Genomic DNA, 70,294 nt, shown 5'->3' with positions numbered 1-70,294 from the left:
TTCTTCAAGACTTCCATTAAGGAATGTTATCTTGACATCCACTTGTCGAATAGATAAAAGAATCCGGATAGACTTAAGCATGGCTACCAGTGAAAAAGTTTCCTTTTTCATCAAGCCTTGCTTTGAAAGCTTCTACCTTCCTGTCTATCCATCTTTTCCTATTGTAGACCTTTTTACACCCAAAGGCTTTTACACCATTTGGTGGTTCTACAAGCTTCCAGATTTTATTAGAATACATATATTCTAATTCTGTTATTCATTACTCTTTGCCAAGATGTTGCATCTTTATCTTGGAGTGCTTCGTCATATGTCCGGAGATCAGGTTCATGTCCTCCAGGGATCGAGTCTAAAAACTCTCCCAAAACATGAATCTTTTTAGGTTGCCTAACAACCCTCCCACTACTACGAGGCACTTTCTGCAATTGTGTATCATTTGTGATACGTGTTGCAGTTTCCTTGTGATATCTCATCTTGTACAGTTGGTACTAGATTAGACGTGTCTTTTATTATTTCCTTAAGAACAAATTTTCTTATGGGCACGTGGTTTATTACATAGTCCTTTTCTAAAAATACTACTTTCATTTCTCTAGGATAACTCACAAACAAGTGAATTCCTGTCCAACTTATCATTGTCTCTCTTCAGCATATGTCCTGGACTACCTGAATCCGAATATGCTTCAAAATAGGCTTACGCCTATTCAACAATTCTATATGAGTAGAGAGTTCTAACTTTGAAAGGTACTATGTTCACTTCTGTTTCCAGAGTATATCCTTAAAATGAATTTTGTAATTTTCCAAATAACTCATCATCAATCTACTTATTTCCATAAGAGTCTTATACCTTCTTTTTTCTACACCATTCTATAGGAGTGTACCAGGTGCAGTTAGTTGGGATTGAATCCCTACTTCTGATAAGTAACTCCTAAATTCTCCCAAGAGGTACTTGCCACTATGATCTCACCGTAGTGTCTTGATACTTTTACTTTGACGTTTCTCCACATCAGCCTCGTACTCTTTGAACTAATTAAAGCACTTAGACTTGCGACACATCAAGTAAATGTATCCGTATCTTGAATAGTTGTCTATAAAATAAACGAAATATTCGATACTACCTCTTGTCTGGATAGTCATAGGATCACACAAATCAGAATGAACCAATTCCAACATATCTTTGGCTCCATACCCCTTAGACTTAAAAGCTTCTTGGTTATTTTTCCTTCCAAGTAAGACTCGCAGGTTGGAAAGATTTCACTACTAATGAACCCAAAAGTTCATTAGCTACCAATGAATCCTACTTAAGTTAATATAACCTAGCCTTAGATGCCAAAGATATAATTGGTTCATTTCCGAAGGTTGCTTTCTCTTAAAGTTAGAAGATGTGTTACTAATTTCCATTTGTTGCATCGTGGGAGTTATTGGATTATAAATTGTCAACCAACATACCAGAATAGATAACTTCCCTATTTTTCTTGATAACAACTTTGTTATCAAAATAGACACAATATCTATTCTATAATAGTTTAGAAACTGAAATCAGGTTCTTTCTAAACTTAGTATGTAAAGACAATTAATAATCCATATTTTATCAAAGGATAAACATCTCCCACTGCAACAGCTGCCATTTTTATATCAGTACCCATGTGGACGGTGTTTTTATTTTCATTTAGTTGTCGGGTTTCCTGGAACCCTGCAATGAATTGCGGACATGATTAATGGCATCTGTATCTACACTCCAGGTTCTGGTAGATAACACCACCAAACATGTTTCAACTAATGAATTAAATACACCTATATTGTTCTTTAGTTTTAAAAGGACAGAATACCTTAATGTCCAAGTCCTATTTCCAATCATTACAATCGGGACTACTAAGTTTTTTCTATAGTATAATAACTAGGGAATTGACAAACATTTTAAATTCTAAGAATCACAAAAATATTTGGTCAAGATCAATTCCTTAAAATCCCCATGAATTTTGTATGCCACGATAGTGTGGACGTATACAAAATCAAAGAAGAGATTTTATCCATTAATTTTATTATCTCGTCAACTTTACTTTATGACGAATAAAATTAATAGTTGATCTTTCTTTGATCAAATATTTGGTCAAAACTTTTGAATTTAAAATAACATTGATTCCTCAAATAATATTATTTAAATTCACCAACACCTCAAACACCGTGAATTTTGCATGCCACGATAGTGTTGACGTATACAAAATTAAACATTTGTAAGAGGAGGGGTTTACCCATTAATTATCTTGTCAATAAATCTTTATGACAAATAAAATTACCTCAAACACCGTGAATTTTGTATGCCACGATAGTGTGGACGTATACAAAATCAAACATTTGTAAGAGGGGTTTTTAATTTTATTATCTTGTCAACTTATTTATTTGACAAATTAATAGTTGGTTTTCTTTAGTCGCACAAATAATAGCAGTGACTCCGATGGGGAGGATACTATTAGACGTGCCTAAGTGTATACCATTACTTGACACTAAGTCCATTAATAAGATTGTGTCCCTTCCGATGGGGAAGATCACACGCTCTTAATTAACTTCCTATAGTCATCCAAAATGGAAGTTTAATCTAGTGATCCGCAAACAAGCTCATCCGATATGGAGGAAGGCACTCAGAGCCAACGCGCAAGCTTGTTGCATTACTTATAAACCAGTAATGGAGACCGTGGAATTTATTTAAAAATAAATCCCTCTCTCACTTAGTTATTTAAAGTGAGGAATTTTGACTATGCTAGCCTACTTAACATGCATACTAACAAGCACACACAGCACAACATAAAAAGTAATAAATAGAAAAACTAATTTTCAACTACTATGGCTTTTATCTATTGATGTCCTCCGTGTGTCGCCAACCCAAGCTGCTGCCATCTTTGGCCACCGCCACCGGGTCTAGTTGTCGCATCCATCTTGCTCCTTGTTCCGCTGCGCCTCTGGTCCTCAAAAGGTTCCACGCCTTGCAAGATTCGATCCGCGACACAAATAGAATTTTACATTTTTCGATCCTATATTCCTCAAAGGAATGTACATGTAAACTAGATCGAACATAAAATAAAAATTTACATCCATCGATCCTATATTCCATAAAAGGAATGTACATGTAACTAGATCAAAAATAAAATCCTAATAAAACTAAATACAGCTCCTGCTGTATTTTATAATACAATCATGCACACACATATAAATGCCCTTGACATGTCCAAGGGTCCAATCACACACATAATAACTAAAAGCCATAATAGTTGGATCCTGCATCCACAAAGTTAGCACATCCTACTATTAACCTGCCTAAATTATGTATGACATGTGCATAATTAAACTAATACCAAATACACAGAGGCAAAACCCTAGCTCTGATACCAATTGTTGGTTGCTACTCGGAAAACCTAATGGTTTCACTGTACAAAAATTTTGTACAAAGGTCTGAACCTTTTTCCTAACTACCATGTGTTCTTTTAAATTAAACTTGGATTGCCTGCGGAACTTAACACGTTTGATCCAAAGTTTAATTTATTTATTCTTTTAGGTTTAGACTTGGATCTCCTGCGGAACTTAACACTTTCGATCCAAATCACCTAGGTTATTAATTCTATTAAATATTAATTTCCAAAATTGGCTTCCAGTACTGACGTGGCGAGGCACATGGTCTTCTTGGATATGGGAGCAACCACCACCGACTAGATAAAGCCTTTTAAGGAAAGCTAATATTTAATTTCCTTAAATAACTTTAGGTCAACCGAAAAGAACAATCAAATCACAAGGAAAAAGAAAAACAAAAGAACACAACATCGAAAATAAATTTGAAATACTAGAATCGCATGTCTCTTGTATTTGGTATTTTTACAAAGAAATAAAACTAGTATGATGCGGAAAAACATTACAAGTTATACCTTTCTTTTAAAGACAAAGACCTCTTGATCTTCTACCGTATTCCTCTTCTAACCTTGGACGTTGTGTGGGCAACGATCTTCCGAGATAAGAACCACCTTTCCACCTTCCTTCTTTCTTCTAGATTTCGGCCACAATAAATTTCTTCAAGGATGAAGAATTTCGGCCACCACCAATGCTCCAAGGGATGCTAGAGACGAGGCTTGCTTTCTCTTCTTCTTCTCCTTCCTTGATCCGGCCACAAACAAGAGCTCCACCAAGAAGATAGGTTTCGGCCAACAAGAGGAGAAGAGAGAAATAGGGCCGGCCACCAAAACCAAGGAAGAGAGGGAGAAAAAGAATAGAAGTTGTTCTTTCATGAAGGCTCCTCCACCTCCTCTTTTATAATCCTTGGTCTTGGCAAATAAGGAAATTTTAATAAAAACTTCCTTAATTCTTTTGCCATGAAAAGGAAAATTTTATTTAATTAAAAATAATTTTTCTTCTCATTATTATAATGGTCGGTCACACCAAATCTCCAAGCAAATAAAAATTTTAAACACAAATTAAAACTTCCTTATTTGCTTCTAGAAATTTTATAAAAAATTTCTCCAATAATTTTATCCCTTTATGATTAGTTAATAAAAAGGAAATTTTATAAATTAAATCTTTCTTTAAACATGTGGACAATTTCCGTAAAGTTATATCTAAAAATTAAAATCTCCTTTCAATCTACAAATAAGGAAAGATATCAAATCTTTTCAATCTGCAAGAAGCGGATCGGTTGACCGAACGGCGGGATCAGTCGACCGAACCCATGATGAGACTTGACCAGATCGAAGCGGATCGGGCGGATCGGATAGGAGGAGATCGCCTGATCGGTCGACCAATCCGCCTCGAGTCAAGCCTGATCCCGAGACTTGGGGATCTGGATCAACATTACAGAGCCTATAAAAAGGAGCCTCGAGAAGCAGCCAGAATCAATCTCGAACAGAAGAACCAGTGCTTCTGAATACTCTCCGAACGCTTCCACCACATGCTGCTACTCCGACAACTGACGACCTCGTAACTCTTGTGTATTTTCGGTACCATTTCTTTATTCAACACTTGTAATCCTTGATTGTAAAAGTCTTTGAACTGATAGTGATTGCCCACCGAAAGCAATCTTCGATCGCGGGCCTTGGAGTAGGAGTCACCCTAGGCTCCGAACTAAGTAAACCCTTGGTGTCTCTCTGTATTTGTGCTTATTCCGCTTATCATTTCTGCTGCTTTAAGTCGAACATTTTTCGATTCCGAAACCAGTGAAAGTCACGAGCGCTATTCACCCCCCCCCTCTAGCGCTTTTGATCCAACAATTGGTATCAGAGCGGGGTAGCTTCGATTTGGTGCAACCATCAATCAAGCAATTTTTCATGGTATCTTTTACATTTTTTGGAGTCGATTGCAATTAGCATAATTGCTATATTCCAATCTGTTTTCTCGTTCGAATCGACTTTCGCTCGAAGTTGGTGCAACACCACTCGAGTTCATTTTTTTATTATTATTATACATCCCGCACTACTAATCCAAGACCAAGTCTTGGAACAGATTTTTCTTTTCCTCTCTTTGGGTGCAGGTGTTAAAATGGCGCTTCAAGAAGGTTATAGCACCGCTCGACAACCGCTCTTCACCGGAGACGATTTCAGGTACTGGAAGGGCCGGATGGAGGCATACTTGCAAACCCAGTTCGAAGTCTGGATGATCACCAAGACAGGCCTCGAACTCCCACTTGACGGCACGGGCAAATTAGTATCATACCAGAACTATGATGCATCCTTAATAAAGAAAGTAGAGGCGAACGCAAAGGCAACCTACATACTCCAGTGTGGTCTGACAAAGGAGGAACTCAACAGAGTAGGACCGTTCTCAAGTGCAAAGGAGCTATGGGAAAAGCTAATCGAACTACATGAGGGCACATCAGAAACCAAGGTAAGTAAGCGAGATCTGCTTTTCAATAAATTATATAACATCAAAATGCAGGAAGGAGAGACAGCAAGCCAGCTTCACGCCAGAATTCAAGATCTGTTGAATGGACTCCACGCAATAGGACAGAAAGTGGAGAACAGAGATGTAATAAGGTATGCACTCAACGCCTTCCCAAGGAATACCTTGTGGGCATCCATGGTAGATGCGTACAAGGTATCCAAGGACTTATCTTCAATTAAATTAGACAAACTCTTCTCTGAATTTGAATTACATGAGCAGACTAATGCACACCCGGTCGAGAAGGGTATAGCTTTGGTTACAGGTAGTAGAAGAATGCGTGAACCGAGATCGAGGCGCAGAACCGAACCAGAGTCAGAAGAAGAATCTGACTCAGACGATGAAGATGACAAACTTACGACTGAACTCGTCAACCTAGTAAAGAAACTCTACAAGAAAAAGAAAGGCTTCACCAAGAAGGATCTCAAGAAGGCAATTCAATCCAAGGAGGCTCAACCAAAGTCAAAGGTAAAATTTGAAGTGACATGCTACGGCTGCAATCAGAAGGGGCACATCAAAGCCAACTGCCCAAATCAAAAAGATGCAAAGAAGCAGCAACGGAAAAAGAAGGCTTTGAAGGTGACCTGGGACGAGTCATCCTCGGAAGAATCCGACGACGAAGAACTCATTCAGACGAGTTTTCTCGCAATGACAGCCCGAGACTACATCAAAGAATCCAGAAGCGAGGACGAATCGGAAGCTGAGTCCGAGAGAAGCCACGGATCCGTATCCGTTTCTGAAGGGTCTGACCCCGTTGTAAGTATCCCTCATTTACACAATTTAGTAAATTATCTAATGAGAAAATTAGCAAAATCAAATATTAGGATCAAGTCACTTCTAAAGGAGGTAACAATCCTTAAAGAAGTGACTAACTTCGAATCCTTGCCTGGCCCAGTTCAGACTGGAAATTTAACTCAAGTCCAAAAGCTTGAGGAAGAAAATTCCAACCTGAAAACTCAAGTCAAGGATTTGAAGAAAATTTTGGAACAGTTTTCTTTGGGCTCCAAGAACCTTGACCTAATTCTTGGAAAACAAAGAGTCATTTACAACAAACCTGGATTAAGGTTTAAAACTAAATATCAATCCTATCTTTCTTTAGTTAATAGACCAAATAATAAGACAGTCCAAGCATGGGTACCCAAGTCCAACTTAGTTAATCAAGTTGGACTTGGTCAATATTGGGTTCCCAAGGATCAAGTGCATTACCTTGATAGAGCATATCGAGGCTATGATACAGGGGAAGCCAAAAGAAAAACTGTATTAATAAACAGATAAAATCATTAAAAGAGCATAATTAAAATATAATTAAATTAAAAGTATCAACTTAAATCTAATCTATAAATTAAATAAAAATATAAAATTATCAATAATGTAGGTGGAGGCTCCAGAATAGCTGGCACCTCCAAAGCTAACCTACCCGGCAGGATAATTAGAACTAATTAGAAAGCGAATAAGTTTAACTTGACCTATGGTACTGGTGAAATTTTGGATAATAGTACGTTAGGGAAGCTTAGTCTATGCATGTCTAGGAAGATATGGCTTCGACCTGGTGCATTTGGCTAAGTGGAATTAACCGAAGCTACCCTTTATGGATCTTAACCAGTTAGACCAAGGTTTTGTATTAAGTTCAGCGAATAGGACTATTCGAAAAACTTCAAATGCATGGTTACTTTAATGATGTCCAAGTGACTCACCATAGTCTCGAACTTTATCCGAAGAATGTCTATTTGTTGAGCCGAAAGCTAAACCAAAATCTAACATAAAGTTTGTTGGTGCAGCGGAGGCCGACAAGAGGGGGGTGAATTGCTGAAATCAAAAAATAAAACTACCCTCCTCGTACTTTCAACTCAATTAGTGCAATAGTGATAAAATAGTAAAGCAATAAAAACTAAATACAGAAAGACAGAGAAGACCGGGATTTAACCTGGTTACAACCAAGACGGTTGTTAATCCAGGGCGATGAAAAGCTCAGTAGAAAAATTCTCCTTCTTTGAAGGCGGAGAAGCCTTTTACACTTTGGAAGCTTAGAACTATTGCTAGGAATGGCTATACAATGATTGCTTGAGTTATTGTTGAATTCCTAGCTCCAGGGGCCTTTTTATAGCTCCTGGAAAGTCTATCCCGAGGGTCTAAGGTGCCTCCAACAAGGTTTAAGGCGCCTCCAGCTCGGTCAGCGGATAAAACTTTATCCGCAGCGCAAACGGTCAAAACAGACTGTTGAAGGCGCCTCCAATCAGGCTGAAGGGGACGCCTTGAATGTTGAGGGCGCCCTCAATGCTGTTGAGGGCGCCTTCAACCTACATGGTATAAATAGCTTCTAGCTTCTCTTTTTCTTCTTCTTCCGATGCTCCGATCTTTTGGGTGATTGTGGCCAACCGAAATAGGGCTCACCCGAACCCAATTTCCGGCCTTCCTCGAGCAGCCTTCCGTCCGGCTTAACGTCCCTCGAACGTCGTGCACGCTCTTCACGCCCACCGGAGTACTCTTCCGCAGCTCTCTCGTCCTTCGGACGCACCGAGCCCGTCGGCTCCCTTCCCGTGTCGTCCTTCTCGCTAGCTGCGTCTTCCGCTCGACTTCCTGTGTTCCTAAGCTCCTGCACACTCAAACACAGGGATCAAATACAACGCAGGACATAACCAACTTGGTTGATCACATCAAAACTACCACGGGGTCCAACAATCTCCCCCTTTTTGATGTGCATCAATCCAAGTTTAAGTTAGGGACAACATAGACATAAATAGTAATTTTAAAGGTAAATTACTAGACTAACAGATTAAGTACAATTTTGCAATAAATAAAATTGCAACACCAATTTGCAATAAGTAAACATTTAAAATTTTATCTCCCCCTTGTTTAACTTCCCCTTGAACTTGTGCCTTTCTCTCCCCCTTTGATCACAGCAAAAATGGGGTTAAGAAACAAATGACTTAAGTTAAATTTAAATTTTTGAGGTTTAAAAAATTTTAAGTCAAATTTTTGAATTTTCAGAAAAAATTTCTAAGTCAATATGAATAAAAAAAATTTCTACGTCAAAATGAATTTTTATAAAAATTTTTGAATTTTCAGAAAAAAAAATTTTCTACCTCAATATGAATTATTTAAAAAAAATTCTAAGTCAAATTTTTGAATTTTTAGAAAGAATTTTCTAAGTCAATAAAAAATTTCTAAGTCAAATTTAATTTTTTGAATTTTCACAATCTGATTTTTTAGAATTTTAAAAAGATTTAAAAACTTTTAAAGCATTATTTATTTTTTTTAATGCTTTTTCGGAAAGTTAATTAAACATTTTCTTTCAATATTTTAGCTTCCAGGTCGTGGCGAGGCACTAGGCCTTCTTGGTTATTGGAGCAACAACCACTTCCTTAGACAAAGCTTCCATAAAGAATTTCAATGTTTAATTTTCTCACTGTAAGCTTTTAATTTTTTGAAAAATTAATTAAGCACAGATTTTGGAACCCAATAGAGGTTCCCACCTACAGGATTATTCAAAAATCTAGGGGGTACATAGTTTCTTGGTATTTTTCTAAGTTGACCTTGATGCTTCCTTATATACCAATTTAATTTACCATAAGTTCTAATTTTTGACTTTGGAAATTTCTTTAAGCATGCATCATTTTTCAATTTTTCAATTTCTAATTTTAAATTTTCATTTTCTGATTTTAGATGATTATACATTTCTAACGGGCATGCCCTTGCTAAGTTCAATTTTAGTTCAGCATTCTCTTTTTCTAATTGATCTAACTCTTTAGAAAGAGACTTGATAAATTTGAAAGATTGAGTTGGGGTTAGATTGCGTACCTTACTTACCTGGTCTGGTGACGCTCCCCCTTCACTGCTGCTTTCTTCTTCTGATGTTCCTCCCCCTTCATCGATGCTCATCTCTGAGCTGGACGTTTCTTCTTTCTGATGGTTGGCCATCAGTGCTAGTCCCGAGAATTCTTCGACTTCCGATTCGGAGGATGATGAATCATCCCACGTTGCCTTTAGGTTCTTGTGTTTGGAGGGTACTGGCTTCTTGTATTTTGGCTTTTCCCTTTCTTTCTCCTTTCTCTTTAGCTTTGGGCAGTCATCTTTGATGTGCCCCTCTTTGTTGCAGTTGTAGCAGCGAACCGTCCTCTTCTTTCGATGATGCCTCTGCGATTTAAATTTATTAGTACTAAAAAACTTATTGAAGTGTCTTACCAGTAGTGCCGCTTCGGATTCGTCAACTGAGGCTTCGGAGTTAGAACTGTTTATCTTTGCCTTTAGGGCAATATTCTGACTTGTCTTCTCTGCTCCGTTGGGTTCTGAAACTCGAGATTCGTGAAGTTCAAAAGTGGAAAATAATTGTTCTAAAGTACTTACCTCGAGGTCCTTAGAGATGTAATACGCATCTACTAAGGAAGCCCACTCTGGAGTTCTAGGGAAGGCGTTGAGCGCGTACCTGATAGAGTCCCGGTTGGTTACTTCTTCTCCAAGGTTCGTTAGTTGCGTTATCAGCTCCTTGATTCTCGCTTGGAGTTGCGCTACCTTCTCGCCTTGGTTCATCCGGAGGTTTGTTAACTGGTTCCGGAGGATGTCGCGCTTCGCTTCAGAAGTACCTTCGTGAAGCTCCAAGAATTTCTCCCAGAGATCTTTCGCTGAGTCGTAGCTTCCGATCCAATTTACCTCCTGCGGCGGCAGCACACTGAGCAGGTGGAACTCTGCCTTTCCGTTGGCGACGAAATCGGCTTGCTCCTTCTTGCTCCATGTGTTTTCTTCTTTGTCTTTCGGCGCTGCAAAACCATATTTCATTGTAATAAGAATATTAAAATCCGTTTTAAAAAATACCTCCATTTTGCGCTTCCAGGTAGCGAAGTCTCCGTCAAACTTCGGGGGATGGATGTTCGCTCCAGCCATCGTCTTGATCGTAGTGCTTCAGTTGGCGGTTAGTCCTTCTGAGGCGATCAGGCTCTGATACCACTTGTTGGTGCAGCGGAGGCCGGCAAGAGGGGGGTGAATTGCTGAAATCAAAAAATAAAACTACTCTCCTCATACTTTCAACTCAATTAGTGCAATAATGATAAAATAGTAAAGCAATAAAAACTTAATACAGAAAGACAGAGAAGACCGGGATTTAACCTGGTTATAACCAAGACGGTTGTTAATCCAGGGCGATGAAAAGCTCAGTAGAAAAATTCTCCTTCTCTGAAGGCGGAGAAGTCTTTTACACTTTGGAAGCTTAGAACTATTGCTAGGAATGGCTATACAATGATTGCTTGAGTTATTGTTGAATTCCTAGCTCCAGGGGCCTTTTTATAGCTCCTGGAAAGTCTATCCCGAGGGTCCAAGGTGCCTCCAACAAGGTTTAAGGCGCCTCTAGCTCGGTCAGCGGATAAAACTTTATCCGCAGCGCAAACGGTCAAAACAGACTGTTGAAGGCGCCTCCAATCAGGCTGAAGGCGCCTCCAAGCTGGCAGCTCAGCTCCTTTGACTTCGTTTCCAGCTTGTTGCGACTTCCGATGCTCCGATCTTTTGGGTGATTGTAGCCAACCGAAATAGGGCTCACCCGAACCCAATTTCCGGCCTTCCTCGAGTAGCCTTCCGTCCCGGCTTAACGTCCCTCGAACGTCGCGCACGCTCTTCACGCCCACCGGAGTACTCTTCCGCAGCTCTCTCGTCCTTCGGACGCACCGAACCCGTCGGCTCCCTTCCCGTGCCGTCCTTCTCGCTAGCTGCGTCTTTCGCTCGACTTCCTGTGTTCCTAAGCTCCTGCACACTCAGACACAGGGATCAAATATAACGCAGGACCTAACCAACTTGGTTGATCACATCAAAACTACCACGAGGTCCAACAAAGTTAAACTAGACTCTAAAATTGAATCTAATTCATCTCATAAGATTATAGGATTCCCTGATTTAAAATTTAGATCAGGTGAGATAACTAAGGATTAATTCAAAATAAATTATTATTTAAAAATCTTTTAAAAAGTTATTTAAAAATCTTTTTAAAAACTTATTTAAATTTTTTTTAAAAAACTTATTTAAAAATCTTTAAAAAACTTATTTAAAAATATAATTAAATCCAATTAGATTAAATCAATAAATCATCTCACAATCACTCATTAGGGAGCTAACTTCAATCAAACTATCATTTCATCAAAATGATTCCAATTCAAATACTTTATGTGTAGGAATTGGATCAATGGATGTTGGATAGCGGATGCTCCAGACATATGACTAGAGATAGATTGAAGTTCACAAAGCTCAAGTTAAAGAATCTAGGCTCAGTTGCATTCGGCAACGACGATAAACTTAAGGTAATCGGAAGAGGTAACATCGAACTCAATTCAGACTTTATTATTCGAAAAGTTTTATTAGTTGAAAATTTTAACTTTAATTTACTCAGCATCAGCCAATTATGTGATAGTGGTTACTTAGTTAACTTTACCAAATCTGAGTATACAATTAAAAATGCTTATAACTCTAAGATTATACTTAAGGGCATTGGGAGACATAATATATACACAATTAACCTACCAACATCCTCAACAGAATATCTCCTGACACAACACGAGGAAACTGAGCTGTGGTACAGGAGACTGGATCACACTCACACTAGACTCATCTCAAAATGAGTCAAAATGGTCTAGTTAGAGGTCTACCCAAATTAAAATTCATTAATTCAACATGTGATGCTTGTCAACAAGATAAACAGCGAATAGCTAATGGTTAGACATGTGGCTAAGAAATTGAAGTTACCCATGCTTGAACTGTAAAACTCTTTAAATGCTTGTGGCCTTAGCTAAAATTATTTAAATCAAGGAGTTTCAAAATTATTTGTTGATCTGTTAAACATCTTTTATCCTAAAAAGTTTTCTCATCTATTTTTTCAAATATTTTTGCTAAGTTATTTTTCAACTCTTCTTTAGCCAATCTTTTGCTAAAATTAAATTTTAAAATTTTTAGATTAAATTGTACAAAAAAATTTTCCTAATAAGCTAAGTATTCTTGTAAAATTTTCCAAACTTTGACTAAGTATTTTTCAAAAGCCTTTTAAAAACTTTTACAAAAATATTTCTAAAAAGCTAAGTATTCTTGCAAAAAAAATTTCAAAAACATTGACTAAGTACTTTTTCAAAAGGTTTTTCAAACTTATAATAAGACCTTTTTAGTTAGCTAAAAAGTGCTACAAGGAAAATTATTCCTAAAAGCTAAGTGTATTAAATTAACATTAGCTAAATTTTTTCAAAATCAAATTATTTTTGATAAACATTTTTTATTTGTTCACTTAGTCAAGTGTTTTTAAATTTTACATATTTGTTTCCTTTAAGTATTCGCTAAGAGGAGTTTGTAATAAACCAAAAATCACTTAAGCTTAGGGGGAGAGTATAAGAAAATTTTGATATATGGTAAAGGGGGAGAGTATAAGAAAAATTCAAAAAAAATTAAGAATATTCAAAGAAATTTAAAGAAGAGCTTTTATTAAGGGGGAGTTCTTCAACTATAAGGGGAAGTTCTTCAATTACTGTACTTAATTTATATCATGCTTGTATTGTCCTTTGAAAATTCGCTATAGCATTATTTTACTTAACTTTGAATTTTTATTGTCATAATAAAAAAAGGGGAGATTGTTGGTGCGGGAAGCATCCGACAATCGAACCCGAGTTTTGATAATGACAAAAGGATTTAAAGTTAAGATGTGTTGTTATCTGATATGTTGATTGAGCTTTGCAAGAAAGCCCTAGCTGCGGTTAGGCAGGTGGAAAACCCTAGGGGGCGGCAACCCTAGGTCCTAGGGGATGGTAACCCTAGGCAGAAAGTCTTGGCGGGTCGGAGCTTCGGGCAAAAATCCTAGGGGACGGTAACCCTAGGTGGAAATCCTGGTGTCGCGAACCAGATGGCAATCTGGACGAGTCGTGGAGCGGGCGTCCAGCATGAAAACCAGAAGGTTCGAGCGCCGAGCAGAATGCAGTCAGTCTGGAGAACCGAACTGGCAAAAGGTAACTTCTCCTGAGTAGAGTAGGTAAGGATGCATTCCCCGGAAGAGGGAACAGTAGGCGTCGGTTCGACCTAGAGTTTCCGGTCGGAAATCTGAAGTCAGAACCGGACAGTCCGAAGACTGTTAAGCTTAAGCTTCTTATATATATTTTTTTTTTTATTCTAACTCTGTCTTGCAGGAAACTAACAGTTTTATGCAGGTCTAGAACTGACCATGATCGGTCGACCGAACCTTGGGATCGGTCGACCAAACCCCCAAGCCAGAAGATCAGAATCCCAGAGATTAGACCAGGCTTGACCAGAGGATCGGTCGACCGAACCAAAGATCATCGACGACTGGATCAGACCAGGTTGATCGAGTCAGAGAAGCGGATCGGTCGACCGAACGACGGGATCAGTCGACCGAACCCAGGATGAGACTTGACCAGATCGAAGCGGAGCGAGCGGATCCAGCGGATCGGATAGGAGGAGATCGCCTAATCGGTCGACCGAACGTAGGGATCGGTCGACCAATCCGCCTCGAGTCAAGCCTGATCCCGAGACTTGGGGATCTGGATCAACATTACAGAGCCTATAAAAAGGAGCCTCGGGAAGCAGCCAGAATCAATCTCGAACAAAAGAACCAGTGCTTCCGAACGCTCTCCGAACGATTCCACCACACGCTGCTACTCTGACAACTGACGACCTCGTAACTCTTGTGTATTGTCGGTATCATTTCTTTATTCAACACTTGTAATCCTTGATTGTAAAAGTCTTCGAACTGATAGTGATTGTCCACAGAAAGCGATCTTCGATCGCGGGCCTTGGAGTAGGAGTCGCCCTAGGCTCCGAACCAAGTAAACGCTTGGTGTCTCTCTGTGTTTGTGCTTATTCCGCTTATCATTTCCGCTGCTTTAACTCGAACATTTTTTGATTCCGAAACGAGTGAAAGTCATGAGTACTATTCACCCCTCACCCCCCTCCCCCCCCCTAGCACTTTCGATCCAACACATAATACTAATGATATTTTTTGCGTTTTAGAAGGTAAACAAAGGAATTTTATGTTTTTTTTTCAAGATTTTTAAGGGTAAAAAAATAAAAAGGTTTTTTTGTTTATCATTAAAATAATATTTTATTCTGCTACCATATAAATAACACAATTTTAATTATATTAATAATATTATATTATAATCGAATATCTTGATCCTTGAACGATAAAGTTATCGAGTCAATACACAAATTGTTCTTTAAATATTAATAAATAATATTATTAGAATAAATCAATAACTTTATTATTTATAATTCGAATAATGCCATCTGATGGCGCCAAATGATCATTCTAAGAATTGATACTTTATTCAATCAAATAATTGCATAATCACTTAACTAGTAGATAGCCTAAAAGCAAACTAACATAACTAACAACCTAACAGATAAACACAGTGATTCCTAGAGTGAATTCTCGCCCTTCTTTAATATTCGCAACTGTCACCACAAGGTCGTCGATGAGGAGAACAAACCTTCGCAATCGAGTGCCCAGACCCTTATCGGAGAGGTCCAGTGCCAACCCAAGGGCATGAGTGTAAGTGCCAGAATCATCAGCTAGGAATTTCACATGCCTGTTCTTAGGATACCACTCAGTCCATGCCTTTGTCACAAATGGATCGTTAACTGCATAGCAAGAGATATAGGAGTTCATGGATTTTACTATAGTTTTCGAAAAATATAGCAAGGATTCATTGTTTTACTGTTTCAGATATTAAATATAGAAAAATTGTTATTTTGGTTTTAAATTTATCATCCAAGGCAAGAATTCATAGTTTGAAATGTTTTTTCAATAGTTGACACATCTAGGAATACAAGCCAAAAAGATACTGAAAAGTATTGCCACAAAAATTTTATAGTAACGAGCAAATTGATAAATTGGAAATTGAAAAACAAACTCAAATAAGAAGATTTTTAGAAGTCGAAGGCCGATTGAAGAACAAAAACACACACAAAGGAAGGGGAATTACCGCTGATGACGAGGATCTCGTTGACGCCTTTGGATTTGAGTTCCTCTGCACTTTCAATAAAATCGGGGACATGTTTCATGCTGCGAAAGCCAAAAGGGGGATTTGAGTTCCTCTGCACTTTCAATAAAATCGGGGACATGTTTCATGCTGTGAAAGCCAAAAGGGGGTAAAATCATCTTAGAACCACTGAGGAAGCACCAATGAACAGTACAAAAAGGAGATGAAGCATAATTAAGAATCAAGCGTCGTAAACGCAAGTGCTAGTGCTAGTGTAAGATCTTGATTAGCTGACATATTTTCAATGATCTAATGAGTAGATTCAAAAACACCAAACGAAGTTTTACATTCGCATAAAACGAAAAGGAAAGGAGCTTGACATGAAGCAGAGTTATTGATCTCAAAGGATCTTTCCTTGTCTGTGAACGATATGGTAACGAGATTCGGAGAAAAAAAACTTGAAAAGTTTGGGTATTATTCAAGTAGAACACCCAAATGTGCGATCCAAAAGGGCAAAAAAGTAAATCATTGTCGTAGAGAGAGAAAAAGGGACTCGCATAAAATGTTTAAAAAGTGCGATCTAAAAGCAGCATTAACGACGTTTGTGAACGATCTGATCTCAAGATTCGAAAAAATCTAGAAAAATTTAGGGGTTTCAATCAGAACCCGAAAGTGAGCGATCCAAAAGGGCGAGAAAACAATATTCTTGTGGGAGAAAGAGAGAGACAAAGGGGATTAATAGTATTGATTTGGGCGACTCGAGGAAAGAAGAAGAGTGAGAGAAGTTTACCTGCAAATGGGTGTGAAAGCTCTGGAGACTCCGAAGAGAACGACCTTCTTGCCGGCGGCAAGCCAGTGTGCAGGGATCATATGCAATTGGTCGCTCTCATCGAGCCAAGCCAATTCTCCGTCCGGGAGGATGTCACCGACGACGATCGAAGCCATCTCTCTCTATGGAGTAGTGGAGGTAGAAGATGATGTAGCTTCTTCTCCTTATAAAGTGATGGGAAACTTTCAGTTCACCCCCTTCCTTCGTAAGTTTTCCAACAATAAAAATACCCTCAAGTTTTTATGGAAAAAATATTCCCGTTTCAACATAATAATATGGTAACATTTAAAAATAAAAGGAAATAAAGGATTTTTTTTGCAAAATAGCCAAATTGTTCATATAAGTCAAAAAATCATAATTAAAAGAAAGAAAATTATTTTTCTTAAGAAAAATATCGAAAAAAACATATGGAATAATTTTTCAAGTGAAAAAGATATATATAAAAATAAAGAAAACATTTTATTTTTGCTTATTTTTTATTCAAGTTAATAAATCTTTACAGAGAGCATCCACATTTTGGTTCCGATTTTTTTCATAATTAGAATTAATAATTTATAAGAAATACAATTGTAATTTCATACTAATTTTAAATTATTGAATTATCTCAGTACCCCAAATTAAATTAAGTTAATATTTTTTTTTTACATTGCAAATAATTTTAAAATTTATTAATAATTTTCTTAAGTTAGGATTAGCAACACTCTTATTAATATTTTGTTTCACGCTGATACGGTGATTAGAAGAGGCCCATCTTGGGAAGGTCATCGCTACAATGAAAGTCAAAGTCAGGACGGTCAACGCTCCCTATCATATGCTGGGCGGGCGAGTGGTTCGCTCGATCGAGATATGAAAGGTCCGATCCGATATCGTCACTAGCTCGGCCACCAGCCGCTCAAGACGGGAATGAATGCCAAGTGTTTGCAGAAGCAAGTCGAGCGGCTACCTCGCTTGGCCTTACATCAATACTCAGATCAGCAGAGTATAGTCATAGCCGAGCAAACCACGCATGAACAATGCTAACACAGCCGAGCAGCTATCCCGCTCGGCCAAAGTGCACGCATAGCAGCCAGACAGTGGAAGTATCGACCGAGCGGCTACCCCGCTCGGCCAAGTAATAGATTCAATAGCTAGACAATGGAGACTCCAACCGAGCGGCCACCCCGCTCGGGCCTAGAACGAACAATACTGGGGCAGGGAACTCTCAGCCGAGCAGTAATCCCGTTCAGCTGAGCAACAGACACTAAGGGATATCTCCTTCAACATCCTTTTGGGAGTTAGTGTCGTCGACGGGTGGCATGATCAAGCAGAAGATCGTACGGTGGAAGCTTCCACTTTCATTTCAGAGATATGCTCGATCCGTTAATGTACTATGTCAGAGACACTTTACTTACATGCTTCTTCAGGGAAAGTTTGGGATTGCGTGCCTACTTTAAGAAGCATGCACACATGCTACAGGAGCCCTATATAAAGGAGGGGGTCCAGTCATTGACGGAGGTATGCTTTTCTCACGATCTCTACAGTTGCGCTATAATTTTCGTTGCTTCTTGTTTCGCCGGAGACTGACTTGAGCGTCGAAGGGTCATCGCTGGGATCCCTTCCCTGGCTAGGCACTGACGCTGCTTGTGTTACAAGCAGGATCAAAGTCCATCGAAGGTCAGTAGGAGCGCAACGTCCCCAGCATCCACTTCCCGGACTTTCAGACAGGATCATATTTGGTGCCGTCTGTGGGAACGTCACTTGAATCCGAACCGAGGAAATGGAAGATGCTAGACGGCTAACCACTGTGACGCTCATGCAAGAGGAGTTAGAAATGGTCGTGCAAGCATGAGCAGCAAAAATGATGTAGCAGCAGCAACAGCAAGCGATAGCCGATCGGCTAACACCGCTACCAGCGACCTCAGCGGTCGATCGGCGAGCGCGGCAAGAAGACCGAGCGGAACAGCTCTTCGTATGGGGGCAGAACAGAAGGCTGATTGGCACCAAAGGAGAAGCGCCGCCTGCGCCAATCCCCTTCCACCGGGCTCTGTTCCAAACCCTCTCGGAGATAGCCCAAGCGCATTAGGAGCGGAGATTAAAGTCCAGCTAGGTCGATGTGCCTACCGGATAGTTGGAACGAAGTCCAGCTAGGTCGACAGGCTGACCGGATAGTTGGCACGGAGTCCAGCTAGGTCAACGGGTCGACCGAATAGCTGGCACAAAGTCCAGACAGGTCGACGGGTAGATGTCTGGCAAAGTGGTAACATAAGGTAAGTCACTGGAGGGGAGTGACTTAGTGAGGATGCGTTCCCCGTTTGAGGGAAATGTAGGCGTCGATCCAACTTAGATCCATTTTGAAAATCTAAGTTGAAATCGTGACTAGATTCTGGCTCGAGAAGACGGAATCTAATTACTACTGTGTTTTCATTATATTTGTACTAACTTTTGTTTTGCAAGGTAGTATAATGTTTATTGGCTCGGACTAATCTTTTTCTTGTAGGAAAAAGCTATTGCTAGAAAAAGTGGTCCAGCGCTCGAAGGGGGCTGGGCCCTCGGAAGGGATCCGGGCGCCTGGATCTGGTCCAGGCGTTCGGAATGCAAAAGTTTATCTCGTCACAACATGGAGTGCGCTGATTGGCATGGCCGACGTCACGGTCCAGGCGCCCGGAGCTACCTATATAAGAAGCCCTCCACCTAGAGCAAATATAAACAACTTCCTTCTACGATTGCTCTATTGTGCACTGCTCCTGCGATGCTGCGAAACTCCTCCGACAACCTGCAACTAAAATTCATTTCCCTTGTTGTCGGTATTCTTTTCAAATTCTTGTACTAAATTGTGTAATACTTATACAAATTATTAGTGATTGTCCAACGAAAGTACTCCCACGTGCGGACCTTGGAGTAGGAGTCGACGAAGCCTCCGAACCAAGTAAAATTGGTATTATTAGTGTTGTGTTTATTTTTCTGTTTCCGCTGCTTACTCGATAACGAATTTTTGACGATCGCTATTCACCCCCCTCTAGCGAACTTTACGATCCAACACATAGTGATATCTCAAATATAAAATAAATAAGATATATTGAATTATAAATGTATAATATAAATGCGCATATATTTTTAATTAAAATTTTATTGATAATTTTGATAAATTTATTTCTTAAATGTATATTTTGGGGAGATCGGATCCTCTATCCGAAAAATCTTCTATCCTCGTATTCCACTCATCACCCCAACCTACCGTCGGTGGTCTCTAGCCATCGGCCCGATCAGGAATATACCCTAAGGGGAAGGTGAACTCAGGGGGATCACCGGCGACACAATTGACGCTAAAATCTGGCCGAATTTGAGTAGACTTTAATTTCCTCCACCGTCGATCTAAGCCCTGCTCAAATTCGACCAAATTCCTATGGTGCTGATGGGGTAGTAGTCGGAAGTCGCCGACAGTGAACTGAGGCAATGAGTGAAATACAAGAACAGAGAATTTTAGTGACAAGAGATCCGATCTCATTTTGAAACACCTGTTAAAATACACAGACAATAAATGAGATAACACAATAGTCTTAAAAAAAACTCGAGCTAAAAAGTAAACCATAATATATACAAAATTAATAAGAAAATACAAATTAACACATTGAATTTCATGTATAAATTTTATTTTAAAATTTTCTAAAATTTAGTTTTTAAGAAAACTATCCCTCACTTACTTTTCAAAAACACCCAAAAAATTATCTAACTCACTTTTCAAAAACACCCAAAAAATTATCTAGAGTATTATTCCTTGAGAGGAAAGAAAGAAGTTAGAATTTTGAATTTATAAAATTGAATGTTAAAAATATTTTTAAAAATTGGAAAACATGAAATATTTTTCTTAGCAGAAGGGCCATGAGAAAAATGTTTCCCCCAAATGCTTGTCTTTCCCTTGTAGGAAACAAGCCCTTAAATAATTTTTCATTCATACCTTCATTTTGAAGCTTCTCCATTACAAATATGAATGGAGATTCAGCAAATGAAAGCTTAATGTACAATCTGTTCAAACAATTACGGTATGCATTGGCTCTCACCTTCTCTTTTGTCATCGTCCTCATCTCAGCCCTCGTCATTTGTCGTCAAATGATACATTGTTCATACAAGCTTAATTATCAAACACTAACCTTCTTTTGTCCAACAGAGTTGAACTGGATGATGACTTGTTCCAAATGCAACAATCTAGAGAACAAATGAGCAAGGCAAAAGCTAACATTGTGTTCGTGATGGCGGTCGTGGCATCTGCATATGCTATTAGTTTGATAGAAGAAGAGTTGCAAAACAAGAATGAGCTGAGTAACCGATCAATGACGCGACCAATATCTGTAAACAAAAGTACAAGAGGAGGAGATAGCATGGACAAAGCAACTAGATATAGCAAAATATCCAGATGGCTTAGCTGCAAGGAAGCAACAGATGAAAGGTCACAACCAGATAGTACTTTTTCGCAAGCTATTTCACAAGAACAGTTGGTAACTTGTATCAAAATTATGCGAAAACTCACCACTACACGCAATTTTGTTACATAAATGCTATTTAACAACTAATTGGCATGTAAGTCGAATTTGGCACAATTTTGACACAAAAATTTGTCAAATGAATCATAGAAAAAAGTTGTTTAGTATAATACGTGAGACGGCACCTGAATTAGGTTTTTTTTTTTTTAATACGAGGATCCAAACTCTGAATTCTTAGTTAACAAGAGCCATATTCGATGAGGAAATAACAACTAAAAGTAATCCCACAGAGAAACTCACAAAGCAAACAAAATTCATGAAATCAAAGAATATATGGAGGATTCAAACCTTCTTATAGACCAAAAATCAAGGCCAATTCCTGTGAAAGATATAACGTTTTTTCTGAAAAAACTTGAGACAACTTCTAAAAATTTAACAAACTTGTAAAAATTTAAAGCCTACAAATTCTAAAGTCCAATCTCTGATTTTGAACAGCAATGTTACTAACTTTGTCTGAGAAGTATCTAAATGATTGCATGCAGGCAGGAGGAGGCAAATCTCAGGGAGACAAACTACAGATTCTAGAGGAAGAACAATTGATTCCATGAGATTGCAAGGAAAAGTTGATGCATGGAAGATGGCTAAATTGGATAAAATAAGAAAAAGGTAGGTTATTAGAACTTTATTATCAATTAAAAAAAAGGTTTATCAGAACTGCTTTGCAGGTATGAAAAGATGAAGATTACTATTCTTGAATGGGAGAGCAATAAGAAGTCCAAAGCCAAACACCATTTGAAGCGAAAACAGGTTAGCAATTACTTACTTTTCTTTACCATCATTGTCATCATCATCAGGTCGTCTCATCAGTTGGCTTCTTGGTCTGAATTTTGTAGGGGGATCCGGATTCTGGAATGCAGACAAGCAAGAGCATTGAGTGAATACCGTGATGAGGTACTGAGGATCGACAAATTTGCTGAGGAAGCAAAAGCCATTATGGAGGAAAGGAAGAGAAATGATAAGCTGGTGGTGTTGGAGAAAGAGAAGAGGATGAGATCCATGGGGAGAGTTCCACATCGATGCTTGTGTTTCTGAAAATTTAATCAACAGAGAAGAAACTCACAGCATCAGCACAAGTTACAGGAAATTTGCTTGCAAACATGATATTCATATTTGTATGAAGAATACTAACATCTCCTCTAACTTGATATGTATTTGCTTTAGAGTACAAGTTATCTAACAAAAGAATATAACAACACAGTAATCAGAGACAAACTTTAATATCTAGTTCCTCTGTACTGGAGTGTTTGATATTGGATATCGCACTCATATCCGAGTAAATACATGAGACAAAGTAGAATATAGAAAAAGAGTTTGCAAGAAATTAGAGTTTGAACACAAAACACAGGAAAGCTACAAAAGGATATCTTCATGCTTGTAGAGCAGAAGATAGTCCCAAGTTCTTCTGTGAGTTGATTAGGGATGTCAAGAACCGAATTCAAATAATAAATTGAACTAAGTCCATCTGAAAAATTGATTTCCTAGATTTCAGGTTGGATTTTAGAGATGATTTTTTTATATAAAACCGAAATTAATTAAGTTGACCGGGTTACATATAAATCTATAGTTATACACAATTATATACTATATAGTTATTATTTATATAGTGGCAAAGAGTCACAAAAATAAAAATTGATTGTATCTTCCCCACATTATAAAATGGCTAAGTTTTTGAATAACTTGGCAAGATTAAAAACCCAAAGAAGATTCATAAACCATGGAAAAACAAGAACTGAAATCAGAACTAACCTGACCGAATATTTAGGATTCAAGGATTTAAGTCAGGTTCAGACACAATCAAGAGCCAAATAATATCGCCAATGGAAAAAACTTGACTGCAAAGCCAATTAATATAAAGCCAATGGAAAACACTTGGCTATACCTTTGTAGGGTGACTTGCATCTGGCATTCAATACTAAGCCTAGAATCTTCCTTCTTATATTTGCAAATCAATCACACAATCATAGAGCTTCTCAGCTGCTTCAATGGTGCGTAATATACCATATGGTTCTTTAGTTTTGCCATTAGCTAAACATTTGTGAGATTTTGTAAGGGTATTCTCCTTAAAGATTCCTAGATGACTAAGTTGGATATGAATTTGTAAAACAAGCATTAGTTGCTAAAAACTAATTTCTCTAAGTATAACTAGAATTTCATAGACCAAATCAAGATCTTCCATGCAGAGTAGCAGGCCTTTGGTTATATCTTATTTGCCTTCTTTCTTTGCATAAGTTCTACCAATGAAGATTGAACCATCGCAACTGATGCATTGGGACCACAAATAAATTTTTAAAAAAAAACACATTTCAACCATTTCTTGTTTACAAACCCAACTAGCTAATGATATTGTTGCTGCTGTTTAGGGTTTTGAGATCAAATTCCACCTTAATGACTTGGGTAGGTTTATCCTTCACTTGCTCTATCGAGAAAGGATCTTACTTTGTTCATGATCTTTCAATATCCTGATTCCTGTTACTCACTTTGCTAAATTGCTTAACTTCTCCAGACAATGAACCATTAACATTGATAGTTTTTTCACATCAATATGCAGGATCTTACGGACTCAGTTTTTTAATTCCTTGGCAAGTTTCATGCTTTTATGCAATATTTTCCTTGATAGTTTTGAGGCTCAACTTTTTGTTGATAGTCCAATACTTGAGCATGAGCTATACTACAAATTTTTACAAAAGCATTGGCTAAAAGTTTGAATCTATCAATTGTCATTGATAAGTAAATAAATAACTAAGAATCATAAACAAGCTATAAGTACACATGCATATCATACTACAATAATATATATACACAAACTGACAAAGTTCAAGCATTGAATAGATTACTAATGCTATGTGCAATAAAGACCAAAACATTCATAAAATTGAGTGTCGAGAATAATAATAAAAAAGCCATATTACCTCTAAGAGTACTTGATGTTGCTTCTTTTACATTGTGTAGGTTGTTGCGTGTCACACATAGCCAGGAATGTTTCCTCTCATGCTCTTCTTTTATTGAGATTGGAATATGCCAATGACCTCTCTCATTTTCCACACATAGCCAGGAATGTTTCCTCTCATGCTCTTCTTTTATTGAGATTGGAATATGCCAATGACCTCTCTCATTTTCCTGATAGTTCCAGAAAAGCAACCTTGCCTATTATGGCTACATATCTTTAGGAATGTTTATTTTTAATCGCAATAAAAAAAAGGCAGCCCAGTGCACGAAACTCCTGCCATGCGAGGTCCTGGGGAAGGATCCATTGTACGCAGTTTTACCCTGCTTTTTTGCAAGAGGATGTTTCCAAGATTCGAACTAGTGACCTTTTGGTCACATGACAACAACTTTACCGTTGCACCAAGACTACCCTTCATTTTTAATCATAATCATAGTAAATAATGACTTAATTGCTAGGCGAGTGTACTCCAATCACATCTTAACTTTTGAATCCTTATCCTAGTCTTTAATTTCATCCATGATGCTTGCATATTAAGATCATATTTACCTTCCAATATCATGTGTGCATAGGTAGCGTATTAGAAGACAGATCCTACAAATGATGTGGACAATACTACCACATCATTGTGTTTCAATAATGTTCATCATTGAAAATGAATGCACTTACAACTTCTCAATTAATTAAGCAATAAAACATGCTAGTTAAAGATTCTTTAACTCTGTTATTACCTTTTCTTGAAAATTTCTAACTATTAACTCAGTTACTGAAGCATACCTGAATAATAATAGAACATGGAGGTGGCATATGAAACTCCAAACTTCCATTATGGAAAGTGAAATGCACCTGTCATAGGGGCAAGTCATGAGTGACACCTTCACAATGAGATTTAAAATTGTTTCTATTATCAATAATATAGTTCCCTGCTAGGTTATCTTGGAGATGTATCAGAAATTTGAATAAGAAATAGCAGACCCTGTCTTGTCATATTACAAGAGTGGAAAAGTGAAAAGCAAAAAGCTAAAAGGATGTATGCATGAAAACTTCACAATATATAAGATTTCACATCCACAAAATTATGCAACGTCGATTGCAAATGTACAACTAGGAACAACTTGTAACCCATGTATTGAGGTTTCTTTTCCTTTTAAGATTTCATGATATGTCAATAACATTTATTAAAGAATATCAGAATTCAAATAGTTCAGGAGTATTTATATTTACCTGATGTCTTACTTTCCATCGTGGAATGAAGTTATTGCCTAAGACCTGGAATGTGTGGTCTCTCATCTCGTCATTTGTCACAATAAGGCATTTAAATTTTATAGCTGCATATAACCAGTACCTGGGCAATATGTTATTATCCATGATAACATACTTTTAAGGAATATCAGATAATATCTTAAGAAAGGATAATATCTTAAAAGAAGAAAGAAACATTGAGAAAGAAAACTTTTCGACTCCATATTCTCCATGTCAGTGCTAGTAAATATGTTGAAATAATTTGCTTTTCTCCAACAATACTGAGTTATGTCAGGCAGTAGTCCTTGTTCTTTCTCTAATTCGTTATTTTAATGCATGACATACACAACTTTTAAATATGTTGAAACAGTTTGTATTCTGTATTAATCAGATAGAATTCCATGTTCTTTAACAGTGAACTTTAAAAAAACCAAGAAAAGAGTAAAGCCCGCACCAATCATCATTAGATCCAGTAGGAGTTTCATAAAGCGCATCTGCATTCTTCCATTTCTCCAAATACTTCACGTTCATAGGATCTTTCATCTTGTTTCCAATGAGTCGTTTATTATGTACAATAATAAGTGGGCATCTCTTCATAGGTAGTTTCTGCTGTATGGCATTAACAACAGCACTGACCTAAAGGGAAAAAAAAACTCAAGAGGAAGATTAATACAACAGGAACCCTAAATAAAAGCAAAATTTCAAAGTATATTTGTCAACATTTTCTTGATGCACACCTTATTAACTGAGAACCGGTTCTGACAATAGAGAGCAACATTTGCTGCATCTACAACAGCTTCAAAAGGGCCATAGTAGTCCAACCATTTCTGTAATCAGAAATTGAGTTGTTAGTAACAAAATAAAATCGTGCAAATTGCTGGTGAAAACAATTAGACATAATTTCAAAAACCGCAATTGACTGAACTTTATCGTCAACATTTTACATGTTTGAAATGCATGAACTAAATACTCTCTCCGCATTACTGGACAGTGATTTCGGGAGGGAGATCATACTTGAAACTTCTGAAAATTCGAATTCCTTTCTCTCTTGTTGGACAGTGAGGCAACAGACTTAGCAAAGTTTTCTGTCTCAACTGGATCAAGATCGACGGTCGCTAATTTGTGACCACAAGACATGCAGACACCATCTGAATCTACTGATATGTGTGCCACACTCCATTTCCCTTTACCGAGCCAACCAAGCCCATGCCACCCCCCTCCACCATTCTCAATCGCCTCTGCTAATATTTCCGCATCCCATTTCCTTTTCCCCAGTCTTGATGCAGTCAAACTCTTGAACGCAGAGACCTGTCTCACATTAGTTCTAAGCTTGTGTAGCAGGTAATACACCTTGTCGCCTCTGCGAGCCGCAATGCTAATTCTTAGAAGTGCTTCCAACTCTGATTCTTCAGGTTGGATGCCATTTTCCGACATGTGAGCTTCAACTTCGAATGCCTTATCAATGTCGCCTTTGTTGCAGAAGTTGAACAATGCAGGACCATACGACCGCACCCTTGCAGTTATACCCAAAAGCTTCATTCGCTTAACACAATCAAAGGCCATGTCACCATCGTCCATGGACATTGCTACTGAAGCCACAGATGTTAGAGCTGCTTCGCTCATGGCAATCTTCTCCAAGCACATCTTTTGATATATCTCAAGTCCTCTGGTTCGAGCATAGTCTCTGATGTCATCGCTTACAAGAATCGGAACAGAAGCTCTTCTACTTCCTTGGTCTGCATCTTCAACCACATCTCCATCAATATGCCAATCTGGATCGGATTTAGAATTAACACTACCACTTTTAGCAGGATGAACGATGCCAACCGCCGCAGGAGAGCAAAGGTAAAGCAGCACATTGTAGTGGTATTGCTGCAATTTTATTCCTTGGCCGACCGCGGAGTCGTAGACGGCAATGGCTTCCATGACATCACCAGTTTTGGAGCAGGAATCCAGCTTAATTTTCATCTGCTTTCCAGAAACCCTAGCCTCGGATATCTTGCCGTCCTTCTTCATCCACCTGTCGACTCCATTTTCACTCACGCTTCTCGCCAAAGGTTCCGCCTTTTCACCTCTCGGCCACAAATTACCCTTCCTAGGTTTAGGGATTGCCTACTCCACAAGAATCTTCTCCTGGGGCGGCCGTTCTCTGTGAAGTGCTCGATGCTCGGTGTGGGCTCCATGAGTTGTGGCGCAGGAAGAGAGATCGTCGGAGAAGGCGTGGACGACGGGGGTGTACGACAAGTGGAGGAAGAGGAAGCGGGGAAAGAAACGAGCTTTGAGAGGGAATCGAGACGGTGGAGTGCAGAATGCCAGAATTCCACAGAGAAGGAAGAAATGAGGAAGTCGCTCTGCACGGAAGCCATGCAGCGACGGAGAGACTTCAAAGTAAATTGCTTCTCCCCCCTCCCCTGACACACACACCCACTTTTGTCTCCCTTGAAATGTTATTTCTACCCCTCTTCCTTAATAACGAGTTATTTGAACTCTTTTACTTATAATTTTTTGTTTTCAATTTTATTTAATTTTTTTAAACAATTTTATTTATTATTTTTTTAATCAATTTTTTCATTTTTTTTATTTTATATAATTTTTAACATATATCTCTCATTATATGATATATATTTATTTATAATACGAAATAATAAGTACACCATCAAATATATCTGAATAATATTTAAAAACAATATTAATTAAAAATTTTAGTTTTATATATTTTCATTTTTTTTTTGTGTATTATTATATATCTCTGGTGAAAAAAAAGTAGAGCAAGGGATAAACCATACTTAATTATGGCCGGATCTTGAATGTGATCTGGCCGCAATTAATTGCGATATCTTTTTTGATTCACCGTCTCATCTAGGGGTGAGCAAAAATTCGGAAAAATCGAATTAACCGAATCGAACCAACCGAATTTAGAAATTCGGTTCGGTTAATTCAGTTTTCGGTTTTTTTTTGAAAATTCGGTTCGGTTTTAGATTAATTCGGTTCGGTTTCGGTTTTAAATTTTGTAATTCGATTAAACCGAATAAACCGAATAAGAATATTATTTTAATTAATTTTTTATTTTAAAATATAATTAATTAAATAAAATCTTTATTTTTAAAGGTAAAACCGAATAGAGTTTTAAAATTCGGTTAATTCGGTCTATTCGGTCGAAAACCGAATTAACCGATATTTTATCGGTTCGGTCGATTCAGTTTCACAGGGAAATTCGGTCGATTCGGTTGGTTGAAAAGAAATTCGGTTTATTCGGTTCGGTCGGTTCGGTTTTAACCGAATGCTCACCCCTAGTCTCATCTAGATTATAGTTTATGTTGGAGCGGGTGTCTAAAGTCGTCCGAAAGTCGCCCACGCTCAGCGCCCAACAGTCTAGCCACTTGCCCACCTCCGGTGGCTTTCAGGCGGTCTTCACCGTCCGCTCTGACCTAAACTATAACGATGAACCTGAGAAGGTATAGCAATCAATTACGGGCGGATCGTGATCACGATCCAGCCACAATTAAGAGTGATTCATCCTCTGGTTCATTTTTTTGTGGACCAGGAGATCTGGCTCCTTACTTCGCTTCGCTTCCTCACGCGGACAGAACCGCGTCGCTTCTCTTCCTCTCGCGGATAGGTGCGTCGCGCCCGGTTTATGGATTTCCGGCTCGAATCCCCCGAAACCACTTAATTTGGGCTCGACCCGCGCATACGTGTAGGCCCCCCTTTACTTTGCTAAGCAAGGATGGAAGGACTCCATATATAAGGTCTTCCAACCTTCTTTGCTTAACAATGTGGGACTAAATGCATATACACATGCATTGCCAAAATAACAACTAAACCAAAATAAAAAAAAAAAAATTGAATTAAAATACCAAACTCAACAGGGGATCATCTGCAATTGGTTGCTCTCATCGAACCATTCCAATTCTCCGTCCGGGAGGACATTACCAACGACGATCAAAGCCATCTTTCTCTCTGCGGATTAGTGGAGGTAGAAGATAATGTAGCTTCTTCTCCTTATAAAGTGATGGTAAACTTTCAGTTCACCCCCTTACTTCATAGGTTTTCCAACAATAAAGATATCCTCAAGTTTTTATGGAAAAAAAATCTTCTCGTTTCAACATAATAATATGGTAACATTTAAAAATAAAAGAAAATAAAGGAGGATTTTTTTTGCAAAATAGCGAGATTGTCCATATAAGTCAAAAAAAGAAATCATAATTAATGGAAAGAAAATTATTTTTATTAAGAAAGATATCGAAAAAAAAGTATGAAATAATTTTTCAAGTGAGAAAGATATATATAAAAATAAAGGAAACATTTTATTTTTACTTATTTTTATTCAAGTTAACAAATTTTTAAAGATAGCATCCATTTTGATTCCCAATTTTTTTTCATAATTCGAATTAATAATTTATAAGAATTACATTTATAATTTCATACTAATTTTAAATTATTGAATTATCTTAATATCCCAAATTAAATTAAGTTGATATATTTTTTTACTTAAAATAATTTTAAAATTTATTAATAATTTTCTTTAGTTAGAATTAACGACACTTTTACCGATGATTATTCATATATTATTCAACGCATTATTAAATAAGAAATAGTAATATATATAGTCAAGTTATTTTGGAAATATATCGTCCCTGAACACTGATATATGCCATTAACACCGATTCCGTTTTTCCGCAATCTAACGTTGTATTGTGATATAACGTTTTAGCGGCTTTGACAAATTGTCGCATCGCATTTGGGTGCGTTAGGGTTCCTTTGATCCGCTTCGAGATGAAGATGAAGCAGCTCGAGGGCCTCCTTGCCACTCTTCAGCAGTTCTCCCACCCAAAGGTTCTGTGTTGTTCCTCTTGTCATCGAATATGTTCTCTTTTCACTCCCACTCTACTTTATTCCTAGCAATTGAGTGATTCCATCACTCGTGTACTGATTTGTGCTCCTTTGATGGATTTCTTTGGAATAGAAATGGGAAAGATATTACCTTTCTTTGTTGATTTATTGGGAGATGATCTTTGTTCTGGCTGCGCAGATAGAATTGGAACAATATCCCACAGGAATCCAGCTTAATTTCATCTCCTTTCCAGAAACCCTAGCCTCGGATATCTTGCCGTCCTCCTTCATCCACCTGTCGACTCCATTTTCACTCACTCTTCTCGCCAAAGGTTCCGCCTTTTCACCTCTCGACCACAAATTACCCTTCCTAGGTTTAGGGATTGCATGCTCCACAAGAATCTTCTTCTGGGTCGGAGGTTCTCTGTCAAGTGTTCGATGCTCGGTGTGGGTTCCATGAGCTGTGGCACTGGAAGAGAGATCGGAGAAGGCGTTGACGACGGTGGGTGTGAAGGGGGGCGACGAGTGGAGGAAGAGGAAGCGGGGAAAGAAACGAGCTTTGAGGGGGAATCGAGATGGTGGAGTGCAGATTTCCACGGAGAAGGAAGAAATGAGGAAGTCGCTTTGCAACGAAGCCGTGCAGCGACGGACGGAGGGACTTCAAAATGGAATGATTAGATTCTTAAAAAGAGATTTATAAATATAAATATTGACATGATATTTTGTTTCACGCTTTGAAAATTATACCCTTTTTAAAAATCCCTCTAAATTGTAATGTCTCGAAAACAAGGGAATTAAAAACAAAATCAAGAAATAAATTATGACCATAATACTAATGATTTTTTGCGTTTTAGAAGATAAAGAAAGGAATTTTATATTTTTTTATCAAGATTTTTAAGGGTAAAAAAATAAAAAGATTTTTTTATTTATCATTAAAATAATATTTTATTCTGCTACCATATAAATAACTCAATTTTGATTATCTTAATAATATTATATTATAATAATTATAAATATTATAACGAATATCTTGATTTTTGAAGGATAAAATTACCAAGTCAATAGATGAACTGCTCTTTAAATATTGATAAACAATATTATTGGAATAAATTAATAACTTTATTATTTATAATTCGAATAGTGTCATTTGATGACACCAAATAATTATTCTAAAAACTGATAATTTATTCAATCAAATAGTTGCATGTTACTTAACTAGTAGCTAGCCTAAAGGCAAATTAACATAACTAACAACCTAACAAATAAATATAATGATTCCTAAAGGACCTTCAGGATCTCTTCTGCACTAGATATAGTGACTTCTCGTCCTTCTTCAATGTTCGCAACTCTCACCACAAGGTCGTCGACGAGGAGAGCAAATCTTCGTGATCGAACGCCTAGACCCAAATCAGAGAGGTCCAATGGCAACCCAAGGGCGTGAGTGTAAGTGCCAGAACCATCAGCTAGGAATTTCACATGTCTGTTCTCAGGATACCACTTAGCCCATGCCCTCATCACAAATGGATCATTAACTGCATAACAAGAGATACATGAGTTCATGAATTTTACTATAGTTTTCTAAATATAGCAAGAATTTATTGTTTTACAGTTCCAAATATTAAATATAAAAAATTTGTTGTTTTGGTTTTAAATTTATCATCCAAGGCAAGAATTCATAGTTTGTAATGTTTTTTCAATAGTTACACATCTGGGAATACAAGCCAAAAAGATACTGAAATTGATAAATTAAAAATTGAAAAAAAAACTCAAATAAGAAGATTTTTAGAAGTCGAAGGCCGATTGAAGAACAAAAACACACATAAAAGAGGGGGAAATTACCGCTGATGAGGAGGATCTCGTCAACACCTTTGGATTTGAGTTCCTCTGCACTTTCAATGAAACCAGGGGCATGTATCATACTGCGAAAGCCAAAAGGGGGTAAAATCATCTCATAACCAATGAGGAAGCACCAATGAACAGGACAAAAAGGAGATTAAGCATAATTAAGAATCAAGCGTTGTAAACGCAAGTGCTAGTGCTAGTGCGAGATCTTGATTAGCCGACATTATTTTCAATGATCCGACGAGTAGATTCAAAAACACCAAACGAAGTTTTTCATTCGCATAAAACGAAAAGGAAAGGAGTTCGACACGTAGCAATGTTATTGATCTCAAAGGATCTTTCCTTGTCCGTGAACGATATGGTAATGAGATTTGGGAAAAAAAACTTGAAAAGTTTGGGTATTATTCAGGTAGAACACCCAAATGTGCGATCCGAAAAGGCAGAAAAGCAGATCATTGCCATATAGAGAGAAAAAGGGACTCGCATAAAACTTTTAAAAAGTGCGATATAAAAGTAGCATTAACGACGTTTGTGATCGATCTGATCGCAAAATTCGAAAAAATCTAGAAAAAATTAGGGGTTTCAATCAGAACTCGAAGGTGAGCGATCCAAAAGGGCGGGAAAATAATATTCTTGCGGAAGAAAGAGTGAGACAAAGGGGATTAATGACATCGATTTGGGCGGCTCAAGGAGAGAAGAAGAGTGAGAGAAGTTTACCTGCAATTGGGTGTAAAAGCTCCAGGGACTCCGAAGAGGACGACCTTCTTGCCGGCGGCAAGCCAGTGTACGGGGATCATATGCAATTGGTCACTCTCATCGAACCAAGCCAATTCTCCGTCCGGGAGGACATCGCCGATGGCGATTGAAGCCATCTCTCTCTGCGGAGTAGTTGAGGTAGAAGATGATATAGTTTATTTTCCTTATAAAGTGGTAGGAAACTTTCAGTTCACCCCCTTTCTTTTGTAGATTTTACAACAATAAAGATATCCTCCAGTTTTTACAGAAAAAAATATTCCTGTTTCAACATAATAATATGGTAACATTTAAAAATATAAGGAAATAAAGGAGGATTTTTTTTTTTTTTGCAAAATAGCGAAATTGTCCATATAAGTAAAAAAAAAATCATAATTAATAAAAGGAAAATTATTTTTCTTAAGAGAGATATTGAAAAACACATATGGAATAATTTTTCAATTAAAAAAGATATATATAAAAATAAAGGAAACATTTTATTTTTACTTATTTTTATTCAAGTAAACAAATCTTTAGAGAGATTTTGGTTCCGATTTCATACTAATTTTAAATTATTGAATTATCTCACTATTTGTTTTTTTTACATTGCAAATAATTTTAAAATTTATTAATAATTTTCTTTAATTAGATTAGTAACGCTTTTAAAATGTGACAAAAAAAAACGTAAAGAAAAAAATAAAAAAATAAATTTTAAAAACGTAAAATTAGAAAATAAGTAAAAAAAAAATAAAAATTGGAAAAAATAGGAAAATAGAAAAAACATAAAAAAAGGTAAAAATAATAAAAAACATAAAAATATTTAAAACATAAAAAAAAACATACGAAAAGGTAAAAAATATTAAAAATAAAAAGGAAAACCTAAAAAATAGGAAAAAAAGTAAAAAAAAAAAACTTAAAAAAATAAACAACGTCAAAAAAAATAAAATATAAAGAAGGGAAAAAATAATAAAATATATAAAAATAAAGAAAAATATGAATTTTTTTAAAATAATAATAATAATATTATTATTATTAGTTTTGTAACTCAAGATAATATAGTAAAATATTAAATTAGATTATTCATTAAAACGTTAAAATAAATAAATTTTTGTTATATTACCTATTGAATAAGACAATATTTGACTATATTTTATTTTTTTAATTTTAATTATATGATTACTTGATAATTATATAATTATAATTATATATGATAAATTAAATCAAACACATTTTAATAATTTTACTATTAGACTATATTAAAAAAAACACACATATATATATATATATATATATATATAATATAAAATTATGTTTACAATTCAACGTCAAGAATTACGGACAAGAAATTCTGCCCTCTCGAATTGACTTCACGAGCACATTCTGTAGCTGAAAACTCACATCCCTTCTCCGCAGAAGCCACCGTCAATCCGCGCTGCAGCAGCGCCCCGCCGCCTCATCACCTCCACCGCCTTGTCCCATCGCCTCCACTCCAATTGCAACGGATCGGAGCAGCAATGCGCCATCGCATCACCAATCTGAGGCCTTCGAATCCGAACACCAACTCTTCGTAGTTCAGTTCAGTTCAGTTTCTCCTACTTTAATCAAATAACTTGTGTCTGTTAATCTGCGTAGTAACTTGGTTGTTGTCTGTTTCGGAGAGTGTGCTCAGGCTAAAGATTGTGTTTTAGATTCGCAGACACTGCGGCACTCCACATGGCTCTTGTTGTCTGGTAGTTAACTAGTTGGTCGTCGTCTTCTTCTCGGCAGAGTCAGAAAACATGAAGGATCTAAAGCCTCTTTTTGACTACTTACCTGTGCAGTGCATGTGCAACAGCGCGAGCACCGATACAAAAGGATCTCCATCCCCACCAATCGAGCACGCAAGAACAAATCGAAATGATTCTTAATCCACTGCCGAACGTCTTTCAGAAACATACATGATTTTAATCGGACCACCATTCATTTGATCCAATCCTGTGTCACTGTACGAAGCTGTAGCTCCATCGGCTCACTTCGGTAGAGGCACGTGCTGCGCACGGGGTCGATGTATTTGTCGGTATAGAAAGAAAGTTCTGGAAGCAGACTACGAGACGACGAATCCGATCCGACGCAGACACAGAGGGCGGCCTTCGTTCGCTCCCGCCTGCTCCTCTTTTTGGGTATTTACTTCTTCCTCCTCGACCATCTCCGCGCCAGATCACTCCGGGGTTGCTAGCGAGAGGGAGACATGGGGGTCGAGAGGAGCCACGGTGGTTGCATGGCCATCGGTTCGCTGCCGCCGCACTCCATCTTCAGGTGCGCTCACAGCGCTTCCGCCGCTAATGTCGGTAGGTCATCCTCGTCCATACTCTTCTCTTTCTTCAGAAAAAAAGTGGATGTGTGTTTTTTTTAAGGTTCTTTGGAGTGTTTCTTTTGATCATCGGTTTTCTCGATGCTTGATTCCGTCGCAAGCTCTGTACATTGTATGGTATGGACAATCGGAGATCGAAGCTCCTTTACGGCCGCAAAATGCTACTTTTCAATCGCGCGTTTTCTAGGGTTTGTCCTCAGCGATCTGCTTGCTGCTGTATTGCGCATATTGTAATTTTGAACTGTAAACAAAAAACAATATTGCGCATTCTTGAGCAAGATAAAATTCTTGACCATTTTATCAAGGTGGCAAGACGACTACCCTCCCCCAGCGCTAGTGCCCCGCCAATTTGGTTTAGTATCAACACGAGAAAAAGGTGAATTACTAATGAATACTCGTATTTGAAATAATAATTAGCACATAAGAAAAGTACATAAGGAAGGTATTGACTTCAGCTATACCAAAATTTGAACATCAGATTTTACTATGATAATATTTCATACACTTGTCTGGGCGATCCACAGGTCGTTTTATGAAGTTATTTAGGTTGCTGGCCAAAATTACTTCTTGTCATCTTGTGACAAGTTTCACGTGCCCTAGCAGTTGGATTAGGCCTAGGAAAGAACTAAGCTCGTAAAGCTCTGTTACTGCGACTTGGATGGCATGTGAGGGGCATTTGTCTGCTGTCTCGAAGTTTACGCTATGCCTCTTTGTAACTTTGAAGTACAATTCGGGAGTTACTCTTTGTCTTTGCTACTTTAGCAACCATGCGAAAATTAAACACTGAAAGTATACCCTAAAAAGTTTCCTTCCCGAATTCGACTGATCTGCGAGATGACTACTGACTAGTCCATGCCACGGACAGCACCTTAGAGCATCTCTTCAAACATCCCCTCTTGAATACTTCCATTGGAAGGGATATTTATGGAGTGATTAGAAATTATCGGACACAAATTCTTTTGTGGGCCCACCAAAAGGTTGACTATCATATTTATTTATTTATTTTTAATTTTATTAATGTTTTACACATTTTTAGAAAAAATAAAAAAAATTAAAACAGAACGTTAGAAAAAAAATCAAAGTTGAAGGTTAATCAATGCTCGCTTTCCTCCTATATATACATCGTTCCTTTCATCTATTTTCATCAATTCTATACTTATTGCATACCAAAAATTTAGAGAGAAATGGATAAAAATTCTGGTCATTATTTTAGGAATTTGTTTAACTCTCCAAATATCAATGAAAATTCTAGTGAATAAAGTTCTCGAGTTCGTCCTAATTTTCTCAATCCTCAATTTCCATTTCCCACTCAACACTCACCAAATTTTCAACCTTTTCCATACTTATCACCATATTATCATAATTTTCAAAGTTATCCAAATTCTTTGAGTGACGATTCTCGAGATTCGTATTATACATATCCTCTAGAATATTGGCAGAGTAGTCAATATTTCATGCAAGTCCCAACTCATGGAATTAATCCGCTTTAATCATTGGAGATTCAATCAAATGAATCGAGAAGAACTAGTGTTGATGCAACAGATAGTGATAAAAGTATAGAAATACCTTATGCAATCCTCGATTCACAATTTCCTCCATTCTTATATGAATAAGGCCCGACGATATTATTCTCAATAAAGCTCCAGAGATGGGCAATGAATCGGATAAAGATTATAGCAAGTGAACAGTATGGATCGTAGCAGATGATAAATTCCTTGCAACGGAGACTGAGTCTTTTTGGAAACGGGTGGTGACATACTACAATACCAATCGAGATAAGGGAGCTAAAAAGAGAACTGCGGAGAAAGCAAAATCTCATTGGGCTTCGTTGAAAAAAATCGTGAATTGATATAATGGAATCTATAATAAATGGTATAATGATCGATCAAGCGGATGGAGTGACGAGGATTTGATGGTGCGAGCTCATGAAGAATACAAGAGTACTTTTAAAATTACTTTCCAATATGAACATGTGTGGAGAATCGTGAAAGATAGTCCGATGTATGCTCCTCAATCCTCAGAGCAACGTGCTACAAAGAAAGTAAGAACATCAGAATCATCAGGTGCACATACTGACTCTTCTAATCCTAATACAACTGTTGATCTAGGTGATAGAGAAGTTCGATCTAGTCCAATGGGACAGAAAGCAACAAAGAGGAAAGGCAAAGAAAGAGTAAGCCTAATTGATGAATTGAATTAGGTTGTGCAACAGTCAATGCCACATTTGGAAGAGTATAATAACAATAAGAAAGTAAATCAAATCATCCAAGCACATCAACTCCTCATAATGAACACACTAGGCATAACAGATGAATAATTTCAAAATCATCTAGCGATATGTGAGCAGCTGAAGAAAAAATTGAACATGTAGTTAATTTTCATGTTTTATTTTATCTGCTCCCTGTTTATTTTATTAATTGTAGTTTGTAATTTATATGGTTTATTGTTATGTGTTTTATTAATATAATATGGGTTGTACTTCTGTATTTCAATTTCAAATTTGTAAAATATTTATATTCATATGAAGTAGTATTTTTCTTAAATTTGTATGTCTTCTTAAAATTAAATGTAAGTTAATAAAATGCTCATGGGACCCATAAATATTTGATTGGTGAGATATTTGATTGCGGAATTGGGGATATTTGAGAGTGGATATTTGATGGGTGAGACCCATAAATATTTGATTAATGAGATATTTTATTGTGAGATTTGGAATATTTGAATAGTAGGATATTTGAAGAGTGATGTGGAAGTGGGAACCACAAATACTTGGGAGAAATATCCCTAATCGCTGTGGATTGTCTTACATACTGATGTAGATCTCACATGATTCCTTCCTGTGAGCCTTGGTTTCCCTGTTAAATTGGGTAGGTATGTAGCATCGTACCACAAGTAACCACCTAGTGCTTGTACTTGCACCAAAACTTTGCCATGTTTCTTGCAAGTCTTCGCGTCCTTGCAAGTCTCTAGCCTCGTAACCTTGCCTAAAAAATTATTCACTAGTACCTTTTTTTGGTTTAGTAAATGTTTTTGTAAGGTAAATATTATAAGGCATCCTTTGTTTTTTTACTGAATAACTCATATAAATCTTGCCTAAAGAATACTTTTATGCTGCCTAGTTTTAGTTTCATCTCCCTACAAACACTGTTTAACCTCACTTCATGTTTCTCTGTCTTCATTTCTTTCTTTGATTTTTTGTATTTTGTGTTGAGTGTCTGCCATTCATGAACCAATTTGCCAAAACTGACCATATTCCAAAGATAAACTCTCTGTTTACTAGCCGACTCTACTTAAGAATTTGTTTGGGCATTCTATCCCTTCATTTGCAATTTTAGATCAATGTAGCCGACTCTACTTAAGAATTTGTTTGGGCATTCTATCCCTTCATTTGCAATTTTAGATCAATGTAGCACTTTTTCCAAAAGAAAAGTGCTACATGAACCCAAATGATCGTAATTCTATAAATGACCCCTCTGTTCTACTCCTTAGAATCTAGTTAGTCATTCTATGCCTTCATAGGTCTGTGTAGTAGCAAATTTGCCAAAATTGCTACATTGACTGTCTAAATTTCACTGATAAAACCTCTATTGTGCTTTTTGGAACCAAATGAGATGTTTTATAACCTATTTTGTAATTTTCAGCAAATTTAGGTCTATGTAGCAACTTCAGTAAAATTGTTACATGGGCTCAAACTATCCAAATTCCACGTATGAACCCTCTATTATACTCTTTAGAATATCTTCAGTCATTCTATGCCTTTATTTATAATTTTGGGCAAATTTAGGTCCATACCCAACGAACCTTCTAACTTGCTACTTGGAATCAATTCAATCATTTTATGCTTTCATTTTCATTTTTTGGTAAGTCTAGGCTCATGTAACAATTTCTGAGTTGCAATTTATTTCTTAATGTAGACTCCAATCCTTGAGTTGGGGAGAAGCTGTAGTATATTCTATTTTAGTCGTGCATTGCGAGTTGTAGGTCAGCCGATAAGATTTATAAGCTCAGAAAGGTAAGCTACTACTATCTATTTGGGCTTTATCATTTTGAGCTAGTGCAAGTTAATGGGTCAATCCTCAGTCATAAGCTAATAGTGTAGCATTTTGAGCTAGTACAAGTTATTGATATTGTGGTTTGAGGTTTGGCATATTTAAAGTTGATGTTTTCATATTGTGGTTTGAGGTTTCCTTATCTTTGATGTTTGTATTATTGGTTTTGCACAGGTGATCAGACGTGTGGTTCACCAAGATGGATCGGGAAAGGATTATCTTGCGTTTGTATGAAACGCAAAGGAACTTATGAGCGCATTTGCATGAATCTCACTCCTTTGCAGGTAAAAAAGCAAATCACAATGTGATATTGAAGCTTGCTATATGAAGTTTGATTTGGCTTTACATCTTAATTCTTTATCTTTGTTCAAGTTTGCTGTGTTTCTGTATAGTCTGTCATTAGAGCTTGGAATTGACGTTCCTTTTTCTTCACCTTAAGTTATTCTTTTTCGTAAATGGAATTGTTTGATTGATTTTAGGAAAAGAGACTTCAAAGATTGAAGCATCGCGTGAATGTTTATTTTGATGGTTCAAGATGTGAACATCAGGTAATATTCACTTCTCCATGTCATTATGGAATAATCAATGTTAAACATGAACAGTTGAGTTAATTAAAGATAACACAGTTTTTTTTTTTAAAAAAAATCCATCTGTGAATGCCGATGTAAATTTTTTTTCATTTGAGTGTTCTTTACTGAGTAAAGAGTTACCAGAGAAATACGAAGACTGATTTTGAAGGAAAGCTAATAATTGGAAGAATTGAGTGAAACAATAAATGGCGCCTCTCCTCTGTTTTGGAAATATTGAAACTTACCATGTCCTGGCAGGAAGCTCTCAGGGCTCTTTGGTATGCGACGTACCCTGATAAAGAGCTCAGTGGCCTTGTATCCGACCAGTGGAAGGAGATGGGCTGGCAGGGGAAGGATCCGTCCACTGACTTTAGGTAAATTTACCATTATAATTATTTTTGCTCCATTCTCTACCAACCGAGTCTCCTAATCCACAGTTTTTCATGGTAAGTAGGGGTGCCGGGTTTATTTCATTGGAGAATCTTCTATTCTTTGCGAAAACATTCTCTGTAAGATCAGATTATCTTTGTTTTTTTTTCTTAAAATAATTTTACTCCAAGAGAAAATTATCTTGACTTTCTTTATCTTTAGAATTCCTTCCAGAGGTTGCTAAACAAGCAGTTTGGAAATCGATCTACATGGGAGTATCCTTTTGCGGTGGCTGGTGTCAATATCACTTTCATGATAATACAAATGCTAGATCTTCAATCCTGTAAGCGTTTCTTTTTAACAATCAATAGCGATTTAACTAAAAGAACAAACAAGAGTAGAACATGGCAAAAAAAACATGCATAAACCAGGAACTAGATTTTTCTGTTAGATATCATGGCAAATAATTCAGCATGCTCGGTTACATTGCATGTGCAAATCTTAGGATGAAGTGAGCCATGGTTCTTCTGGAACCATACCTCGAATGATAGAAAGGTTTATTCTCACCAAAGTTGCTTCTCTATATACTTGTATCATAGACTTGTTCCTTGCAAAGTTATGGATAAGTTTAGAATGCCTTAAGTTATACTCATTCAGTATTAGAGTTCTGACGAGTTTTAAGATTGTATGTATACAGCAAAGACGAGGACATTCGCCAGAGCGGTCTTCGTCCAAATGCTGTCTGGTGAGCCTTTCGCGTAAACTGAGCACAATCTCTGATACGTACATGTCTCGTTACATATGTAAACTGAGCACAATCTCTGATACGTACATGTCTCGTTACATATGTTTTTGCCATGGCAGAGGATGAGTGGGCTTTCGACTTGCTCTACTGTGTAGCATTCATGTTGATGGACAAGCAGTGGCTAGAACGAAATGCTTCCTACATGGAATTCAATGTTAGTATAGCATGTCTACTACAATTTCATTTCTCACCTGTTTTTTGCTTGATTCCTACATCTTCAAGATGTGCATATGTGTTCTTAGGAGGTTCTGAAGTCGACTCGAGCTGCGCTCGAGAGGGAGCTTTTGATGGATGATGTACTTAGGATAGAAGACATGCCTTCGTATAGCCTCCTTGGATGACTAGTCGAATTGTAAATTATGCCTAATCGTCTTGCTCAGTTCATGGTTCCTTCACTGTCCGTATGAATTTCTTCCTTTCGGTCACTCTTATCACTTTGAGAATGAATCGACTTGCTTAAGTTTAGATTACTTTGAAAGAAAGAAAGAAAGAAAAAAAAAGAAAAAGGCACATAAATGTAGTTTAAATTTTCTGTCCCCAATATCACCTGTCCTTGTGTCTCATTTGTCGCTCCAGTTCACCGTAGGTAGTCTCCGATCATCATCTTGATTAATATTATAATTTTTGGGGAAGGTGAATCAAAGGGGGTTGACATCGACACGATCGGCGTCGGAATTTGGCCGGGTTTGAATAAATTTTCCTTTGCTGTCGATTTAAGCCTTTGCTCAGATCCGGTCAGATTTCGACGTCATCATGCCGATAGCGATTTCATTGAATTCACCTTCTCCAAGGGTTATAGTGTTGATCAGGACGGTGGTCGGAGATCGTCGGTGATAGATTGGGACAATGAGTGGGACACAAGATAGAGAAATTTGGGGAAAGAGAATTTGAACAGACATAAATGATACTACATTCCTTCTGTCCATGAATTTGAATGACTATGAATAAGACTTAATTTGAAAAATATTTTTAAATGTGTATAGATGATATAAATTAACGTATTTAAATAATGATTTAATCAGTTATAATGTAATAAATATTAGACTATTTAAAATTATTTAAGGAAATTAATCAGTATGTTATTTAAGCGCATAAATGGGCTTCTCATCGGTTGGGAAGCCCGAAAGCGAACGACGATCGTGAGGTTAGGTTAGGGATTTTGCATGCAGAGGAATCATCTGGTCTGGGATATCGAATTCGTCGCCGTTCTTCCCTCGGTTGCCGCAATGTCCCGTTGATCCGTGCTCTGATCCCCCTCTCGCTGCCGGCTCGAGGAGTCCTCTATAACCCATCGACTATGCCATGCTTTCCTTAAGGTGTTATCTTCTGCCTTCGCAGTATTGTAGCGTTTCTTGATTTTTGGTGGAGAAATTTCTGCTGAAGATTCGTTTTTTATGGTCGACTGGATTCAGGGGCTTTTGGAGCAGGCATAGAAGGAAGATTCTGGTTTCTCTCGGTATTGCCGGTGGTGGATATTTCCTCTACAAGCTCTATGAGAGTCAGGCCAGGAGATTTTCTGATTCCGAGCAGCAGCTCGAAGGCGCTCGACAAGTCGATGAACTTATTAAGAATCAGTAAATTAACTCCCTTTTCTCCTCCCTTATTACGGATTTCTACTATTTCTGCTTCGTTGATTGCTTAACGTTGTTATCGTCTGTGTGGGCAGATTGCAAGTGCATTTTGAGAACATCCAGAGGATTTCTGACACGACCACACTACCATATGCGATGCACTGCCTGCAGTCTAGTGTGTCTGAGAATTTGGACCTCTCACCCCTGACAGACAAGCTTATTCATGGGAAGGGACAGTCAAGCGCACTTCCTCTCAAGGAGAAGCTCGAGCTCTGGGAAAGGCTTAAAATTCTAAGTATGCCGCAGTTTCTTTTTGCAAAAATGTGTCTGACCAATCATGACAATGTTGACAATCCCTGCTTATGTTATTTGTTGGAGCTTTGTCTCCAAAGAAAGATGGTCGTATTTCACCAAGCAATTATTTGTTTTTTTTTAAATTTCCTTCCAGGTTTCACAAGGGCAGCTGCTTCTTTGTGGTCAATGACTTTGCTCTGCTTATATGTCAGAGTTCAAGTTAACATATTAGGGAGGCAACTGTATCTAGATATTGCCCGTGACTTTGAGGATTCTCAGCCTTTGGTAAGTATAATCTCAGAAGCTTGTACAATTTGCAGAAGCTTGTATGATGTATTACTAGATCTTACTTATTCAGATGTGTGGAACATTATAGCTTGTACGTTTGTATTATTAATTATTATGACATTGTTTTTCCTTAGTGATCTTTGTTTATTGAATTGTTTATCAAATAACCTAACTCAGGTTCTCTCACATAATTTACATATGATATTATGTCAATTGATAGGAGTGTATATTGGTTAAATTCTAAATGCGAATTGTGAAGGAAAACAAATTATAAAGTAAATGTTTTAAGTTAGTTAAAAGTTGAATATATGAAATATAATTTTTATTGATAAGGGAAAAAATCAAGGTAAATATTTTAGATGAATGGACATGGAATCCTTGTATTCAGTATAAAAAGAATATTGATGAAGAGATCATTGATTAGATATAAAGAGTGGATGGATGAAACTAAGACACTTGGAGGAACTTTTAGAAGTTTGTTTGATTGTCATTGATCCATTAGGCTATAAGAAAAGGTTATGACGTTGTGGAACAATTTTGCCATTCTTTATAAATTAGAGTATTGGACTCTTTTAAAGCGACGCATATAAAAAGTTAATGTTGCATGGGAGATTGTTTAGATGAACATGTGGAGTTACTAAGGTAAGACATTAAATATTAATATCTACAAAGTTGCCTATTGAATTTACTTCTTTTGTATAACACTGTAAAAATTCAAAATAATGTATAAATAGCCATGAGTAGGTAAATTTTGCATTATTGCCTTTTATTGGGTTACTGCTTTTCATCTATTTATGATTTTTTTGCTCACTGCTTTGCATAACACAACAACAGTAACAAGTTATGAATCCAACTACTTACAACTAAATCTTCTCTTGCCATATCATTGGTAATGTCAAACCCTAAGTGCATGAGCATCACACACACAAATACAATAATGAACAATTTATTGTAAAGGAAATATATTAAAGATTTCAACTATGCAAAAAAGCCTTAAGACAATAAGGTAAAATGCAACAAGTACTATAATTATAAAAAAAAAACTAAAAAAGACTTTGGTTGATAAGAAACAAGGTGTGTATAAAAATGGAATTGCCAGTAAAATAATAAACAACAAAATAAACAAGTAAGAAAGGTACATTTAAAGAACAATTCTATTTTCAGTCTTAACTCAAAGATGCAAGAGCTACAATGTGTATGCTCATGCGAACACCTCATACTCAATACAATGGGGTAAGACTCCCGTTTCAATTCAATGAAATCGCTTTGGTACAAGGCCAGGACTCTGTGGAATCTCACTGAAGCTGGTAGGCTTAACATTCACAACCCACATTATAGTTAGGTGTCACCTAACCTTCAGGCCCCATGGTCTTACATAATGACATACATAATCACTTGTTGGCAATACAAAACCATCATGGGTCCCAAATATCTTATAAAGACACATGTGATCATAGTTAGGTGTCAACAATATCTAATTGCCACAAGTCCCAATTATGTCATCGCCCAGTATTTATGCACTAACTCTCACCATGATATTGGTATCTTATTAGCAAGTGCACACCTTCCAATATTATCAGTTATACTCTATCCCAAATTATTCTAAGCATTCATAGTAATTAATTAACATGCTAGCATACACAGTGGGAGAATCTCCGTCATGTATGTTCCAGATGATCCAAGTATGCATCTTCAATTAACTCCAAGCATGTAAGTAATGCATGATATATTAGGCAGGCATACTATGAACAAATAATCTAATATAATGAGGCAGATAGTCAAGCAAGGAAAATAAAAGCTTAAGGGGTTTCCCAGTTAGAATTTAACCAAGTGCTTGTAGATCCCCTAAACTCAAGGTTAAACCTTAAGTTGTTAATTGGGTTTTGGGTGTGACCACGAGGTCTGGCCTTAAATTTTTGTATAAAAACCCCCCCCCCCCCCCCCCCCCCCCAAATGGGTACAAGATACTTATCATCCTCACCACAACACATTTGTCCAATGCATCATACACATACCATCTCTGATTGCTCTGGCTAGCAATCATATCAGCATGATTAAGTGATAAATGCCTTCCATGACCATCCCTCGTCCTCGTCTAAGAGGATGCTTTCGTGCCTCGCACTTTGTTTGATTCCCTAACTCAGAAAAAAACCATATGCTAAGGAGAGGATCCTATCTCAAACTGAAGGAATGGTATCACCAAGACCTTTACTTCTGCTTGCTGTTGATGCCTCCCAGCTACTTCCCATTAGCAATTTGGATGGGACAAGGCAAACAAGGATACAAAAGCATGACAGGGGGATGGACTTCTCTACCTCGCTTGAAATCACAAACAAGTTAGTGCTGTAACAGTCGGGGGTCTTGCTACTTGTTGGAGGAGAAGCGCAGTGGGGTATGCCTCCTCAAGTGAAAAGAAACAAGGGGTTTTGCCTTGCAAGGGTTTACAGCTATTTTTGCTGGAAGACATAGTACCTGGTTATGGAGTGCAGGGCCCCAAGGAATTCACCAGCATTGGATGGGAATATGTCGTTGGCCTGCTCAATTGTAGAGGAGGATGGAGTTGCTCACTCAGTGCAAGAGGGCTCACAGAAGATGAGGAAGATGTAGGGAAAAGGGTTTAAGGGCTGCTTGTTGCCTATACTCATAGAGGGAAAGAGTCGCTTATTGCTCAGCTCTCTAAGAAGAATTGGGTGTCTGGTTGTCAGAATCTGATTTTTTTTTTTGGGTAATCCAAGTATCAAGTTCTCGCTAAGAAGAGCTCCTTGTGTGGCGATGAGGTATGAAAAAGAAAACAAAGTAGACTACTTTACCATCAGCTTACAAATACAGAGATGAAATTGCATTTCTCTTTGTCAAATCTCCCTAATTGAATTATACATATTTCTTTAGAAAATGTTGAATATTGTGTACAAAATCATTTCATTGAGGGTGAAGATACTGTAAAACAACATATACATTATTTGAATGCTTTCTTTCACTCTTCTTTATTACAGGATGAGGTTGATTCATTTAAAAGTCATGGGCGACAGGCCTTTCTTGCTACCGCAGATTACCTAGCAACTTATGGGATCAATTCACTAATTATGAACATGCAGAATGCAGCTATGGAAGTTCTCAAAGAGTAAGGAGTTAATGCTGCTTGACTGCCACTAATTTGTGTATGAAATGACAGTTAAAATTTTATGTTTGTTTCTGTTCAATTAATTATCATCAATGCATCTATGCAATGTGATGCGAACAAATAGTCTAATATAGGGGTGAGTATTCGGTTAAAATCGAACTGAATTAACTGAACTGAACCTAGCCAGTTTTTTTCCAGAACTAACCGAACCCATAAAATATCGGTGACTTCGGTCGAAAATTGGATTAACTGAATTTTTCTAATTAGGGTCTAAAAATTCGGTTCGGTTTAACAAAATTCAGTTTCGGACTAAAAATTTGATTCGGTCCAAAAATTCAGTTTATTCGGTCTATTTGGTTTAACCGAATAAAGAATTTTAAAACCGAACCCCGAACCGAATTAACTGATTTTTTAAGAAAAAATCCTGAAATTCCAAATAAATCGAACCAAATTTTAAAATTCGGTCGGTTCGGTCAGTTTGGTTTGTTTAACCGAATTTTTGCTCACCCCTAGTCTAATGCAACACCATTTTGCACTAAAATCAATGCATTCCTGTGTGGTATATGACTTCAGGCCTGAGAAGCACTATAGTATAATATAACTGATTTGCATATTTGCTAAGAATATTAAGAATGCTCAGAAACAAACAATACAAGAGTTTTTAGCTAATAATGCTTATGTGTTTTTGTCATGGTGCATCATGGTCAGCAAGCAGCTTAAGGAGACTATTAGCATGGCGCAATTGTGTGAAATAATGATCCAAATTCTGGATATGTTCATGAACATTGGCTCATTAAATTATTGGATAACTTATCTGGTGCCTGAAAATGTTAGCTGCTACAAGCAACAGATAGCCATGTCTGCCAATGGATTTGAAGATGCTTCTCTTTTTATGGATGCCACCAAACTGGACCAGCTATTGTTTGAGACCCGTTCTGTGCTGTCCAGGTATGCAAATATTTGTAATATACATATACATGTTGCATATATATTTCAAAAAGAGCATGCTGGATGCGGGAAATGCGAACTTGATCTTTCTATGATCTTGAAAGACCTTTTGTTGCTCAAGTAATCAATGCAGTCAAGTTTACTAGTAGTTTATATTATATAATACTTTGAACTGTCTTTCTGTTAATTTTCTGGTAGGTGTTCTGGCTTCTAACTGAGTTCATTTTCCAAGTTGTGGCATGCGCTAATATTGTCATTCATAGTTTTAACGTGGGCATTTGAGACTTCTCAAGATTCTTTTTTCTAGACACAAGATTCTCAAATTGACTTTTATACATGATAAGCCTAGATTTATTCTACCATGATGTTGGGTCTTGCTTTTTTTTTTTTTTTTGGCTCTAGACTTGTATAGTTGTAAGAATGCCATGATTCTATTATCTGTAATCACTTGAATATTGCGCTTGAAAATAATTTTTCTTTCTGCAAAATGGATCTTGGATTGCTTAAGAATTCTTGTACTATCTTTGTCTAAATTGGTAGGACCAGCAACATTTTTATTCCATTCTGAGTACGAGGACACTTTCTTTTTCTCTTTCCACAAAACTTAATTGATTCTAATTTTGTATTCATTTCTCAACATTTTGGAGCTTATTTCATTAACAGTTTCAAAGGTTTGAATTTGTCATTTCTTCTGATAGACCCATTTTTATATTTTTTTTCTAACAACTTTCTTTATAAGGACTTTGCAGAATACGAAACTAATGATTTCTGATCTCATTTGTTCTAGTTCTCTATAAAAGAAAGTGAATTCATTACTTGTGTAGCTACTGAGAAAGACTGAATGAGGATAGTGAACGTTAGATATTCTATTTTTTGTTAATTTGCTTACCTTTCCCATCCCATGTGTGCATTCTTATTAATATATGTGCCTGTTGTCGTAAGGAGCAAATACATAACATTTTGATACACCTGTTTTTTCCCCTTTTTTTATGTTTTGGAAAACCAAGCAAGCGTTTGACATGTTTTTCATGTGGTAAAGTGAAATTATGGTTATTGAATTATGCATTCGTGCTTCTGATTGTGTCTTTGTATTACTCTCTGCAGCCAAGACTTTGGGAAAATCGTGGATATATCTCTGAAAAAGGTGGTCGAGGTTTTGGTCAACGACATTAGCGTCCAAGTTCCTGGGACAAGTTCCGTGGGAGTTCCCTTAGCCAAACTATTGCCGCAAATCACACGATTAAGCTTGCCTCTACTTGATGAACCCCGTCGCAACAAATTTGTGCAGGTCATTCAAAACCTGCCAGAGGTCGAACTGTTCTACACTCTTCTATATGCAAACATGCCTACGGATTCAAATGGTCTTACTAGTGTGTAAAAGCTGCGCTCCTGCATGTGACAATCACAGTGTGTGAAAGAAAGTCTTCAGATGCCTATCAAATTGTAAGTGTATGCACTCGTGATTCTTCTTTATCAAAGGTTTCTCTTCAATGTATTTTCTTTATCTCTAGGAAGAATGTCTCCCACTAAGCTTGATAAACACATGCATGCATTCCATGCTGTACTTTCCCTCCCCTGCATATACAATAGTGTTCTGAATCCTGTTTATCCTTAAATTGATGACATTGTGACGATTGCATACTCAGCATCGGAATCAAAATGATCAGATCATAGGAATTGCTTATTTTCAATAGAGGCCTATGCAATATCGACTTGTTTCAATAAAGCTGCTTCTTATTTTGGTAAACTTGTAGGATTATGAAGAACATGCTATTGATAATTAAGCTTCTTCCTGTATCACTCCAAAAGGAGAGTTGATTTATCATTGAAAGGGAGGTTAAAACAAATTTATACTTGGTTTTCTCTCCCTGGGTTTGCAACACAATTTACTCTCCTGTCAACCTCAGATATTGCTAATCTTGTCTTCATCGATAATAGCCAGAAGAAAAAAAAAAAAAAGTTGTATATCTACAAACTTACAAGATATCAATCATGTGGGAAATGACCTCAAAGTTTGTGCACATACTGAATCGACTCTGACCAGTTGTTTAGTTACATCAATCAAACACACTGTTGCAATTCAATATTTCGACAGATTTGATGCCCGTATTGATGCCAAATCTCTTACCCACGAATTGTCATTTTCAATGAGTCCTTGCTGGTCTTATCGTTGGGTTACACCATGCATTCAATTACTTGACGTTCTTCTTCTTCCCGTTTTACAATTGTGAACAGCTCGAGACAAAGCAGCTTTGCTAGCAAATCTCTGGTAATTTTGATTTGGAGGTCTAATGAATTCATTCATGGCGTCGTTTCAATACATGTTCGTCCATCAAATAATAAATGCCTATCAGTGTGCTCATGAAGGTAAAGAACTGTCTTTCAGAAATTCATCTATGCCGTGAACTATTTCTAGTGTCGTATTTTATTTTTCAAATTAAATATATTTTACATTGTTCGACTTTACATATATTTCCCAGAAACTGATTGGATGGCTATTAAAGTCAACTAGATAATCTAATCAAATTGTATATATAAATTCTACCTAATGGATCATGAATATATATATATATATATATAAAAGGGGGGTGCGATGGTTAAGATATGAGATATTATCATATGAGATTTTGGGGTCGAAATTCGGCATGATCGAGCATAATCTTCCTCATGTCTTAGCCATTTGCACTAATGATTAGTAGTCACCTGTGATTTACCTCCTTCGTGTTGGCCTAGGGACGGATTGGTGGGGGTGCTAGGGGCGAGCGAATCGTCTTTTTTTTGCCACATGAATAGTTATATATATGTCCCTTCGGATGGGTCTAGTGGTTAGCATATGAGGTGTTACCACCAATGAGGTCTGAGGTTCGAATTTCGACAAAGTTGAGGTAAATACTTTCCTTATGTACTAGTCACTATTCCAAAGGTTAATAGTCACCCATGATTTATCTTCTTCGTATTAATCCTGAAATAAATTGATGAAAACACTAGGGACGAACATATTCATCATATCTTTTTTACCACCAATGAATAGTTATATATATATATATATATATATATATATATATATATATATATATATATATATATTGCATCAATGTATTTACGGGTATGAAGAGTAGACATAGCGTGACAGAATCTAAGATATGATTGGACGAATAATTGTGAGAAAGGGTGGCGTGGGATCCGCTGAGTCAGCAAGATGGACGAATCTGACATAAAGGTACACTTCCACGTGATGACCACCTGTAATGATTAATAATTCTCCTATTTCCATTCCTCTCCTTTTATTTTCGTTATATGAGAATTCTTGTATTTTTTTCTTTTATTATTATTATTATTATTATTATTATTATTATTATTATTTTTAAAACAAATTATAGAATTTTTAAATTTGGTCGCGCTCATGGGGACTTGGATTCAACGTCTTATGATAAAATACATGTAAATAAATCAGGAGTATTTTACTCTAGTCATCTTTTATACCCGGAGGTTAGACATTTAATGAAATATTTTATATCAATTGAAAATTGATCTTAGAGCTATTAAAGTAAATATTCATATAAGTACCAAGTACTAGTACCTATAGGGTCATTATTTTCCTATTTATTATAACAAAAGGTGATTGTGCATCTCACATCTGTCCCTCACAATTTGTCTTATAGGTTATATAAAAAAAGATAAATTATAGAATTAGTCTATAGTCGATTGTTAAATGATTAGAAGATGAAAGATATTTTTTTCAAGGACATATGTCCGTCAAAATCTAATCTCAATCTTATTATATTAAATTTGCTATCCTTAAATTAACTGACACCCGTGGAGACCACAATCTTCCTATCTAGCATTGAATGTATGCGTGATATCATCCATGCTGTTTGCATTATCAATTTCTGGTGGAACTGGTAGAACTGAGAGTAACTTGAGAAAAAGATCATGATTGGGACACAATTTGAATTTTCTCTTTAAAAAAATCACTTTATTAGATATTTAAATAGAGAAAATCACATAACATAATTGGCATGGACCTCATCCGAACTGTTGTTGTACTAAACATTGATTGTACTTTTAAATTTTGTCAATTTGTTCATTTATCAGCACTGTTATTCTTTATTAGCTGAAAATTAAAATATTATATAGAAGAAGATGACCATAAGCTAAAAGGAAACTGAAAATAAGTAATTTTCAGTTCAAAAAATAGAAAGGAGAGACACATATAATATAATAAATTAAATATGGCATAATTATAATAATATAATATTTTTAAAACTAATTAATTAGTCAAGTAATATCGAATCTAGAGCGACCAATTTGGCCTCCACATAAGTTTTTCATCGATTATTAAGATAAATCAAGAAATATTTATGGTGAGTGATACAGAGAGATTGGTCTAATCTACACATAAGTTTTCATCGATTATTAAGATAAATTGAGAAATATTTACGGTGGACGATCCAGATGCTCAACAGATAATTATAATAATATATTCTTTTAACTCGATCCGTTATCTTAGCATCTTAGGTTTTTTAACTATTACGTCAGAGATCTCATATGTTCACTAAATTGTTATATATATATATATATATATATATATAGTGTAATGATATGCTGCGAACCGTTCCATACGGAACAATCCGCAACATATCAATTGGGGTGCCTAGAATTAATCCAGCGCCTTGATTTATTTATTTTTTATTTTTTTAATTTTGGTCGGTGCCTAGGTTAAAGTCAGGTGCCTCGACTCTAATGTTTTTTTATTTTGAAATATTTAAAATTATTTGACTCTAATACTATAATTTAAAATAAAAATTTGAACTTTAGAAGAATTTTTATTAGTTTAAATCTTAAATTTTAAAATTTTAAATCCTAAATATATATAATATATTTGTAAGTATCTAAAATTTTTAATTTAGAATATTATAAATCAAGAGGGAAACATGAATTTTATAAAAAAAAAAAATTATTGACTCAAACATATTATAACTCAATTTTAAAATTTTAAAATTTTAAAATTTAAATTTTAAATAAATATAATACATCTAACATAATAAAAAAAAAATATTAAATGAGTTCATCATTCGCCTATAGTAAGTGCCTGAATCAATTTTGTCCCCTCGGATGGGTCTAGTGGCTAGCACATGAATTTTACCACAAATAAGGTTTGAGGTTCGAATCTCGATAAAATCGAGATAAATACCTCCTTTATGTGCTAGTCACTATTCCAAAGGCTAATAGTCGTTCGTGATTTACCTCCTCCGTATTGACCTTGGGACGAATGACGAAAACATTGAGGCGAACGTATTTACCTGAATCAATTTTAGATGTCCTAATCTGGTCCAGATGGTTCCCTACCCCACATATATATATATATATATATATATATAGTCCAGATGGTTCCCTACCCCACATATATATATATATATATATATATATATATATATATATATATATATATATATATATATATATACGCTAGATTAGGCAGCTAATTAAAATTTTAAACGAGCGAGTGAAAAACAAAAGTAGATTAAAATGGAATATTCTTTTGATGGTTGAGAAAGAAGAGAGCTAAAGTTTTTATTTCTCGAGATAGATTGACATAATATTATGCAGTAATTATTAAACCTTTTTTTGACCAAAAAAACAAGAAGTTTTTTTTTTTCTTGCCTTCTTCCATTACATCACAGCGCAAGCATTTGGGTTCTCGTCGCTAAACATCTGAGGGTGATATGAGGGATCGTATCCGCCGGCGGGATACGTCGGATGGTACTGGTAGAACTCGTTTCTCATCTGCTGTTCCACCACCTTGGGGGGCTCTGCAGCTTCGCCGGCTCCCTTCTTATCCTTTTCGTTTCCGCCTGCTGCTTCGCTCCCACCGTCCTTCTCCTCTTTCTTCTCGGCATCGCCTCCGCCGGCATCGCCGTCCATCTTCTCCTTGCCTCCGGTCTTTTCTTCCGCCGCCGCCGCCTTCTTCTCCGCCTGTTCTTGCTTCGCTACCACCGCGTGCTTGCGGGTCCTCTTGGAGACGTACTCCGCCAGCTTCTCCGGGTCGAAGACACCCTTCACGGTTACTTGGGACCCTTTCAAATTCGGCTCCGCCGTTTCTACCCCTGCTCAAAGTTTGAATCTTTAGTCAACGTCGACGAAAAAGGAGGAATCTTTGGTGGCGATCTTAAAGTTGAAGAACAGGAGAGGAGACAGAGAAACAGGGGAACCTTTCATCCGTAGTATTCTCTTCTTGATCTGTTGTGCGCAGGCGTCGCAGTGCATGTGGACTTTGAGCACCACTTCGAACACTTGAGGCTGACGGAGGAGGAAAGGATTAGAAACGAGATTGAGGTTCAGAGATGGCGAAAGATTTTGAAAAAGTAGTAGTGGACCTCTTCCTTCTTCTCCTCCTCCTCCTCCTTCGGCTTTTCCTCTTCCTTTTTCTCCTCCTCTTTCTTCTCCGGCTTCGCCGGCGGCAGCGGCGTCAGCAGCTCCACCTTCCTCCCGGTCTTCTTATGAACTCTCTGCACCGCCTTCATGGGGTCCTCCGCCACCTTCTTCCCCTTCACCACCACCTTGTGGGTTCTGCAGTCCGTCTTCACATCTTCCACCCCTGCAAAAAATAAGGCACGAAAAACGAACTCCCTTGTTCATTCGAACCTCACACAAAAAGCCAAAAGGCCCTCATTACCGTCGAATCCTTTCAAGCTGCGCTTCACCTTCCTCGCGCACCCCTCACAGTGCATGAACACGCGCATCTCGATCTCCTCCGGCGGCGGAGGCTGTGCCGGCGTCGCCGCCGCCGCCTCCGCCGCCTCTGCCTTCTTTTCTTCCCCGCTTGCTTCCTTCTCCTCCTTGCCACCGCCTCCGTCCTTCTTCCCTTCCTCCGCTTTGGCCTCTTGCTCCTTCTTCTCCTCCTTCGCCTCCGCCTTCCCCTTCTCCTCCACCCCCGCTGCCGCCTTTTTCTCCTCCTGCCATCAAAGCCACCGTCGTTACGGCTCCAAAATCACACAAATACTTCCAACGAAATAAACATCGTAACAAAAAACAAAAAGAAACCAACTTTCTACCTCTCCCATCCCTTCCGCCTCGCGCAGCCGCCGCTCGGATCTCAACGCCGACGATGGAAAGCGATGCCAAAGGGTCACTTACTTTCCCACAGCATGAATCTCAATCCAAGCCTCTCTCTCCCTGCTCCCTCAGTTACTGTGCAGCGACTCAGTGCGTCTTATGCGAGAAGTGGGCCGCCAAGCAGCGAGCGTGGCAACAAGGTGGGAGAGGCAGGCACGTGCCGAGAGTACGTGCGATACGGATCGACAACACACATCATCCGTAATAGGGACGCCCGCACCGAAAACATTACGAGGGAAATTTACGCATCAAAACGATCCCTTCATTATCATCCAGCTGATTGATCGTCATCTACATTTCTCTTCTCGCCCTTTTTTTCTTTTTCTTTTTCTTGTCAGTTTCTCTCATACTTCAGTTTTACTGAAACGGATCAGAAACTGCAGTGTGAGCTACAATGGAATATAATTATGGCTCATTGACCTGCATTCACTCCCCCTTTACTACCCAATAACACATAAGAGGGCATTGCCTGCCTTATGGAGAGTTGGAGTTGAGTCGCTGACTTTTCCTTCCTTCTTCAGACGAGACGCCATGAGTGTGGCTCGTCAAACCATCTCATGATACAGTCGATCGCCTGTGTTGTAACTTGGATTAATTGGTCTTCCACGTGAGTAATGACAATGCTTTGCACTGGCTCTCTCAGGCCCGCAGCCCCTGCTATTTGCGTCTGCTCTTTTGTATTATTATTAATCTAGATATATTTATCTTATGGACCCGATTATTTTTAGAGGTGGACTGTTCTTTCCTAATTCGCCTAGTGATAAACTTAAAAGTGATCATGGTAATATGCCTAAGTAGCTGACCTCCACAGTCCTCCATTGAAGAGCTGCATATGCTTGTTAAAATTGTGTGTGTCCATTGGGTAGATCTAGTCGACCTCCACAACCCTCCCCAGAGTTCATATGTTATTGGTTTGTAATTTAATTTTTCAATCAATAGTCTTCTGTATTTTGTGAGCTCCCTAAGATAAATAGCTGCTCGTGACAACCAATCTTCTTTTAATAAATAAATAAATAATAATAAAAAAAGAACATCCATTATTTTGACCAAATGTATAGAAAAGTATTTTTTCCTTAAAAAAAAATCTAATCTCTCATCAATCATTCTTCATCTTGGTCTCGATGAGTTTCCTCGTTCGTCTGTCATTTCATCAAACAATTACCAATAAAAAAAATAAAATCATTCTAAAACATACAAAATTCAAATCTTTAATCTAAAATAAAAAATTTACTTTGTCACAGGGGATGAACCAATAGGCAATACTCTTGCGGCCAGAATTGCCTTCCGGCAAAGAATTGATGAATCAATTTCATCTTTCGAAAGCGCTCATTTTCCTTTTCTCATGGCTGACTTCTCCGACTCATCGAACTTTACCTTTGACAATAACAAGAAATTTTAAAAAAGAGACCAAATGAGGTAAAAAAATACAATACAATGCTATGGAGATTATGAAAAGAGAACGAATAAAATTGGGATGGAATGGTGAGACAGATCACTCATCATGCCCCTTTTAAAATCTATGGAGTAAGCCACCATTGTCGACTTATCGTGAAAAGAAAATAGAATGAGACACATGATTTTGTAGATTCCAAAATGGATATACATTTTGGGTAATATGTAAAATCTGCTACGTTGGTAAATTACCGTTTCTGAAAATATGATCTTTTTAATGATGATAATAATAAAAGATTTTTTTTTCTTCTTTTGCTTACTTTGGTGACCGATTAGGCATGGATGGGTATATTAATTAATCTTGATGACTTGGACCCGACCCATTAAAGGACTGGTGAGTTATATAGTTCTAACGTAGTACTGTCGCCTAGTGCGGTAAACCTGCTAAGTTGAGTTTGAGCCCGTCTAGGTTCGAACTTGGCTCGACTCAATTTATACTGGCTCGACTCGATTTATGAGCTCAAGCTCTAGCTTAGATTTTATTATTATTTTTTTAATAAATAAATTTATATATTATATATTATAAAAATAAACATTATTATTAGTTCGTTTGGCTCGATGAGCCACCGAACCAATAATAATTAAGTTCGAGCTTGACTCAATTTCTAATCAAGTTGGCTCAAACTTGACTCAAGCTTGATCAACTTCGAGCTTGAGTCGAATTTGGACTGAGCCATTTGCGAGGGCACGGGCAACTTGTTGGTGCGATCAGTTTTTAGGGTTTTAATGTTTGATAATGCACCTAAGTTTGGTCAGTTTGATAAGGGTTGATCTAAATATGACTTAATGTTTGGAAAAGAGAAATCTAGTCAGGACTAGATGACTAGCAAGAACAAGTCCTAATTTAGTTAGGCAAGGGTAAGTCCTAGTGAGTGAAATTAGGTAGAAATTCTAAGGGAAGGTAACCTTAGGTGGTGGAAGTCCTGGTGAATGAAGTGAAACTAGGCAATGGAAATCCTAGAGGAGGTAATCCTAGGTGATGGAAGTCCTGGTGAGTAAAGCTAGGTAGTAGAATCCTAGGTGGAGGTAACCCTAGGTAGTGGAAGTCCTGATGAGTGAAGTTAGGTAGTGGAAATCCTAGGAGAGGTAACTCTAGGTGGTGGAAGTCTTGGTGAGTGAAACTAGGCAATGGAAATTCTAAGGGGAGGTAACCCTAGATAATGGTAAACTCTTGGATATAGTCCAATCATAAAGCCTAATAGGTGAGGTAGACTTATAGGAGTACGGCTTGATCCTAAGGGATTGACCCTTAAGTGGTAGACTTGGAGGAGGGATTTCAAAGTAAAAGGTAAGCCCAGTAGGTCAGGTAGTCTTACAAGAGTGTGACTTGATTATAAGGAATTGACCCTTAAGTTGTAGACTTGGAGGAGGGATCTCTAAGTTAAAGGTAAGCCTAGTAGGTCATGTAGACTTATAGATATAGGTTAGGTTGCTTGTTTGTGTTTTGTATGATTGTTTTACAGGAACCTGGAGCTGGAAGCAAAACAGAGAGAAGACAAACACAAATGGATGAACCGGATTTGACTCGGGTTAAACTGGACCCAAATCGGTTCAAGAGACTGAACCAGTGGTCTAGTAGACCGACTGGGTTCGGTCCAAATTGTTGGCTTGTGAAATGTTGATATGGAAGATGATGTGGTAAAAGATCTAGTTCATCTTTATGATTTGGATGAGGATGAGGATAAAGATAAGACAGATGATGTGGATAGAGATAAGACTTGTGTTGGTGCAGTTTGCACTAACGGTCTAACTCAGGTTTTGATAAATGATAAGTGAGTTAAGTTAGATGTATTTGCGATCTAATTACTTTACCAAGTGTGCAGAAATGGATGGTCTAAAGGAGCTAACACCATGTAGAAATCTAGCTAAATCTGCGGGATCGGATAATTGGTGTGAAGACTACATGGGTCAACAGGCCGACCTGAGATCTGGCAGAAAGTCCAGTTGGGTCTACGGGACCTGACAGCCGGCAGAAGTCCAGTTGGGTCTGTAGACCAGACAGCTGGCATGAAGACCTGGTGGGTCAAGAGACTAGTCAACCAACTGTTAGTTGGTAAGTAAAGGTAAGTCACTAGAGTAGAGTAACTCGGTGAGGACGTGTCCCAGTTGAGGACAGTAAACGTCAGTCCAGTTTAGGTCTATTTCGGATCCCTAAACTAAGACCTCGACTAGATCCTGGTCTCAAGAGAGATAGAGTCTAATTACTACTCATATTATTGTGCTAACACTTGTCTTGCAGGTTATTATTTGGTTTATTAGACTAATACGCTTTGCAGGGCAAGAAGACCACAAAATACCTCAGGTGGATAGTACCCAAGGCATCTTCCAGGGAATTGAAGGAGCCTTCATGGAAGGCGCCTTCAAGCACTAAAGGTTCCTTTGCATTGTTAATAGAAGGCGCCTTGCACTGAAGGCGCCTTCAGCAGGATAAAAGTTGACCTTTACAGCGATAGCCACCAGCAATTCTCGGGATCAAATTTTACACATTGGAGGCGCCTTCAACCTTATGGAAGGCGCCTTTTGTAGATGCAGCGGAGGCCGGCAAGAGGGAGGGTGAATTGCTTTTGAAAAATTAAATCTATACCCTCCCCGTACTTTCAACTAAAATAGTGCAATAGCAAATAAAATAATAAAGCAATAAAGAAATAAGAAGACATGAATTTAACCTGGTTACAACCAAGAGGGTTGTTAATCCAGGGCAGTAAGAAAAGCGCAGTAGAAGTTCTCCTTTGCTGAAGGCGGAGAAGCCTTTTACACTCTAACAGCTCAGAACTATTGCTAGGAAGTTGTTACAGAGTTGAATGAAGAAGTGATGAATATTTCCTTGCTCCAGAGGCCTTTATATAGCTCCTGGAAAGTCTATCCCGAGGGTCCAAGGCGCCTCCAGCTCGGTCAGCGCTTCAAGCTTCATGAAGGCGACTTCAAGCTGAATTTCCAGCTTGTGCTTCTTTTCCAGCTCCATTGCGTTGGCTTCCGATGCTCTGATAGTTTGGGTGATTCGGCTAACCAAAATAGGGCTCACCCGAACCCAATTTCCGGCCTTCTTCTCGAGCAGGCTTCCGTCCGGCTTCTCGTTCCTTGAACGCTGCGCATGTTCTTCTCGTCCACCGGAGTACTCTTCCGCAGCTCTCTCGTCCTTCGGACGCACCGAGCCCGTTGGCTCCCTTCCCGTGCCGTCCTTCTCGCTATCTACGTCTTCCACTCGACTTCCTGCGCTCCTAAGCTCCTGCACACTCAGACACAGGGATCAAACACAAAGCATGACCTAACCAACTTGGTTGATCACATCAAAATACCCACGGGGGCTAACAATCTCCCACTTTTTGATGTGCATCAACCCAAGTTCAAGTTAGGGTATAAAATTGACAAATAGTAATTTTAAAGAGAATTACTAAACTAACACTTTAAGCATGAAGTTGCAATAAGTAAAATTGCAACTTAAATAAAAGATTAAGCAGAGAAAAGAGAGAAAAAAAAAATTAACAATTATCTCCCCCTAAACTTGTACTAATCTCTCCCCCTTTGATCACAACAAAAACGGGATAAGAGTATAATACTTAAAAAAATATTTAAATTAAAAAAAATGGAATATTCAGAGTTGTCAAAAAAAAAAAAATTCTAAGTAAACATAATTTTTAATTAAGTCAATTTTTTTTTTGAATTTTCCAAAAAAGATTTCAAAAATAATTTCTTAAGTCAAAATGAGTTTTGACAATTTTCCAAAAGATTTCTAAGTAAACAAAATTTTTAGAATTTATATTTCAAAAATTTCTAAATCAGAATGAATTTTTCTGAATTTAACAAAAAAAATTCTAACTAAAATGAATTTCGAAGTCAAAAATTAATTTTTAGAATTTTTCAAAAAGGATGTTAAAAAAACTTTCAAAGGATTATTTAATTCTAGTTTAATACTTTTTCAGAAAGTTAATTAAATATTTTATTTCAATATTTAACTTCCAAGTCGTGACGAGACACTAAGCCTTCTTAATTATTGGAGCAACAACCACTTCCTTAGACAAAGCTTCCATAAAGAAACTCAAGATTTAATTTTCTCACTGTAAGCTTTTAATTAAATAAATTAATTTAGCACAGATTTCGAAACCCAATAGAGGTTCTTTCTTACAGGGTTATTCAAAAATTTAGGGGGTACATAGTTCTTGGGCACTCTTCTAAGTTGACCCTGATGGTTTCTAATGTTCCAATTCAATTTTCCATAAATTCTAACTTTTGATTTTGGAAATCTATTTAAGCATGCATTAGTTTCTAAACTCTTAATTTCAAATTTTAAATTATCATTTTCTGATTTCAATTTATCTAAAATTATATTTAAATTAGCATTTTCTTTTTCTAATTTGAATAAATCTTTAGAAAGAAACTTAATAAATTGAAAAGGCTGAGTCGAGGTTAGATTGCGTAACTTACTTACCTGACTAGGTGATGCTACCCCTTCACTACAACTTTCCTCTTCTGATGTTCCTCCCCCTTAATCGATGCTCATCTCTGAGCTTGACTCTTCTTCCAGCTGATGGTTAGCTATTAGAGCTAACCCCGAGAATTCTTCGACGTCTGATTCGGAGGATGAGTCTGACCAAGTGACCTTCAGGTTCTTGTGTTTGGAGGGTTGTGGTTTCTTGTACTTTACCTTTTTCTTTTCTTTCTCTTTGTTCTTTAACTTTGGGCAGTCATCTTTGATGTGTCCTTCTTCGTTGCAATTATAGCAACGAACCGTCCTTCCTTTTTGACGATGCTTACTTGAATGCGATCTAAATTTGTTAGATTTAAGAAACTTATTAAAGCTTTTTGCCATTAATGCAGCTTCAGTTTCGTCAATTGATGCATCGGAATCGGGATCGTCCATCTTGGCTTGTAGGGCGACGTCAAGATTTGACTTCACTACTTCTTTAGGATCTGCAATCCGGGACTCGTGAAGTTCAAAGGTAGAAAATAGACTTTCTAAGGTACTTACCTCAAGGTCCTTAGAGATGTAGTACGCATCTACTAAGAGGCCCACTCGGGAGTTCTCGGGAAGGCGTTGAGCGCATACCGGATCGAGTCTCGGTTTGTTACCGATTCTCCGAGATTGCTGAGTTGCGTGATTAGTTCTTTGATCCTCACTTGGAGTTGTGCTACCTTCTCGCCTTGGTTCATCCGGAGGTTCGTAAGTTGAGTCCGGAGGATGTTGCGTCTTGCAAGCTTTGCCTCGGATGTACCTTCGTGAAGCTCCAGGAATGTTTTCCAGAGATCTTTCACGGAGTCGTAGCTTCCGATCCGACTTACCTCTTGTGGTGGCAGCACGTTAAGAAGGTGGAATTCTGTCATTCCATTGGCCACGAAATCGGCCTGCTCCTTCTTCGTCCATTGGTACTCTTCTTTGTTTTTCGGAACTTCAAAACCATATTTCATCGTTAGTAAAATATTTAAGTCGGTTTTAAAAAAATACCTCCATCCGGCGTTTCCACGTCGCGAAGTCTCCGTCGAACTTTGGGGGATGAATATTCGCTCCGGCCATCATTTGATCGTTGTGCTTCAGTCGGCGGTTAGTCCTTCTGAGGCGGTCGGGCTCTGATATCAATTGTAGGTGCAGCGGAGGCCGGCAAGAGGGGGGGGTGAATTGCTTCTGAAAAATTAAAACTATACCCTCCCCGTACTTTCAACTCAAATAGTACAATAGCAAATAAAATAATAAAGCAATAAAGAAATAAGAAGACAGGAATTTAACCTGGTTACAACCAAGAGAGTTGTTAATCCAGGGCAGTAAGAAAAGCGCAGTAGAAGATCTTCTTTGCTGAAGGCGGAGAAGTCTTTTACACTCTAACAGCTCAGAACTATTGCTAGGAAGTTGTTACAGAGTTGAATGAAGAAGTGATGAATATTTCCTAGCTCCAGGGGCCTTTATATAGCTCTTGGAAAGTCTATCCCGAGGGTCCAAGACGCCTCCAACAAGGTTCAAGGCGCCTCCAACTCGGTCAACGGATAAAGTTTTATCCGCAGCGCAAACGGTCAAATCTGACCTGTTGAAGGCGCCTTCATGTTGAGGGCGCCTTCATGAAGCATGAAGGCGCCTTCAAGCTGAATTTCCAGCTTGTGCTTCTTTTCCAGCTTCATTGCGTTGGCTTCCGATACTCCGATAGTTTGGGTGATTCGGTCAACCGAAATAGGGCTCACCCGAACCCAATTTCCGGTCTTCTCCTCGAGCGGGCTTCCGTCTGGCTTCTCGTCCCTCGAACGCCATGCACGTTCTTCTCGTCCACCGGAGTACTCTTCCGCAGCTTTCTCGTCCTTCGGACGCACCGAGCCCGTCGGCTCTCTTCCCGTGCCGTCCTTCTCGCTAGCTGCGTCTTCCGCTCGACTTCCTGCGCTCCTAAGCTCCTGCACACTCAGACACAGGGATCAAACACAAAGCAGGACCTAACCAACTTGGTTGATCACTTCAAAATACTCACGGGGTCCAACACTTTTCACAGCTTATAAAAGAAATACTCGCCCAAAGCTTTCAACAGAACTGATATACGAACTTCCACACGATCCTTTGGGCTTCCGAGTGTTGCTACTACGTCCTCCTGCTGTGCTGCGAAGTTGTTGTGCCCGACAACCATTTCGAGGACTTTCGATTGCAGACGTCATACTAACATCGACAAACAAGCGTTTGGACTTCAATTCTTACTTGTCAGTAACGAAGCTATTTTGTTATACTTAATTCTGCATAATGGAAAGTGTAGCCTATTACACTTTTCTATTTCTTCTCTTTGTACTCGATTCCCTCTTATGGAGGTACCGGAAGAGGTGTTTTAGTGGATTGCCTATTGATAGGTTCGCAGGGCCTGAGTCTTGGAGTAGGAGTCGTCGAAGGCTCCGAACCATGTAAAATTGAACACATGCTTTCTTGTCTACTTTTCTACTTCACTTTCTAAATTCTTTTTCCGCTGCATACTTCGCCTTTAGTTTTAAAATGTAAAACAAGTTTTCAAAAACCACGTGATTCACCTCCCCCCCTCTCGCGTGTGTCTCGATCCAACAAGTAGTATCAGAGCAGGTTTTGCTCTGAATTGGTGCAATAACCAATCAAGCCAGGGGAAATCATTTTAGTTTTGAATTTTAGTTTTTTTTCATTCTATTTGAATTGATAAAAGTTTATCTATTCAAATAACTCTTTTTCGTTCAGGTTCTTTTTTTCGAAGTTGATGCAACACCACTCGAGTTCCTCGATATATTTTTTCCTCAAACTCTGCTAATCTAAGATCAAGTCTTGGTACATTCTTCAAGTTTTCTATTTCAGATCTAAATGACCCAAAATGAAGGATATAACACTGCTCGTCCTACTCTTTTCAATGGAGACGACTTCCCCTACTGGAAGAGGCGGATGGAGGTGTACCTGAAGACCGATTTCAACTGGTGGTTCAACATCACCAAAGAATACAAGGCGCTCGTCGAAAATGCTGTAATTTCGGAAATGAAGAAAGGCCTAGATCGACTTCAAGGCTCTCAAGACAATCTAGTATGGACTAACGAAGGAGGAACTAAACCACATCGGCCCACACGAAAACGCGAAAGAGCTATGAGACAAACTCATAGAACTACACGAAGGAACCAACGACGCAAAGGTAACAAAAAGGGATCTATTTTTAAATAAGTTATTTAACATCAAAATACAAGAAGGTGAGACTGCTAGTCAACTGCACGTGAGGATAAAAGACATCCTTAATGGATTTCACACAATCGACCACCAGATGGAGAACCGAGATCTTATAAGCTATGCTCTAAACACATTTTCTCGAAATGCACTATGGGCATCCATCGTGGATGCCTATAAGATCTCGAGGAATTTTATCCAAATTGAAACTAGATGAACTTTTTTACAAATTAGAGCTGCACGAACAGACTAGTGCCAAACCTGATAAAGGTGTTGCTTTTATTGTAGGATATTAAAAGAAAAACCCAAGACCAAACCAGAACCTGAAGTTGAGTCTGATCAAGACTCAGACAATGAAGAACACCTGGTGAACCTAGTAAGAAAGATGCTCATCAGGAGAAAGAAGTGTTGGTGCGGTTAGCACTAACGGTCTAACTCAAGTTTTGATGAATGACAAAATATGTTAAGTTAGTTTCGTTGTTATCTAACACTCTGACCGAGTGTGCAAGAGAAGCTCAGACAGGTCGACGGGCTGACCTGATGTCTGGCACGAAGTCCAGCTAGGTCGACGGGCCGACCGGATAGCTGGCACGAAGTCCAAACGGGTCGATGGGCTGATTGGATGTTTGGCATGAAGTTCAGCTAGGTCGACGGCCTGACCGGATAGTTGGCACGAAGCCCAGACGGGTCGAAGGGCTGACCGGACGTCTGACAAATAAGTGAAGGTAAGTCACTGGAGGGGAGTGACTGTGAGGGCGCGTTCCCGGGAAGGGAACTTAGGTGCCGATCCAACTTAAAACCATTTCGGAACTCTAGGTCGAAATCTTGACTAGATTCCGGTCTCGGAGAGATGAAATCTAATTAATATTCTATTTAATTTTAAACTTTGCTAACACTCTGTCTTACAGGATATATCTTATATTTGTCTCCGGACTAACGTTTTCTTGTATGAAGGAATTTGCTGGAAAAAGAGGGTCTGGGCGCTCGGGATGGTTCCGGGCGCCCGGGAGGGTTCCGGGCGCCTGGAGTCAAAAACTTATCCTCAGCGTCACCTCGCCACGTAGAGCGCCCTGGTTGGCTCGGATACATCATGTTCAGGGTGCCCTGGAGGTTCCAGGTGCCCCAAACCTCCTTTATAAGGAGGGTCAAGGCCGAAGCTCCAACAACAACTGACAATCTGCTCTTCTGTGCTCTTGCGACACTACGAAACTACTCCGACCACGCGCTGTTCTTTTGTTTTCTTCCTTTTGTCGGTATTGTTTTTCTATTAGCATTCTTGTAATTCAATTTGTAATCAAATATTCGAATTGCTAGTGGATTGCCCATCGAAAGCACCCTTGCGTGCAGACCTTGGAGTAGGAGTCGACAAAGGCTCCGAACCAAGTAAAAAACGATTCTGGTTAGCGTTGATTTATTCTTTTGTTGTTACTTTTCCGCTGTGCACTCTACGATTTTTTTTTAATCAATATTCATCCTCCCCCCCTCTATCAAACGCTACGATCCAACAAGTGGTATCAGAGCAGGTACCGCTCTGATTTGGTACAACCACCAATCAGACAGGGGTGTAATTTTCTTTCCTTTTCTTTGTCGATTTTTAGATTTTCGAAAATTTTCAAACTGGTACTATTATCTTTTTGGAAACTTTTTCTTTCGTCACAATCAATCTGAATTGGTGCAACACCAATTCAGTTCTTAAATTATATCTATTTTATCCCACACTACTAATCCAAGACCATGTCTTGGGACTTTCTTTTGTCTATTTTTTTCTTGTGTGCAGGATGTATCAAATTGAAGGCTTCAGCACAGTACGTCCTCCCCTGTTCAACGGGGATGACTTTTCGTACTAGAAGAAGCGGATGGAGGTGTACCTAAAGACGAACTTCGACCAATGGTTCAACGTCACTAGAGGCTACAAGGCGTCGGTCGACAACTCCGGAATTCCACTAGAGCCGGAACAGTGGACTCTGGACATGAAGAAGAAAGCTTCAACAGATTTCAAGGCACTCAACACGCTGCAATGCAGACTGACAAAGGAAGAACTGAACTGGGTAGGATCGCACTAGAATGCGAAAGAACTTTAGGACAAGTTGATCGAGCTACACGAAAGAATGAGCGACGCCAAGGTAACAAAACGCGATTTGTTATTAAATAAGTTATTTAACATTAAAATGCAGGAAGGAGAAACGGCGAGTCAACATCACGCGAGGATCAAGGACATGTTCAACGGACTCCACGCAATAGGACATCAAATGGAGAACCGGGACTTCATAAGGTATGCCTTGAACGCTTTTCCACAATAATTTGTGGGCATCTATCGTGGATGCCTACAAAATCTCTAAAAATTTATCAAAATTGAAATTAGATGAGCTTTTTTGTGAATTAGAATTACATGAGCAAACTAACGTCGGGACCGAGAAAGGTGTAGCTTTATTTGTAGGTTCCTCTAAGGAGAGATCTAAAAACAAGCCTGAACCCGAAGAAGAGTCTGATCAGGAGACTGAAGATGAAGAATACTTGGTGAACCTGATAAGGAAAATGTTCACCAGGAGAAAGAAGAGCTTCAGCAAGAAGGACCTGCAAAAGATCAACTCTCCAAGCGAACCGAGGAATGTAACCTGCTTTGGATGCAACAAAAAGGGCCACTACAAGAACGAGTGCCCGAAACTGAAGAGCGACGAGACAAAGACATCCAAGAATAAGGCTCTCAAAGCGACTTGGGACGACTCCTCCTCGGACGAATCGGAGGCCGAAGATCAGAAGCACCAGAGCCACCTCGCGCTGATGGCCCTCGAAGAATAATCGGACGAAGAGTCGGAAGACGGGTCCAAACCCGAATCGAGCCACGAGTTCGTACTTGTTTCAGAAGGTCCCTACGAGGTAAATTTTAATTTAAATAAAAAATTCTTTAAAATTATCACATGTTTGAATAGTAAATTAATTAAATTAGAAAAAGAAAATAAATTGCTCCTTGAAGAGAATCAAAATCTCAAGGAACAATTCAAAAATCCAAATCCAACTCAAGACCCAACACTTGAGGAGGAAAATTTATCACTAAAAATAGAAATTAACAAATTAAAAGAAATGTTAGAAAAATTTACATCTAGATCTAAGAATTTAGATTTAATATTAAATAATCAAAAAGAAATTTACAACAAAACCGCTACAAGTCAAGTTCGAATAAAACATTTAAATCGTCAATAACTCAAAACAAAAAATCAAGTAAAGTTTGGGTTCCGAAAGCGTGCTTAACCACGCAAGTAGGATTCAACCAATACTACATACCCAAAGGAAAAAATATATTATATAAAATCAAATAAATCAAATCAAAAAATAAAATACAAACCTAAAACAGCAAATTCAAAATCTAAATATTTTAAGCCACACCAAGACTTAGAATATTATCAAGTAAATTATAACTACAAAAAGAACAGACATAAACCAAGAATCAAAAATTAAATAAAGGCCAATAATTCAGGGGGAGACTCCAGAATAGCTGACACATCTAGAACTAACCTATCCAACAAGGTAACCCAAACTAAGCTACCCGGCAGGGTAATTAAGACTAATTAGAAAGGGACCAAGTTTAACTTGACCTATGGTACTGGTGAAGTTTTGAATGATAGTACATTAGTGAAGCTTAGTCTATGCATGTCTAGGAAGATATGGCTTCGACCTGGTGCATTTGGCTAAGTGGAACTGACCGAAGCTACCCTTTATGGATCCTAACCAATTAGACCAAGGTTTTGTATTAAGTTCAGTGGATAGGACTATTTGGAAAACCTCGAAGGCATAGTTACTCTAATGATGCCCACGTGACTCACCATAGCTCAGAAATTTATCCAAAAAATGTCTATTTGTTGAACCTAAAACTAAACCCGAATCTAACACAAAGCTAAACCAAATCCTAAAATTGAATCTAATTCATCTTACAAAATTATAGGATTCCCTTATTGAAAACGTAGATCGGGTGAGATGACTAAGGACTCAATTAAATAAAATTTAAATTAAATAAAATTAAATTAAAATTAAATCAAATCCAATTAAAATTAAATTAAATTTAAATCAAATCAAATTAAATTAAAAATTAAAATTAAAATTAAAAATTAAATTAAATAAAAATAAAAATAAAAATAAAAATAAAAATAAATTAAATTAAATTAAATCAAATCAAACCCAACCTTTATAAGGCCGCTTCTTTTCCTTTCGCCGCTTCCGCTTTATCGCACCCGTGCTCTTGAAGGTTCCTGCTTCGTTCTCCTGCGAACCGATTCTCGGCATTCCGGCTATTCGCTCTCTTCTCCAACCATCCTTTTTCCCGTAAGAACTCTCTGCTCATTCTTCTTTTTTGTTTTCTTCGCGCTTTTTCTTCGCATTCCGGTGGTGTCTGTGCTTCGCAGGCACTGTTCCGTTTGTTTCCTCCGTTGCCTTTTCTGCTTTCCCTTTGCTTCGTACTCTGACTGTAATGGCTAGTTCTTCCGCCCCCTCTCCCGGTCTTTGGTATCAAACCATGGAGAGTGGGTTTGATTCGGGAGATGCCTTCAAGCTAATCAATACATACGACATCCCTTCTGACCATAAACTTGTTTTGGCCGAGTCGTCCGACCGGCCCCATGACCCGCCGGCTGGGACTGTTACCTTCTTCCGCGACCAATTCATAGGTGGCCTTAGGTTTCCGATCCACCCATTCATCTTAGAGGTGTGTAACTATTTTCGTATTCCGCTCGGCCAGCTCGTGCCAAATTCCTTTAGGTTGTTGTGCGGCGTAGTTGTGCTCTTCCAGGTGCATAATATTCCCCTTAAGCCCCAAATCTTCCATTATTTTTACTACCCCAAGCAGTCCGAGTTGGGCACCTTCTTGTTCCAAGCTCGGATCGACCTAGTTTTCTTTGATAAAATGCCTACCTCCAATAAACATTGGAAAAAGCATTTTTTCTTCCTGCGTTTCCCCGAGCCACCGCCTTTCCAGACTAAATGGCAAACTTCGTTGCCGACTCCTCCCGACCTGAAAAGGTACCAGACTAAGCCCACTTTTCTGCACGCGGTGAACTTGCTGGCCGGGATGAAGTTGGACATCCACAAGCTGCTGCCAGAAGGGATGATGTACCTATTCGGATTAAGCCCAATCTGAACGTGGCTTTCGAACGGTCCGGGTAAGGAATAACCTTCTCTCCTTTTTTTGGCGTCTAACTGATTTCTTTTCTTTTTCTTGCAGCCGAGACTATGATACAATCGGTGGTGCTCGGCATGCTGAAGCGCAAGGCCGCCGAGTTAGAGGCGGCTGCAGCACAGGAGGCGGAGAAACTAGGTATTGCCCCGGTCGACTCTCATGAGGGCGAGAGTGACGAGGCGCAGACAGCGGGTGAGACGTCTGCCGCTCAGACGGTTACCACTGAGACAGCTGAGGAGACCGCCCCCTCAACCGTACCACCGACCGCTAGGCCTGAGGAAGCCGAGTCGGCTAAAGATGAAATTCCACTGGCTGGGAGCAAGCGCCGTCGCACGGGCACCCCCACCCGCTCGGCAGCCTCTATCGTTCACGTGTCCGAACAGATGGGCGACCCTCCTCTAGCTCCAGCGTCTGTGGAAGCTCTGTCATCCGACCGAACCCTATCTCAAAGAGACTGGTCTTCCGAGCCTGACCCCGTCGCCGCTTAGCCCCTTAGCTCGCTCCCTCCGGCTCGCCAGATAATCAAGCGCTCTCTCATACGCTCTGAGCCGGTCGGGCAAACTTTTGCTCCTTCCGCGTCCGCTCAGTCCACTCCGGGCCCGCATAGGACTGTCAAGGCCCTGCTCCACCTGCCGACAGAGGAATATTTGCAGAAGGCTAACCAGCCGTCGAGCCCCGAACACTTGATAACAATCCCGGGGCCTCTTGCGAAAGTCTGGGAGGAAGGCCGAGCGCACGTAGGCGTGATGCCACCTGGGCTGCTCGGCAACTGCCATCTGCAACAAATTACCGGGTAACTCTCGGAAGCCTTTCCTTTTTATCCTCTGCTTGGTATTGACTATCCTTTACATTTTTAACCGAATCGCAGCATTGGGTGGAGAGTATAGCGGTCTGCAACAGATTAGCTTTCCTCGAGGAGGAATTCAAAAAGCTCAAGGTTTCCAGTGGGACTCCTTCTCAAGGCCCTTCCTACGCCGAGCTGAGGGCCGATCTGGATAAGGTCCAAAAATTGCTGGAGGCCGAACGATAGAAATCCTCGGGTTTACAAACAAGGGTCGATCAGCTCAAGAAATAGGTCAAAACATAAGACAAGAAGATTACTCTGGCCACCAACAGGATGAACCAGGTCGTTACTGACCTAGAGATGAAGAACGCTGAAGCTCGGGCGCTCGAGTTGAAAGTTAAGGAGCTGACTGACCTACTTGCTGCTGAGAAGGCCAGCCGTTCAGCGGAGGTGGCTGCCCTTCAGACTGACCTGAAGGCCTTTCAAGATGCGCTGGAAACCTCCCGTGCAGCCTTCAAAGAATATCAGGATACCGAGCCGAGCCGGGCTGCTGTTATGCAACGGAATTATATCCGCTCGGAGAAGTTTGTAGAGAAAACCTGCGCTCGGCTCGTCCGCGCATTCGAACTGGCTGTCACGGCCACGACCGACTACTTGAAGGCCAAGGGTCGACTCCCTGAGGACTTCATCATTCCTGTCCGTGATCATGCTAACCTTATGACCACAATTCCGGATGAGATTTTTGATTATCTAGAGTGAAGTCTTGGGTGTATGTTGGTCGTCCGACCTATATAACTCTTTTGTAATCGCCGTTCGGCTAGATTTGTTGAATGAATCTCCGTATGCCCTTGTTTTCTTGCCTAATCATTGTGCGCGTTTGGACCGCGTGGCTCGTGAGCTCGTGCCTCTCGATATTCATGTTACTGTTCGGCAGTCAATTGCCAAATCTCCGTGACTTTCCGTGGGCTTTTGTGATTCCAAGGCT

General features: G+C 38.3%; 6 protein-coding genes across 10 annotated transcripts; 2 read left to right on the top strand and 4 right to left on the bottom strand.

The window, feature by feature from the left end:
* Positions 1-15,271: 15,271 nt before the first annotated feature.
* LOC121972503 (peroxiredoxin-2B-like) lies at positions 15,272-16,802 on the bottom strand. The gene is made up of 3 exons (XM_042524163.1): positions 16,648-16,802; positions 15,861-15,940; positions 15,272-15,516 (listed from the first exon to the last, which is right to left on the bottom strand). The coding sequence occupies exons 1-3, from the start codon at positions 16,800-16,802 to the stop codon at positions 15,272-15,274; spliced, it is 480 nt and encodes a 159-aa protein (XP_042380097.1).
* Positions 16,803-20,554: 3,752 nt separating this feature from the next.
* On the bottom strand, positions 20,555-27,615 carry LOC121970197 (proteinaceous RNase P 1, chloroplastic/mitochondrial-like). Of its 3 annotated transcripts, XM_042520741.1 has the most exons (8): positions 26,404-27,615; positions 26,127-26,216; positions 25,844-26,025; positions 25,372-25,492; positions 24,925-24,993; positions 24,113-24,320; positions 21,967-22,231; positions 20,555-21,009 (listed from the first exon to the last, which is right to left on the bottom strand). In XM_042520741.1, the coding sequence occupies exons 1-8, from the start codon at positions 27,403-27,405 to the stop codon at positions 20,991-20,993; spliced, it is 1,956 nt and encodes a 651-aa protein (XP_042376675.1). In that variant the 5' UTR covers positions 27,406-27,615; the 3' UTR covers positions 20,555-20,990. The 3 variants fall into 3 exon arrangements, with proteins under 3 accessions (XP_042376675.1, XP_042376677.1, XP_042376676.1); XM_042520743.1 differs by lacking the exon at positions 24,113-24,320; XM_042520742.1 differs by lacking the exon at positions 24,113-24,320 and having other exon boundaries at positions 20,555-22,231.
* A 3,885-nt stretch (positions 27,616-31,500) lies between these two features.
* Positions 31,501-32,936, bottom strand: LOC121973452 (peroxiredoxin-2B-like). Its single transcript, XM_042524878.1, has 3 exons — positions 32,782-32,936; positions 32,062-32,141; positions 31,501-31,754 (listed from the first exon to the last, which is right to left on the bottom strand). Exons 1-3 carry the CDS (start codon positions 32,934-32,936, stop codon positions 31,501-31,503), a joined length of 489 nt encoding a protein of 162 aa, XP_042380812.1.
* A 1,760-nt stretch (positions 32,937-34,696) lies between these two features.
* Positions 34,697-41,408, top strand: LOC121970196 (ELMO domain-containing protein A-like). 2 transcript variants are annotated; one of them, XM_042520740.1, is made up of 10 exons: positions 34,697-35,123; positions 39,061-39,158; positions 39,370-39,479; positions 39,675-39,743; positions 40,023-40,138; positions 40,219-40,273; positions 40,356-40,476; positions 40,831-40,878; positions 40,998-41,092; positions 41,181-41,408. In XM_042520740.1, the coding sequence occupies exons 3-10, from the start codon at positions 39,426-39,428 to the stop codon at positions 41,277-41,279; spliced, it is 657 nt and encodes a 218-aa protein (XP_042376674.1). In that variant the 5' UTR covers positions 34,697-35,123; positions 39,061-39,158; positions 39,370-39,425; the 3' UTR covers positions 41,280-41,408. The 2 variants fall into 2 exon arrangements, with proteins under 2 accessions (XP_042376674.1, XP_042376673.1); XM_042520739.1 differs by lacking the exon at positions 39,061-39,158 and having other exon boundaries at positions 34,860-35,123.
* A 502-nt stretch (positions 41,409-41,910) lies between these two features.
* LOC121970195 (peroxisome biogenesis protein 3-1-like) lies at positions 41,911-49,650 on the top strand. Of its 2 annotated transcripts, XR_006108868.1 has the most exons (8): positions 41,911-42,254; positions 42,351-42,512; positions 42,605-42,804; positions 42,958-43,088; positions 46,085-46,212; positions 46,921-47,160; positions 48,265-48,603; positions 49,396-49,650. XR_006108868.1 is itself a non-coding variant. In XM_042520738.1 (7 exons), the coding sequence occupies exons 1-7, from the start codon at positions 42,241-42,243 to the stop codon at positions 48,536-48,538; spliced, it is 1,149 nt and encodes a 382-aa protein (XP_042376672.1). In that variant the 5' UTR covers positions 41,911-42,240; the 3' UTR covers positions 48,539-48,851. The 2 variants fall into 2 exon arrangements, 1 of the variants encoding a protein (XP_042376672.1); XM_042520738.1 differs by lacking the exon at positions 49,396-49,650 and having other exon boundaries at positions 48,265-48,851.
* Positions 49,651-52,709: 3,059 nt separating this feature from the next.
* LOC121970194 (heavy metal-associated isoprenylated plant protein 7-like) lies at positions 52,710-54,375 on the bottom strand. The gene is made up of 5 exons (XM_042520737.1): positions 54,216-54,375; positions 53,837-54,116; positions 53,538-53,758; positions 53,373-53,460; positions 52,710-53,267 (listed from the first exon to the last, which is right to left on the bottom strand). Exons 1-5 carry the CDS (start codon positions 54,222-54,224, stop codon positions 52,834-52,836), a joined length of 1,032 nt encoding a protein of 343 aa, XP_042376671.1. The 5' UTR covers positions 54,225-54,375; the 3' UTR covers positions 52,710-52,833.
* Positions 54,376-70,294: the final 15,919 nt, after the last annotated feature.

Source organism: Zingiber officinale, chromosome 4A, assembly GCF_018446385.1.
Source record: "Zingiber officinale cultivar Zhangliang chromosome 4A, Zo_v1.1, whole genome shotgun sequence".
Taxonomy (NCBI): Eukaryota; Viridiplantae; Streptophyta; class Magnoliopsida; order Zingiberales; family Zingiberaceae; genus Zingiber; species Zingiber officinale.
Note: the sequence above shows the minus strand (reverse complement) of the source record. Positions and strands in the feature narration are given on the sequence as shown.

Excerpts from the sequence above, each read along its gene's own strand:
- LOC121972503 (XM_042524163.1), bottom strand. The coding sequence starts at position 16,802 with ATGGCTTCGATCGTCGTCGGTGACATCCTCCCGGACGGAGAATTGGCT. Across the intron at positions 15,941-16,647 it reads GCTTTCACACCCATTTGCAG|CATGAAACATGTCCCCGATT; the intron begins GTAAACTTCTCT and ends TGGCTTTCGCAG. Across the intron at positions 15,517-15,860 it reads CGAGATCCTCGTCATCAGCG|TTAACGATCCATTTGTGACA; the intron begins GTAATTCCCCTT and ends CTTGCTATGCAG.
- LOC121970197 (XM_042520741.1), bottom strand. The coding sequence starts at position 27,405 with ATGAAGAAGGACGGCAAGATATCCGAGGCTAGGGTTTCTGGAAAGCAG. Across the intron at positions 25,493-25,843 it reads ACTGGATCTAATGATGATTG|GTACTGGTTATATGCAGCTA; the intron begins GTGCGGGCTTTA and ends CATATTGCCCAG. Across the intron at positions 24,994-25,371 it reads GATGGAAAGTAAGACATCAG|GTGCATTTCACTTTCCATAA; the intron begins GTAAATATAAAT and ends CCCCTATGACAG.
- LOC121973452 (XM_042524878.1), bottom strand. The coding sequence starts at position 32,936 with ATGGCTTCAATCGCCATCGGCGATGTCCTCCCGGACGGAGAATTGGCT. Across the intron at positions 32,142-32,781 it reads GCTTTTACACCCAATTGCAG|TATGATACATGCCCCTGGTT; the intron begins GTAAACTTCTCT and ends TGGCTTTCGCAG. Across the intron at positions 31,755-32,061 it reads CGAGATCCTCCTCATCAGCG|TTAATGATCCATTTGTGATG; the intron begins GTAATTTCCCCC and ends CTTGTTATGCAG.
- LOC121970196 (XM_042520739.1), top strand. The coding sequence starts at position 35,024 with ATGGGGGTCGAGAGGAGCCACGGTGGTTGCATGGCCATCGGTTCGCTG. Across the intron at positions 40,139-40,218 it reads GATCCGTCCACTGACTTTAG|GGGTGCCGGGTTTATTTCAT; the intron begins GTAAATTTACCA and ends CATGGTAAGTAG. Across the intron at positions 40,477-40,830 it reads AATGCTAGATCTTCAATCCT|CAAAGACGAGGACATTCGCC; the intron begins GTAAGCGTTTCT and ends GTATGTATACAG.
- LOC121970195 (XM_042520738.1), top strand. Across the intron at positions 42,805-42,957 it reads GGAAAGGCTTAAAATTCTAA|GTTTCACAAGGGCAGCTGCT; the intron begins GTATGCCGCAGT and ends ATTTCCTTCCAG. Across the intron at positions 46,213-46,920 it reads GCTATGGAAGTTCTCAAAGA|CAAGCAGCTTAAGGAGACTA; the intron begins GTAAGGAGTTAA and ends CATCATGGTCAG.
- LOC121970194 (XM_042520737.1), bottom strand. Across the intron at positions 53,759-53,836 it reads CAGCTTGAAAGGATTCGACG|GGGTGGAAGATGTGAAGACG; the intron begins GTAATGAGGGCC and ends TATTTTTTGCAG. Across the intron at positions 53,461-53,537 it reads AGGAGGAGAAGAAGGAAGAG|CCTCAAGTGTTCGAAGTGGT; the intron begins GTCCACTACTAC and ends CTCCTCCGTCAG.